Below are 72,089 nucleotides of genomic sequence, written 5' to 3' on the forward strand. Positions count from 1 at the left end.
TTATATAAATTATTAATTAGACATTAATTAACTTCTCCAGACCATAAACAACTCTCGGTGGCATCGCTAGCCTGCGATGTTTATTGGATTAGGTTCCGATTTGCTGTTCGACTTCCATTCATAATTAAATCATGAAATGGATAATCGAGACTATGGTTTTTATACTACCGACTTTAGTAATGATGTTCGAGGCTAGGTCGAAAATTCAATCGCTAAAATCTCGGTTCAAAGTGGATCAATTTGACTGAAATTTTCAGCAAATTGCCTTTACATTATCTAGTTTTTAACTATTATAGTGCGAACTGCCAGCTCTTTTTCTAATCTCCCATAATGTATCTTTAATATCGCGGTATCCATCGGGCTAGGTCGAAAATTCAATCGCTAAAATCTCGGTTCAAAGTGGATCAATTTGACTGAAATTTTCAGCAAATTGCCTTTACATTATCTAGTTTTTAACTATTATAGTGCGAACTACCAGCTCTTTATCTAATCTCCCATAATGTATCTTTAATATCGCGGTATCCAACGGGCTATATTGACACCAATACGCTTCCATAGTAAATAGTCAACGCTGGTCTCAAATCATTATATTGATGGTGGTTTTATTCCTATATATATTTCAAATTATGTCAATAGCAGTTTCGTGTTTTACATCAAAACATTCATTATGAGAGAGAGGGATGGTGAATGGTTAAGGCCAATAGACATTCCGATCGGCATTCTTTATTGTATTATTCATTCTTTGAAAATTCATATACATTATAAATGTAATCAATAATATTCATTTTATCCCCAATCTTTTCTCTTTCGCCGATATTATATTGCAATGTGGGTTGATATTCCATACAGCAGAAGAAATTGAGCCCGCTGGAAATAAAAAATAAGAGCCAGTCGACGCAAAGTATTTTGTGCATTCCAATATTCAAAGCGTAGGTCATTAATATAGATATATGTAATGTAGTTAGCCTTGACGACTAATAAACACAGAATTCACCGATAACCAACAGCTGTTGTGACAACTAACTAGATTATACAAATATTGGACATGGATTCGCATGGTAGCCAATACTTAACAAATACACAAGACACGATCTCGGCCAATTGACTTTAATATAACATTAATAAGTTATTGGAGGCCACAGATGGTGAACGTCAGCACATTTTTTACATTTCTATTTGACATTATTTATCAATAAGTCTTCACCGAATTCTTACATTTGTTAAACCGAAGGCCATTTTGTTGTTATTCTTTATTTGTCCCTGTAGTACCACATGTTGACCACGGGTCATCTAAAAGTCGCTAATTAAACGTACGTGCGTCTATACATTGTTCATGATATTAGTATAAAAATGATGACATGATTATCACATTAGCACATCTGAAAACAGAATCGTTCCAAAAAGCCTTCACGTAATTTATCTATTTTACTAATTACTTTAATGTTTTATATTTTACCTGTACTCTGCTATTTATTTGATTTACCAAATAGTTTAATTTTAATTTGTTATGATTTTCTATCTATATTTTATCTGTACCCTGCTATTTTATTTTTTAAAATCCTATTATCTTGTTTTACCAAACAGTTTTATTTTATTGTATATGACTTTCTATCTGTATTGTTTTACATTGTGTACTCATAATCATATATTTTCTTCTGTACAAGGGGGGTTGGATGGCTAAATGGTTAGCGTGCGCGCGTTGTATCATAAAGTCTGCCATTGAGTCGACTGGCGTGGTTTCGAATCCCCGGTTGTACGTGGCAAGGAGTAGGGTCGCCTGTCCAACCTCGTGGGTTTTCTCCGGGTCCTCCGGTTTCCTCCCACTGCTAAAGACCCCTACGCGCAAGCGAATCATTAAAATAAAATTAAACCATGTGTTAGTCCCGAAATGACCTAGTTTGTGTCGAGTGGACGTTAAACCCCATTTCTCTCTCTCTCTCTCTCTTCTGTACAAGCGCCACTGAGCAGCTTTACAAGCTGGATTTTGGCGCTATACAAGTTCAATTAATTTATTTATTTAATTTATTTTTTTTAATTTATCTTAGATAGAATCCATTACTGTAATCAATATGTAGACATAAAACATCAACTCTAGAATATATATTTATATTTGTTTTTTTTTCTAAACAGGAAATGTATCGTACAAAAGACATAGCCTAATCAAACCCAACGGAAGAAAAGAAAATATATTTATTAACATCACTCGAAAAACTGTAAGATTAAACCATGTTAATAATTTAATAAAGTGTTTATAAAACCAACAGATCATACAGAAACAAACAGAAACCTGTCTACAGGCATTAATAAAGAATCTCTGCTCGAAGACACAACAGAGGAAGCTTGTCACATTCACAGAAGACACAGCTGTCCTCAGCCTCAATCGAGAACGTTACTTCCACAGCTCGCACACCCAATATAGGAAGCATCCCAAACTTCAGTTGAGGAAGCTTCATAACATATCCAGTTCAAAAGCCAGCCACTCGCATGACCCCTGACGCGACCTACCACTACAATTGGTCAGATCTTCATGTAGTGTAGGTCATCGAAAGTATAAAAAACAGAATAAAGGTGAGACTAACAATTTATAAACACAATACTAGCAGTTACTTACAATTTACAAACAAAGTAGCTTCCAACGAAATGAAATGACATGGGGATTAACGTCCTAATGTTCTGTTCCGAACTGGGCTAATGAAGATGGGCATACGCCATACAGTGTGCTATGGGGGAAATTTTGCCCGGACAGCGGCACTACGGCCTACTCTTAAATCGAATTCCAACTGTCAAGGGATTTTTTACGTGCAGGATAATGTGTACACGGGGCCTCGGTTTTTCAATCCATCCGTATGTCTAGACAACTGTCCTTGTCAAGCCCTCCATCCTTCATCACTGACAAGGGGGAACCACGCCGGAAAATCTGGATGAACTTTCTCGGCCAATGGAGGGATCGAACACCCGACCTCCAGGCTAGCGCCTTACCCACTTAGCCACCGTGAACCCCTAAATACAGAGCAAAAAGCTACACACTAAAAGGATAGCGGAAGCATATCAATAGCGCAATAGAAGCTTCTTCTTTTAAACAGAATAACGGAAGCTATTCGGAGAGGATGCCACAAACTCAACCCAAACATAATAAGTCAATCACGACAAGAATAGAGGAAGACACTCACTCAATAAACCTATATGATGCTATTGTAGGAAACCGGAGACAGCTATGACTGGGTTCCTCGAGATTCCCTGTATGTCTCCATAACAGAACATGCACTGTATGTATAAAATCATTACTAGAAAGTGACATTATAAGATTGATGTATATCATCTATTAATTCATTCTCTTAGGGGACATATTTCTCTAAATATCATGTTCGATCCCGGTTGGGCAAAGAAAGTTCCTCAATATTTTTCAGCTGGGTTTCCGCGTGTAAGTGGTGCGGGACGAATAGCAAGGAGAGAGAGACAGAGAGAGGGAGAAATGGGTTTAACGTCCACTCGACACAAACTAGGTCATTTCGGGACTAATATATGGTTTAATTTTTTATTTCAATAATCCGCTTGCACATAGGGGTCTTTAGCAAGGGGAGGAAACCGGGGGACCCGCAGAAAACCCACGAGGTTGGACAGGCGACCCTACTTCTCGTCACGTACAACCGGGGATTCGAAACAACGCCAGTTGACTCAATGATAGACCTTATGATACAGTGCGCACGTGCTAACGATTCGGCCATCCAATATCCCCCCCCCCCCGAATTACAAGGAACACCGTGTGGTCGTTCGGTTGGTACGAAAAACCAAGATCAGGTGTTGGATGGCCGAATGGTTAGCACAAGCGCGCTGTATCATAAGGTCTGTCATTGAGTCAACTCCTGTTTCCTTTCACAGCTAAAGACCCCTACGCGTAAGCGAATTATTGAAATAAAATTGAACTATGTGTTAGTCCCGAAATGACTTAGTTTGTGTCGAGTGGACGTTAAACCCCATTTCTCTCTCTCTTGTACTATGACCAGTGTCTTTAATGACTTTGACACGGCGTGTAATCCTATTCATTGATTTGTCAATTTCATATATAAGTAATATAGGTCTAGATGATGTCTAGTTGACAGGCTTATGTTATTGTGGACAACTTGTATATATATAATTAAATGATATGGGTTGATTAACGTGTTAATAATTGACTCTACTAAATAATACATAGGAAATGAAATGAAATGAAATGGGGTTTAACGTACTACTGTTTTGCTCCGAACTGGGCTAATGAAGACGGGCATACGCCATACAGTGTTCTATGAGGGAAATTTTGCCCGGACAGCGGCACTACGGCCTACTCTTATATCGAATTCCAACTGTCAAGGGATCTTTTACGTGCACGCCAATGTGTACACGGGACCTCGGTTTTTCGTCCCATCCGAACGACTAGACAGCTGTCCTTGTCAGGCCCTCCGTCCTGCATCACTGACAAGGGGAAACCACGCTGGAAAATCTGGATGAACTTACTCGGCCAATGCAGGGATCGAACAGCACGTAAAAGATCCCTTAACAGTTGGAATTCGATATAAGAGTAAGCCGTAGTGCCGCCGTCTGGGCCAAATGTCTCTCATAGAACACTGTATGGTGTATGTCCGTCTTCATTAGCCCAGTTTGGAGCAGAACAGTGGGACGTTAAACCCCATTTCATTTCGTTTTGATACTCGAGTCTATAGATAGGATTCCTTGTTTTGTAACAAATGCAGTTACAAATACAATTGCCTCAGAGATGTTTATTTCGTGCTAAAGGTTGTGTATAATGACCCATGGGACCACCTGATTTTGTAAACAGAGATAATTATAGAATTAACATTTCCACTTTTAGCCGACGCAATTAATATATTATTTAGGACCGGAAACGATTAAATAAATCCAATATGTTTTCCCCACAATACATGTACGTACGTCGGCTATTTACGTATGTTGCATCTGTCGATAATCAACTTATAGTAACGCATGCGGGGCCAGTATTCCATTATAAATAATATCGACCACTTCTGTGACGTTAGTATTTGAGCCAGCTGACTTGCTTCAGCACAAAAGGATAGTACAGAATAGTGAATGAAAAACTCATTACGCTCAGCATCCCTGCGCAGAAAAATAGATCGCTTTTCTAAGTCAGATCTTTTTACGCATACTCATATTTAAGAAACAATTACAGAACAGATGTAAATATATTTATTTGTATTTATGGGAGAGTCCATAATCATATCTACAGGTGGACTTACTAGATAAGGTAAATAACACGTCACGATATTACTACGCGATGAATATTTATGAGGCAAGGTCTTTAAATATTGCTTGGTTAGCTGAACTACATTAAACCAGCAAGAACCGCTGAACCTATTGTAACGTGCTCGCTTTAAGAGCTATTTAAAGTACCAAGATACATTCCTTTTTCTACTTTCAACCCCAGTCTTTCATCACTAGATGTTTTAAAGACGGAACGGATTATTTTATCTGGAATTGGAATATATGTAATTTTAAGGTGCGTATTTTTACTTTCTATTATACACTCTAGCAGACGACACACTCGCGCATACTGAGTGTACTATTTACGTTGTGCACATGTTCATATGTTTGAAAACCATATGGTAACGTTTATCTCGCCCTTATTCTTTCTTTATTCATCGGTTTTTCATTTCTCTTCTTTATCATTTCATTTCGCCATTATTCCCACCCTTTCACATTCATTCTCCCCATTTGTTTACCTTTTGCTATCAATTTGGTAGACCATACAAGGTTTTGCGGTGAACCCGAGTCGACGATTACGTCTGCATGTGCGTCATTGGGAACTATATCTGTCTTGGAGTCCATTCAAAATATCTTAAGTTACATTGAAGAATTTTTATTACGCCGATGGATACGAATATTTATGTGCATTTTGGTTTTAAATGTAATTAGATTAAATTTTAATACTTAAAAAGTGGGGAAAAAGAAACACACGCTTACTGAAGTTTATCAGAGAATACGTTAGAGATAACGAGGAGACCAAGTGGATGTTTTCCCATGGCAAGGGAAGTTTTTACTTATTCCAAAACAAACACAACATCGTGAGTTTTAAGCAGCTTGGGTTTTAAGTTGTATGAACAGACTTACAGTGTTTCTATGTAGGTCCTGTCCTTGTGAATCGTGTTCTACACATGGAAGTTTTGTCGGTCTGGATCTCCGCAAATCTTGTAATTTCACATACTTATTCACTATTCCATCATGCCTGCAGGAACAGACGTGGAATGGTTTATAGGGTCTTCGTTTTATTTTGATATCGACATTTATTTTGCTTTTTAGATCCAAAATTTTCCGGACTACATGACATGGTATATGTGTTTTATAAACGCATTTTCCCTCTACTTTGGTATGTTTCCAAAATCATTTATATGGCCACTCTGCTTGCAAATTAATTTAACAGCAATTGAAATTTTATGACTTTCCCTATCACGAAACTAAAGAAATCTTATTCACTATTCATACATGGCGCATACTGCTTTTTTGTAACAATTTCAATCATTGGTTACAAATTAATATTTGCATATATACTTATTAAACATCTATATTTCCATCTTATTGCTTAATTAAAAGTCATCTCAACTGATTCAGACTGAAACTATAGGAGCGACTGTATTATATCGTTCTTGCTTTATAGGCCTACTTCATAGTACATATGTCCGTAGCCTACACTACAGTGATTACATTAGGCATCATAAATATATCTTGCCAAAATAAACCATTTAAAAAAAAGAAAGAAATAAGATTCGACGTATTCCATGATATTCTTGTTATACAACCATATATACTTGCTATAAAATATGTTACGATAGGGCCTAGATATATACTAAAAGTAACATATGGTTAACAAAATCAATATAATCTGATAGAACAGTCTAGAATTTTAGAATTTATCCCGATTTGGCTTTCTTTCAATTATATACTACTATTTAAGACACTGGCGAGTGTTAAGATTATTCATATATGGATTTTGGCACACTTGTGCTGTATAAGATTCTGTATATTTAACTTGTATACACTGCTTCATTTAGAGTAGCCACTTCATTCAATAACGATTGATTATAGATGACGTATAATATATATATATATACATAATTATATGAAAAGTTAAAAATAACTACACTTAGGTAACGAAATGTTGTTTACCTGAAGAGCGTAATAAAATAAGCGAAAGTGCTCGTAATCGACAAATAATGTAGTTCTTTTATATTTTTGTATACATAATTATATATTATATATGTATAATTGATCACCTTGTTAGATATGGTAATGTATTTCTACATGTATTTACACGTGTATGCCTATATTTCTAATTGCGCACATTTGCAGCTTAGATTGAGAGAGATAGAGTGGGAGAGAAAAAGGCACAATCGACTTTATATAATAGCTAAAACAAGAGGCATCTATCGCCAAAAAGTAGATTTCAAAGTTTATCTCCAGAACAATGAAAAATCATCATTTTTCTCAGTCCCATTGTCAACCTTCCATCTTCCCTCGCCACCTGCATTTAAATTGGTTTAATTTAATCTGTATTCTTTCGAGAGTCTGGAAGACTTAACAAATAATGCATTAAATGGTTAGTTAATTGAACCTACTGATTTGCAATAGATGTTCTTGTTTATATATGGGCTAACTATACAACATATGTTGCAGGCATGCAGTCTACATTGACATATATATTATGTATATATGTAAATGTACTTCTAGTAGGTGACATTGTGATGGAGTACATTAATGGGAATAGCATGTATAGATTTCATAAATTCAGTCTTGCATAAATTTATTTTTTTATTGTCTATATTAAAGATATTTGCGATTGGAAATTTATCGGGTTTTTTTTAGAATAGATTACATCTTTGTGATAACTTTAAAACTATGTTAGATCAAACTATTTTGTTATATATTCTTGTCTATACCGTGTAGTTAAATGGTTTAATGTCACCAGCCGTTTTTATGTCGAACATATGTTCCTATAAAACTCATTAAATGCCGTTAATAATTTCGCTTTACGCATTTTAGAGAAGGAAAATATTAAAATATCGATCTTATTTTTAGTCGAAACGCATTTATGTTATATACCCTCTGCCCACCGTCCGTGTTAACAATTTGGCTTCTTCCAGGATTGGTGGATTTCAACCAAGTTGGTCAGGTATATTGTCTCCGTGTACTTATTCAAATGTGCCCAAATGAACTTGCATTATCCCAAAACAGGGTTGGGGAGAGTGAGGGTGGGGGTGGGGTCATAAAGCTATGTCTCGTTTGACTTTGTCTTCAGTGGCCTGACGGATTTAAATAAAAAATCTGGTCAACATGTTGTTTGATGCTGATTATTCCGATTTGCTCAAATTAAGATATTGGGACCCAAAGTGGAGTGGGGGTGAGGGAGGGGGATAAATGAAATATAGACATCTAGGCTTTCAACAAAGGAGAAATTATTATTAATATATGTATAGACCTTAGACAACGATCGGCCATTAAATCCCCTTGGGGCTCTTGGCTCATATGCTATACAGTTGATTGTTATGTTCGAATGGTGATTGTTGATATTTTATTACCACATAAAGTTTGCATAAAATGGGTATTTGAAGCTATTCATATGCTTGAATGACAATTATTCATATCTATATATGATTGACTTTATATTTTATTCACGCTTAATCATGTTTTATTTTTTATGCTCATTACGTTTTGCTATTCATTATTCATGCTGAAATTTGCTAGTGTTAATAGGGATTTCGTTTTTGGTACCTTAGAATTGTTATAGTTTTGGTGTTGAAGAGAATATTCGGAGGAACCGAATTCTCAAAGATCACAATAATTTATGTTATTTCTTTTAAAATTTAACTGCAATTAAAGATTTTTTTAAGGGATCTGTAAGATATGAACTAAACAAGAACAGACCCGCAATCACTCTATAGATATAAGGTTGGGATATTTTGACCATTTATCGTTTGGACAAGTTTACTTTAGTTTTCATTGCTTTATGTGTTTCGTGGATTCTATATCCGTGGGCTGTTAGATCGTGGTTTACACCAGGTAAGCATATTGAGCCGAACTATTTGGCACTTGTTTAGCGTCATTGATTTCTGCTGGGCGTGAGTAAACGTAATGAATAACACGGTTTCGTCAGTCCACCTCCTCAAACACGCTCTAAATCCTTTTACCCTATATTTTACCATAGGCAAATATTTTATAAGTCGAATAGTATGACCAATTCATCTGTCGATGGTGGGGTCAGATCGATCAACAATGCTCCTCATTCAACCTTTCTCAAAAGCTATATATAACCTGAGTCGACAACTTTCCAACAAACATACTGATAAGCCTTTGTAAATTTTCCAATGTCGACCTGACTGACCAGGATGCATCGAAATCAGGGTTCATAAAGTCAACAATTAAATATTTTGGGATCTTTTGTATTGTTCGGTATTTATTGCACGAGCATATATATTTAAATTCAAATTTCACGAAGCTAAAGAGAAAAAGAGAAATGGGGTTTAACGTCCACTCGACTAGGTCATTTCGGGACTAACATATAGTTCCATTTTATTTCTACAATTTGCTTGCGCGTAGGGATCTTTAGCAGTGGGAGGAAACCGGAGGACCCGGAGAAAACCCAAGAGGCTGGACAGGCGACCTTACTCCTTGTCGAAACCATGCCAGTTGACTCAATGACAGACCTTATGATACAACGCGTACGCGCTAACCATTCGCCCCCCTTCCCCATACACACACCACGAAGCTAAGATGATATGTTCATGTAATTAGGTTCCGATGAAGTTGTTTTTTTTTAACAAGATCTAAATCCCAGGTTGATAGTCTCCCGTAAGTACTGGATTGTTTTCTTTATATTGGACTCTTCGGGTTATTTTGAGTTTTATACAAGTGAGACTAATTTTCGTAAAAAACAGTTGGGTTCGTTCTCTTGCCAAACACATGGTCTTTATACAGCTTAAAAAGGCTGATCGTTGATTCCTGGCCAACTCAATGAACACGTGTAAAAAATGTATACTGCAAATTGTATTAGCTTGCACTGCAGGCACAACAAGCCAGTCGTTCAGTTATATCAGAAAAGTCAAAAATAATATGAACTATATTCATTTGTGGACTGTAGTTTTTAATTAAGCGTAACTGCAAGTATAACGCAATCTTTATGAAGAATTGACTGGCTTTTAGGAAAAAGATAGCAGAAGTATTATATCACAAAGATGGCGATGTGAATTGACTATGTAACTTTAAAGGACCATAACTTAATTGTTTTTAACGAAAGTACATTGGATTGTGTATCTTCTGAAAATAAATCTGGATTGAATTCTGGTATGCTGGGGCTTTAGACAATGACGTAACTACGATGACGTAACTACGATGGGTATGTTCAATCGGATCTTTTACAGTCGAATGTAGAGAATTGGGAAGGTAACACACTGTACAGACAACCTAATCGATTGACAAAACAAGGTGAATACTTAACAATGTCGACGAATTGATGATTCTCTGTTCTCTTACAAAAAGTATGTCTTTTTTTACCTGACTTTATATGTGAAGTTTCTGGATAGATAAATTAAGAGTGGCATAGGTTCATGTAAAGTAAGTTAGCTTATCACACCTGGAAATGGTGTTAATGTTGTGTCACCTGCTCTCAAACATTAGCTGTAACAAGTCTTGAAGATATTTAGCGGTTTGTGTCACACCTTTTAGATTTGTTGAAATAGTTAGTTGTAGTCAGTAACTTGACCAGGACCAGATAATTTATTAAAGGTTAGTGTTTATCTTGGTCCAACCAGTCTGCGCTATCACATTATGTGGACGTGGACGTAAAACCTAAGTAGTAGTTGGTCGTCCTCTCACGTTTGCGGGGTATATTGGTCAGCCATTTTGCCTTATTCTTTGTTCAGCAATATCATGTTTAACCATAGCATTTGTTTCAGGCTTGGGCGTTACTAACCATAAGTATGATCTATAATCCTATTATATTTAAAGGATATGCTTATATTATATAATAATATAAATATTAATACATCTAGTAATATTTATTTAATTAACTAATAAACCCTGTTTATTTCTCTTAGATTTCTGAAGATCTATTTTGTCGGATTGATCATTTTTTTTTATCATAAACAAAATGTTATTGAACTTATTCATAGTTTCTTATCATAATTCATATCCTCTTATACCATGTCTTAATTCATTATATTTTCTACTTTTTCCATCAACCATTCTTTTATTCATCTCATCATTTTTTCATCTTCAGATCTTTAAACAAATTTACAAGTATCAACTTTCAATGGTTTGATTTTTTTTTGTATTTTGTGACGTCAGTCTTGTACCATCTATTATATGCTACCCAGACAACATCTATCTATGTACGTCATCAATCTATTTCTGTTTCTTATGTTTCTAGTCTCTTTATTACTGTTTTTATTACTTGATTCAATAAATGAACCACCCGCGTATCAAGGGTCTTTATGTTGCTATATTATGGCGGGTTATGTATAGAGGACATTCCGATATAATATATTGACTATTGACTATAATATTGAGTATTGACTATAAGTCTAGCGATCATTACTACCGATTCTAAGTCATTAGAGACTAGTTATTTACGATGTATAATCACCGCAAGCCTATTTCAGGTGTAATTTTGTTATGCATCATTGAATTTGGTTTCATTAGCAATAACTGTCATGAAAAATTGATGTTCATATCCGTACATAAAATGATTTCGTGAGGGCATCGTTTCTGGATCCTTTATTGTATATCGAGCCAGTGCCGGATTTACCTATAGGCGTGGCAGGTCGAAGTCTACCTCAACATCTATATGGCACCTCCGATCACGGTGTATAATATTTCTGACACTGCATAAGCCTTTGTCACACGCACTATAATTGTCTTAAACACCCGCCGTCATCACGGGCTTTGCTGTAGGCGCGAGGGTGGGGTGTTGGCAGGGGTCTTTGCCTATAGGGTTGGCAAGTCGAAGCCTGCCTCCAGATCTATCGGGCACCTCCCGACCATGGTGTATAATATTTCTGACACTGCATAAGCCTTTGTCACACGCACTGTTGTCTTAAACGTCCGTCACCACCCTCGGCTTTTCTGTAGGCGCAAGGGTGGGGGGTTGGGAGGGGCCTTCTAAGTGGGGTAGCCTACCACCTCTTTTCATCTACACCCGACCCCGAATTCGAGCAAGATTAGTGGAGTATATAGAGTACAGCTACTGGCACGTTTAACATAGAGTCCGCAGGACAAATTGTTGACGTAGCATCATGTGAGCACACATTTTGAAGACACTGTCCACAATTTCTGATGACATTACACACATTGTGATGACAAAATATACATAATGTTTTAGACCCGTTAGTAAACAATGTAACTGATTAATTGTTTTTCTTTTCAGAAAAGGCCACAAGACGAGTAAGCAAGTGTAACCTAGTGCACTAAAACAGATCAAGCGATAGAAATAGGCTGTGAGCTGGAGATTAAACAGCAAGCCTTATTTAACTTCTAAACACAGTTTCCAACTTAAACATTAGAGTAACGTGACACAATACAAAATGCACGTTGAAGTTTCTGTCGCTCTCAACTTTGTGATATCGTATCTGTACAGTAAATTACCTCGCCGTAGAGTAGATATGTTAGCCGACGAACTCGAGAAGGGACTTAAGAAAAAGTTTGAGGGGCATTGGTACCCAGATACGCCTTGCAAAGGTTCAGGTTTTCGATGCGTAAAAGTAAATGGCGAAAAAGTGGATCCGGTCATTCTTATGGCCGCATACAACGTTGGACTTGACACAGATGAGATTAAAAATGCTTTGCCCGCTGAGCTGACCGTATGGATCGATCCTTCAGAGGTTTCTTACAGAATTGGAGAAAAGGGAACCATCAAGATATTATACAGTGAAAAACGTCAAGATGAAGAAGTGATTGATTCTATTGACTGTGAAGTGTCGATTGCCAGTAAAAGCTTCAACCCAGAAGCCCAATGTTTCAAGCCCATTGATTCATTGTCGTCATCACTAAGTAATCTTAGTTTATCACCGTCATCACCCAACTCATCCGGAGGCTGGAGCGCCTCCACCTCACCGTCACTCAGCCTCTTTAATTCGGCTTTACCAGTACAGAATCCCCCTGCTGCTCCTACTTTTAATCTTCATAAAGAACGCGTCACACCCAAATTCACTGCTGCATCTTTTGCTGCGACCAAATTTGGTTCTACAAAGCCTAAAACACACGTGAAGAGACCCACTCGTCTTTCGCCCACCGAATTTGGTAACTTCTTCCGCCAGAGATCCACCCCGGGAGAATTTATGCCTCAGCCCCAGAGACCCAGATCCTTATCTCCTCGAGATCCTCGAGTGGAATTCATGATCGACCAACAACAACGCATGATCATGACGCAGAATCGCCAACAGCTACACCCCTTCTCAGCTCAGTCACCCACAGCCAGTGGTGCTGGATTCCTCAATGATTTCTACCAGCACCCATCTCCAAGCCACTTGTCACCACAGACAGGGATGAGTCCTAACATGCCCGATGTGTTCTCGAGTCATTCACCCACCAACTCGCTCTCACCAGACGCTCCAAAAAATTTCATTGATGGATTTAATCTCAACACTGTCGCGTATCAAAATCATCTTCAACAGTTGCTGCTGGCTAATTGAATTGATGACGTCTAAAGACTACGCGAGAGACGGTGTTCCTTTTTAGCCCTTTTGCAGAGTTATTTATTTTTATATAGCTATCGATTATTGATTTATTGATTTAATATCTTTAAAATAAAAACGTAAATCCATATCATTATAAAGAAAAAAAAGGAAATGATTATTTTTATATAGACTTCTGTGTTTTTTGTACGTGACTGATTTTGTTTCCATTCTCAATAATATTATGTTGTAATTGGAGATGTGCCGATCTCAAAGTATGGACCACTTGTTGATTCTACGATACGTGAAGAGCAATAACATGGCTCAAGTTGTTTAGTGGTTTAAACTGACTCTTCAATAACTCTTGAAGAGATAACTTTTGCCAAAAATATAAGAGGACTTTGAGCAGCTATGGTGCTACGATGACGACAACAAGAATTGTGTTCATCTTATCGTCGAATGTATTTTGTGCGCAGCTTTCAGCAGGACGACAGTGACCTGGTGTCGAATTGGATAAGTTCATTATAGAAATAATTTGAAATCTTCTCTTATTAGTTTACACATAATTCTTTTTTTTTGATCATATATTATATTTCTGTGTTAATGTATGTACAAAAATTTGCTTCAATCTTTGTTGTTTCATAATATATACCTATGACTATATATATTATTTTGTGTAGGGATTCTCTGATTTTTGTTTTTGCAAATTTCTCATATCTGCATCAGGGCTATGTTTTAAAAGTAATAACAATAATATTCAACGTATGTTTCACTTTTGACGCAGCACGAGTCGTGCGAGGCCAACACTAGTATTGGGTGCACAAGAGTTGAATTTCTCACTGCTCCCTTTATAATAAAAATAGCCCAAGAGTCACCATCTCTAAAATCTGGATTATGGAACGAGACACATTTTTGAGAATACATATTGCCATGTAAATATTGTTTATTGTTTGTCTGGCACCATGGTATTCATACCTATTAAGACTGCATTATTAATACAATAAACGCTCCACATCAATCAATACGTTCATCACATCAGCTTAATTTGTCAGTATTATTTTCGTATCTGTAGTCGTCAATTCACGGTAGTGGTTAAGTATACTTTAAATGTTTTCTATCTAAATTTCTCTAAAAAAACAACAACATCTATTTGGATAGATAGATACTTCGATCAGAAGCGTGGACGATGGTTCATTTCTTGAAAATATTGTCTGCAGGCATGAAGGCTCGTACTCCCGATCATGTTAAGATCGTTCTGGCGCGCAGCCATCTTTGAAAAAAAGAATTATAAGACAAAATGTCCTTAGTGATTTTGCCCTCTAGTACACTACTCTTGCCTTTTGATTCTACTCAAAATCTTCACTTGTTTAATTTGTTCACTCTTGTGCATTTAAACAGATTGTTTTTTTCTATATGATGTATGAATTAATTTGTTGACTTTTAGAATTTTAGTTTTGTGAGACGCAGTTTTAAGGAGCTCGTGTCTTTCACAGAATAATTTTTTTGAGTATTTCTCTAGTCCTTGTATTATATTAAACATAGATATATTTCTTATTTAATTTAAGAAAAAAAGACAAATTTGTTGTATTACTGTTTTCCTCAAATAATTTTATACGGTGTTAAAAAGATATAAAAAAAAAATAACAGAGAAATATATTAATATATATATTCGTAAGTCTTTTTAAATAGTTATTATATATATATTATACATATATTAAATGTTAATCGGGTACATATTATAAAAGTTAAATGGTTTTTATCTTTTTCTACTATATTTGAATCCTTAACGGAGATAATATGATAATTTTGTATTTCCTACCTATATCATATTGTTGGCTGTATGTATATATAAGTAATAGAATTAGTTTATTTCATGATACATATATAATATTATCCTGACTTCCTCTAAGATGGCCACATGGTTGATTTTTTCTATTATTGCGTGCAATATGTTAAAAAAAAAAAACGATGAAAGACAACTATTTGTAGTTTATTGTCTTCTATTTGAGAAGAAATCTCGTCATTCGTAATGTTTATATTGTTACATATTTTTAAGTTTGTAATAAAAAATAAATTTTGACATACAAAAATAAAGTACGAGTCTGTTGTTGTTAAAGGAAAAATATATAATGTGGCCGACAATCTGATTAAAACACAGATCCTATTTCGTTTCGTTTTTATAGTTCAAAATTTCGTTTTACTTGTCTGGAAGAGTTGTTATCATTGACGTGTTCTGAATGATGTGAGCTTTAGGCGTGTTTTGCACAGAACTGTGGGTAATCCACTAGTAACATCAATACTGATTGGTTAATCAAATGTTTGACGTCATAGGGTCAAAAGCCGCTCGTATAACCTCTGACGCGACCTATCGCTACAACCGGTCAGATCTTCATGTAGTGTAGGCCATCGAAAGTATAAAAAAAACGAAACGAAATATTGATCTGTATTTTAATCAGATTGTGACCGACTGATCTGGTGCATTTACCGGGGTTTTAGTAGGGTTCCAAAATGTGTCGGAAATATTATTTTTCGGGCAAAAATAACACATTTTCGGTCATCAGAGATTTTAAGTGCTAAATTACTCCTCTGGGTCAATTTTCATCTCCAAGAATTCCGGACAAAGCTCGAGCAAACAGACAACAACTTTATTTGAACTATTATAAATCGAAAAGAAACAGGGCCTTTGTTTTGGTCAGGTGGGGCCTTTTGGTGACTACTTCAATTTGAAATACAAAAATAAGTAACATAGTATGGTATATAAGCAATATACCCAGTTGTAGAGCAAATCATTGCACAATTACCAGCGCATATACATTGTATATTCATACACCTGAAATAAAAATGGAATGGGTTTAACGTCCTAGACGGGCATACACCATACAGTGTGCTATGAGGGAAATTTTGCCCGGACAGCGGCACTATGGCCTACTCTTATATCGAATTCCAACTGCCAAGGGATCTTTTACGTGCACGCCAATGTACACGCCACTGACGTCGAAAAACCCCGATGAACTTTCTCGGCCAATAAAGGGGGGATCGAACAGTTCTATTTCCCCAAGCCTAGACAAAACAACTACTTGTTTTGATAATGATGTCAAACATTAGAAAGGAGTGAATACTATTAATTGGCTGTGTACCAATGTGTAATGGTATATACCCTCAAGAAGTTCATCTTAACATTTAGCAGTATAACAATGTTATATCGTCAGGGGCAGATGGAAAAGGTCAGCGAGAAGGCATATTTCTTTAAGTAATTTCTGAGACGGAGATTTATATGGTTGCTTGGCTAGGCTCAATAAAATCCCTTCACCATGTATCAGAATAAAACCGGAAATGGAAGCATATCACATAATTCGACAAAAACCACTGGAGGGAGAGAGAGAGAAATGGGGTTAAACGTCCACTCGACACAAACTAGGTCATTTCGGGACTAACATGTTTTTTTTTAAATTTTATTTCAATAATTCGCTTGCGCATAGGGGTCTTTAGCAGTGGGAGGAAACCGGAGGACCCGGAGAAAACCCACGAGGTTGGACAGGTGACCCTACTCCTTGTCACGTACAACCGAAACCACTGGGGACACGGTTAGATCTATCTGATAAGGCTTGGTCAAGAATGACGAGATGTAAACAGCGCTAGAGCTGATTCTAACCCTAACCCTAGCCCTAACCCTGGACCTAGCCCCAGGGCTGGGGTAATGGTAATGGATAATGGTAATGGAATGTAATCATTACTTTTTGTAAGTAATGGTCATGTAATGAGTAATGGAAGATTTCAAAAGTAATGGATAATGGAAATGTAATTAATTACATTCCCAAAATCATGCAATGGTCAATTACATTTCAATTACTTTTCAGTTACATTTTATGGCATATATAAATATTTCCAATATGACGAGCCTCAAATTTTATAGCACCAAAGAAGTAATGAAGTGTATCTGACACAAATCCAATTCATTATAATTCTAAAAAAAAGATTTAAATCAGTTTTAAAAAATTATAAGAAAAATAAGAAGGCATTAAACATTTTCTATTATTACTTTTTATGTAGGAACCTTTTTTAGACATGTAACCTAAGAAGTGGATTTCTGATAAGATGTATATTATAATCAAAGATTAGTACTAATTTGCAGCCAATCACTCAGTCAATCAATCAGTCAGTTAGATTAAAAGACAATAAATAGTCTTACTGCACTTTAATCTTAATCTCAAGGTAACAAATGACAAACCAAACAATGACCTTCAAGTATCTCATCATTTTATGGTTACTTAAAACTAATATATTTTGTTCTAGAGTCATGCTGAGAAAAACTATTTTTTTAAAAATTACTTAAAAGAAAATACAGTTAATTAACTATAGTTTTGATTCATTTTTCAAGTCATACAGTGAAAATGTCTGTTTTGTCACCACTGCCCGTCACTAAAAAATTTGCCTTGATGTTATAATTGCTAGAAATAATAATTCATAAACAAATATCTATTAAGAGAATCAAGGATTATTTTGAGTTTGATTTTGTAGGTATTCATGGCAGAAAAATAAGGTTGTCTTTTTAATTTCTATGAAAAATGTTTTTTATTTATATAGTCATAAAGTAATGGGTAATGGTAATTAATTACTTTCAATGTAATGGGTAATGGTAATTAATTACATTGCTAAAAATGAGAAAGTAATTGTAATGATTACATTTAAAATGTAATGGTAATGTAATTAATTAATTGCATTGGCAATGTAATTAATTACATTGGCAATGTAATGGCCCCAGCCCTGCCTAGCCCCAATGCTTACCCTTACAATAACCTACAATCTCGCCAACCATCACGTTCCCTAACGTTATTTACATCTCAGCGAACTTGACGAAAATTTGGCTGGCCTTAAAAAATAGATTTAGCCATGAGGACACCACTTGGCGTTATATGAATACCTCTCCTCCCTTGTGTCTAGTAAAATGCACTAGACTGAACTGACCTTAGACCACAATCGCCGATTTGGCTTGCATGGACTGTTGGTATTCACGAGAATTCAGTTCGGAAAATTTTTGTTCGTTCCTTTTTTTCTTGTTTTTTTTTATTGCCGATTTCAATATTTATTTAAAGATAAAAAAGAAGGACCGCGAGTGCAACGGAAAACTTTCCATAAAACAAACTGCCTCTTCACTGAGATGGCTTGACCGTGGAGCCGAATGGTCTAAACCCCTGGGCCCTTATTCACGAAAACTTAAACTGAGATACAACCTAAATTTTAAGAAATACTGCAACTTCATTGGATGTATGCAAATTGATTTTACTGGTCAGCCAATCGAATTGTAGTATTTCTTACAATTTCGATTGTATCTTAGTTTAAGTTTTCGTGAATAAGGGCCCTGGAATTAGCCACTCGCAGTTCAAGCATAAAGATATAATACATGTATTTTAAATAAATACATATTTTACGATGTATAAACTACACATGTTCAAGCCCTTATCGTTTTTTGCCTATATAGAGAGATACCAATGATTTTGTCCCCCCCCCCTTCCTCTGTTCCTATCTGGAACGCTATTAACTTCAAATTATCACAATTACAAAAAAAACCAAAAAAACAAAAACCAAAAAACAAAAAAACAATCTGATTAAAACACAGATCCTATTGCGCTTCGTTTTTTTATAGTTCCAAATTTCGTTTTACTTGTCTTTACTACACTAGGATCTGGAAGAGTTGTTATCATTGACGTGTTCTGGATGATGTGAGGGATTAGCTAATGAAACGGTCTGTTACGGCGAGCTTTTGGCGAAAGGTGCATGGAACTGTGGGTAATCCACTAGAAACATCAATGGGGATTAGTTAATCAAATATCTGGCGTCATAGGGTCAAAAGCACGTATGAGGTTCACCATAGAAAACTTGAGATACACAAACTGGAAGTAAAAACCGTTAAACATGCAATTTTCGTATGACCTCTGACGCGACCTCCCAAAGCAACTGGTCAGATCGTCATGTAGTATAGACCATCGAAAGTATACAAAACGAAACGAAATATAGATCTGTACTTTAATCAGATTGAAAAAAAAAGACACAAAAGATCTTTATACAATCCCACCACATATTTTGTTTTCCAAAATATAGACGAAAATATAACAAAAAGAAAACGTGTTTTGAAAGTTGATGAGCGACAATGCTTTAATAACCTGACTTTATATATGGTTTTATGGTAGCGTGTGCACCAGCACATATAGATGGCCGAATGGTTAGCGTGTAGTTTCGATTTCCCGGTTGTACGTGACAAGGAGTAGGATCGCCTGTCCAACCTCGTGGGTTTTCTCCGGGTCCCCCGGTTTCCTCTCACTTCTAAAGACCCCTTACGTGCAAGCGAATTATTGAAATAAAATTGGACCATATGTTAGTCCCGAAATGACCTAGTTTGTGTCGAGTCGACGTCACCCCCATCCACATCTCTCCCTCTCTCTCTCTCTCCCTCTCTCACACACACACACGTCTAGAGAAAGCTATCCTGATATTGTTTTCAAGGCGCCAGCCATTCGTCTATGTGAGATAAATTGAAATGTTGGCAACAGGCTGATGGCTGATGACGATATTTGTTTTGTCCTACTTAATCAAACTTTTAGTTTTGTTTATCTAGGCATTAAATACATGTATAACATTGTTATATGCACTTAACATTTCTCCATATAGTTCTTTATTTAAAGCGGCTATTGTTACCTTAGTTAAATTTGAATAAGGTTTTTGATTGTGTGTCTGCTGTCAGGATACCGAATGCTGTACACCTTGTTGGGTCTCTAATGATTCAAATAAAAACGTACACATTTTGTCATTACATTTGCATTCCTAAAATATGTCGCCTGGTTATTAATAACAAACTTACAAATCTCAAAATATCATTGGCGACAACGTGTGTACATAGAATGACGTTATTGATATGAAATTTACAATACACAAATATTAACCAATATTGGTGGCGCTTAAAGCTACAGTGAAATGGTTTTAAAAAATAAACATGATGAAGAAAAAAGAAAAAAAAAACAGATTGAAGTTTGTTTGCTTACAGTATATTTGACTTTTCCAGCGTAAGATCGTGAATCACGTGATATAACTCGTGCCGATCAATTTTCTGCCAATAAAACCAATAAACCTCGGCCTACGGTTTTTCAAATATGTCCAACAGGGTATACCGTTGAATTTTCAAATGTAGAAATCGCTGTGCAATTGCATCTTGTAGAATTAGAAGCGTCACAAATGTGCACTAATAACAACTATCGCATCGGTGCGACACAACGTCTGTGCAGCTAAGAATTTCTGCAAGCCAGAGTTTATTTTAATGTTAGCGTGTGGCAACATTGATTTGTTTGTTTGAAAATGTTTCATTTTGGGATTTAAGGATTTGTTTTCACCCATGTAAGTCATATTTGGATATTTATAGTTGAACGGTGTTTATCTGGTAGACAATGGCGGATAGCGCTGTATAGATGAAGTAAACATAATGCGCGGCAGAAATAGGTCCACTATAAATTCAAATGTTCCAATGAATACAGAGATGTTGTATATGTGCCAAATGAATCTATCTTTTTTATCGGTTTACAGCTAAAGACCCACAATGCAAGCAAATTATTAAAATAAAATTGAACCCTATGTTACTCTTACTTAGCCAACTCTCAAACATTCATATCATAAATTGTTAAAGGCTCAATACCACTCTTGTTGTAACTGAATAATATGTCCCAATCTTTATTCTGGTCAACAAATTGTACTATTTTAGAATATTTCAATTAATTGATGATACAAATTTCATCTTAACACACCTTTTTAAAAATTTTGAAAAATTCAACATAATGGTTTAAAATGTCTAAAGTAAACCTTTTCAAATGAAACTTCGATTTAAAAATATTTTCGAACCCTCTGGACAAGTAAAATAGGATGTAATGGATAATTTACACAACAGGTAGGACACTTAAACATCTAGTACTTAGATAGAGATATTATTTATTTTCTGGAGCTTTCAAGCCAGCAAGAGTGTTATTGTCCCATTAACCTTGTGCACTTCCTTGTTAAAAATTACATCAACAGCGCGTGAAAGCCTTGGTCATAATTTAACCGGGTTCTAATACACTGAATATCTAACCTTGGATACGTCTTTTTCTCTTTTTGATTCATTTAAACATGCATTATGCAAGAGCTAAATCTGCTTATTGCAGGTCTTACTTTAGGCCTGAAATGTTTTCTAAATTATTAATTAGACATTAATTAACTTATCCAGGTCTTAATCAACTCTCGATGGCATCAGATTTCTCCGATATTAAATAGATTAGAATGGTTCAGCGATACTTTGATTTAATCAGCTACGATCAACCAGTACGGTGGTTGAAATTATTGCATACGTCTGTCAAACCTTCAAAGGCTAATATCTTCGCTTGCAATAGAGTAATTTGAATGAAATTTTCAAATTATTCATTTTACATCATCTACTTTCGAACTATTATAGCAAGATGGCTAGTTCTTTATCTAAATCTTACATAATGTATCTTTAACATCATTTAGCCCATGTCATTAACCATTGATTAGCACCAGAACAATGTTTTATAAGTCGATTATGATCATTTGCCACCGAGTGACCTTCTCTTAGAACCAGATTCCAGACAATTGTCATGAGGTTTAATTATATATTTATGATAATACATAATATGTATATGTGACCTTGTTATGGATTTTTGTTACACGGTTCCCATTATACCTTAAAATGAATTCCGTATTTTCTTGTTTTTTGAAGCAAGTCGCGGGGGCGATGCTGATAGAAATTATAAATGAAACCATGACATTTGTAATAAGGTTATATACATTAAATAGGATAGTGAAGAGAATTTAAATTGGTCACGATATGGACAGTTTCAGATTTCTATGAAACAGATAAGAATGATAATACAAAATAGGCCTACCGATTACGAATGACCCTGACCTTTTGGATGACGGTGATCGGATTTCGTTTTAATACCAGGTTAGACGACCACTCCTGTTATATCGAATTAGACGAAGATGGTCATCTTATATTTCCTAAGGCAACTTTTAATTTCAGATATCCGTGTCGGTCCAAAGTTCTTTTATTCGAAATTAGCATATCAACTGCTCTCATCGGATGTCCGGGTAGATATCAGGCTGATTAAAACACAGATCCTATTTCATTTCGTTTCTTTTATAGTTCAAAATTTCGTTTTACTTGTCTTCACAACACTAGGATCTGGAAGAGTTATTATATAACAGGCGTTCTAGTTGATCTATAGGAATTAGCCAACGCTGATTGATTAATCAATGTCTGATGTCATAGGCACAAAAGCCGCTCGTATGGCCCCTGACGCAACCTCCTATTACAACTGAACTGGTCAGATCTTCATATAGTGTAGGCGATCGAAAGCATAAAAAAACCGAAACGAAATATAGATCTGTATTTTAATCAGATTGGGTGTACCCACGTCACTGGGGAGATGTAGTGTCCCGGACAGTAAAGCTCTGGTTCGCTAACCAGGATGTCCAGGTCGATTTGGTGTTGACCGAGAAAGTTCCTCGGGGTTTCCCGGCATGGTTTCTACTTGTCAGATGTGCAGGGCACAGGAACTGGCAAGAAAAGGCGCCCAGTCGTTGACCGGTTGGAATTCGAAATTAGAGTAGGCAAAATGTCCCTCATAACACATCGCTTGGCGTATGTCCGTCTTCAATGGCCTGAAAAAGAGATGAATCTAAACGGGGTTTAACGTCCCACCGTTCTGCACCGACTACCGACTGAGCCCGAAAAGTAGTGCGTTAAAACCCATTTCATTTCCCACGTCAATGTATATTAATATAAATGAAGTCAGTTAAACTCGGATTATAAAATCTTCCGGTCAGGGTAAACTCAAGTAGCAAAGATGCCGACTCAGTTTCTTAAATGCAAAAGGGCATTTATTCACGAGTTGTTTATAGCTATGAGAAAGCCGCCTTCCATCCACAATTATAAAATACATATGGTATCTGTGATGATAAATATTGTGGAATTAGAAGTTAAATCTTCAAGAGACAGCCAGACGGGATGATAAAGACAACCTCGATGATCAAAATCCCCAATAATGGCTTTGGTGAGGTAGACGAGGATATCTAATACAGCAAGAGAGAGGGAGGGAGAGAGAGAGAGAGAGAGAGAGAGAGATGGGGTTTAACGTCCATTCGACACAAACTAGGTCATTTTGGGACCAACATATCGTTCAATTTTATATCAATAATTAGCTTGCGCGTAGTCGTCTTTTAAGCAGTGGGAGAAAACCGGAGAACCCACACAAAGCCCACGAAGTTGGACAGGCGACCGTATTCCTTGTCACGTACAACCGAAGAAACGAAACCACGCCAGTTGACTCAATGACAGATCTTACGATGCAGCGCGCACACGCTAACCATTCGGCCACCCAACCCCCCACGAAAAATTGAGCTGGCCTTATGATTTAGCACCAACCCTGCGTACATGTTTATTATTGACGTGATAAAGGTCAAGGAATCGTCTTGTGGTTTGTATTCTCTTTCTAATTATATATCAGTGGTAGGAACCAATCTTATACGACTCATCACTTGCTGAATCAAGTGAATTAGACGTGACGGAATTCCTCGGCAAATCTCCTTCATCAAACTCCTTTCTCCTCTAATGTTACTCGATACAACAACACCGCCATTGCCAGGCCAAAAATATCTCTAATTGCGTCTATTTTGCGTGTCAATATATCTTTATTTCCAATATAATTTCCTGAGCATGGCTACTAGGAATAGGTTTGGTTTGTTGTATATCGACCTTGGTATTCTATTGATTCTGTCCGACCAGATCACGATTTATACAGTATATTTGATGTTCATAAAGATAAAACTTTAATTATAGACCAGTCTTTATCTATTGTATAATCCGGTTCTGACGTAGACGGTGTAATTATAATTATGGTGCATAACAGGTACCATATTCAATAATAGAAAAGTACGGTTATGATATCTCGATTATATGAAATGAAATGAAATGGGGTTTAACGTCCTACTGTTTTGCTCCTAAACTGGGCCAATGAAGACGGGCATACGCCATACAGTGTGCTATGAGGGAAATTTTGCCCGGGCAGCGGCGCTACGGCCTACTCTTATATCGAATTCCAACTGCCAAGGGATCTTTTACGTGCACGCCAATTTGTACACGGGACTCGTTTTTTCGTACCATCCGAACGACTAGACAGCTGTCCTTGTCAGGCCCTCCGTGCTGCATCACTGACAAGGGGAAACCACGCCGGAAAATCTGGATGAACCTTCTCGCCAATGCAGGGATCGAACACCCGACCTCCAGGCTAGCGAGCCAGCGTCTTACCCACTTAGCCACGTGATCCAATCTCGATTATAATCTTTTAGAGGCATTTAGTAGCTCGATAGATCAATACACAAAAACACATACTTATGGAAAAACAGGTACTTTAGTTTGATAACGTTGAGAGTATACTCATCGAACCGTCGCCCAAATAAACAAGTGCCTGTTTTTTCCATAGGCATGTGTTTTTGTGTATTGATATCTCGATTGTTGAAAGTATTAAAACACTGCCCGAGGTTTTCCAACTTAACGTGACGCTGTTTCCAAGATTCGGAGCCACGGTGATTTAGTGAGTAAGCCGTTTGGCTCGTTAGCCTGGATGTCGCAGGTTCGTTCCTGGTGTTGGGCCGAGAAAGTTCATCGGGGTTTTCCTGTGTGCTTTCCCCTGTGTCAGTGGTGTAGAATGGAGGGCCTGACAAGGACAGTTTTCTAGTCGTTCGGGTGGTACGAAAAACCGACGTCCCGTGTATACATTGATGTGCATGTAAACGATCCCTTGGCAGTTGGAATTCGATGTAAAAGTAGGCCGTATTGCCGTTGTCCGGGCAAAATTACCCTCATACCACACTTTATGCCCGTCTTCATTAGCCCAGTCGGAGCAGAACAGTAGGACGTTAAACCACATTTCATTTGTCTCCAAGAATTTGTCACGATGATATATAAAGCCGCTTATTTGCATTTTTCGGACCATATCTTTGTTCAGGGTTAAACCCAGGCTTAAATGTACGGAAATTGATTATTTAACATTTAATTAAGAATCCAAAACGAAGATATCACTGATAGATAATCCCCCAGCCTGGATTCAGTCAGAATTAAAATGACGCCCATCAAATACATGGCTTGTTCCATCTACAGAAGATCCCGAAATGTAAATACTCAATTAAACCCTTTGTCAATTTATATTCGTTTTAGGGGGTGGAAGTGGGGGTAGATGGCCGAATGGTTAGCACGTGCGCGCCGTATCATAAAGTCTGTTATTGAGTCAACTGGCGTGGTTTCGAATCCCCGGTTGTACGTGACAAGGAGTAGGGTCGCCTGTCCATCCTCGTGGGGTTTCTCCGGGTCCTCCGGTTTCCTCCCACTACTAAAGACCCCTACGCGTAAGCGAATTATTGAAATAAAATCAAACCATATGTTAGTCCCAAAATGACCTAGTTTGTGTCGAGTGGACGTTAACCCCCATGTCTCTCTCTCTCTCTCTCTCTCTCTCTCTCTCTCTCTAAATTACCTAGTTTGTGTCGAGTGGACGTTAAACCCCATCTCTCTCTCTGTCAAGAAAAGCATCAAAGCTGAAATTGATCTTAGTACAGGGTCATAATAGGCATTGATATCTGTCAAGAATTATATAATATGAAATCTAAGAAGGCGCCTCACGACTGCTATCACATATTAAAATATTTTTGCTGTTCAATAATAGACACCACGCTATTGACAAATCCCTCTTAGGTCTTCTCAGAACAAACAGAACAAAAATAACCAACGAAGTCATGCATGTGAAGAACTAGCTAAAAGAACTCTTTATAAATAAGGAAATGATTATTGACTTTCTGGCGCAGCGAGGTTTTAAAAGTAACATTAAATATTAATTATAACTATAGTACCAAACCAAATGCCATAAAACAATGGTTGAGTTATACCAAACTAATGTCCAGTGCCGTAACTAGCTCAGAACAACGAGGGGGGCGGGAAGTAGTCTGAGGGGGGGCTATAAAATTGACGGACACTGTATATCTAGGGTTTTTTTTTATGATCGACCATTTTTTCACGGTGGGGGAGGGGGGCGAAACTTTGTGTGGGGCCTGCTAATGCCTTTTATAAAAACAGGGAAACCGTTCAAATGTGGACACAAGTATCAAAGTTGGCACACATACTACTTATGGACTACTGTTTTTAAACAAACCCATTACTTACTCCAAATTCCAAGAGGTGGCGACTTTCAAGACAACGAAATATCAATTTTTGCGATAAAGTCACAGTAGATTGTCCTATTTTATTAATCGTTAGCATATATTTCAAGTGGGTAAAATTCTTTGGAAAAAAAAATCTGAAAATGGCAGCCATGTTGGAGAATGACGGACATTTTGAAAATTCAAGTGGTAACCGGTTTTCGTAATAAATGACCCTAAATTTTAGAGCTTGGATGCAGATTTGAAAGATTTTTTACATTTAGCTGCCTGCTCCCCCTATTAAAGATGCTTTATGTAAGATTTAGATACAACGCTGGTCGTTCTTGGTATAATGTTCCAAACTAGATAATTCAAAATTAAAGATACATTATGGGAGATAAGATAACGAGATGGCAGTTCTCGCTATAATAGTTAAAAACTAGATAGTGTAAAGGTAATTTGCTGAAAATGTCAGTCAAATTGATCCACCATGAGCCGAGAAAGAAGCTCGTGGAAATTTTGGCATAGTTTCGGTCATCATTACTAAAATCATTAATCTAAACAGCAAGTCTCGATTATCCACTTTTTTAAATTTAATTATCAACGGCCGTTAGCGGCATATTGGAATCTAATCCAGCCAACATCGAAGGCTAGCCTTGACATCGAGAGTTTATTATGGTCTGGATTAGTTAATTAATGTTTAATTGATAATTTAGATAACATTTCAGGCCTAAAGAAAGACTTGTAATAAGCAGATTTTGCTCTTGCATAATGTATGTTTAATATATTGAAACTTTTATTCTGAGCGACGTTATCACTGTTTGAAGTTTTGGCATAGATTGTTTATTATTACAGCAACGTTACTCAGACTGGCTTCTCCTTTTTCAAATCAAATCATTAAATCCGTTTACATCTAGAGCAGTAGTGGGCAAACGTTTTAGATGAAGGGCCAAACAAGGATTATGAAATGTTATTTTATTGTATAAAGTAATACGAAACAAAGCACTTTATCTGCGCTTTTTATTCGGCTCCATAGTTATGTTCAGAGAAAAATCAAAGCTATAAATAGACCTGCAAAGCTTATCGATACCACAGAGAGTAACGCCTGTTTAGAGTTTGGGCCCAACCATAAGCAATTTCGATTTTTTTTATTTCATTTAAAGATAAAATTTTCAGATGTAGTGGAAGGGTCTGGCGGGCCGGATGGCAAGGCTTTGCGGGAAGTAGTTTGCCCATCACTGATCTAGGTTGTCATCGATGACACAATATAACCGACAAAACGCCAGGAAAAATCGGACAGGCTTTAAAGATGACCGCAGACCAATGACGACAAATAATCCGTTGTGTGTGCATACTTTAAAGAGAGAGAGAGAGAAATGGAGTTTAACGTCCACTCGAAACAGACTAGGTCATTTCGGGACTAACATATGGTTTAATTTTATTGCGCGTAGGGGTCTTAAGCAGTGGGAGGAAACCGGAGGACCCGGAGAAAACCCACGAGGTTGGACAGGCAACCCTACTCCTTGTCAGTACAACCGGGGATTCGAAACCACGCCAGTTGATTCAATGACAGGCCTTATGATACAGCGCACACACGCTAACCAGTCGGCCATCCACCCCCCCACCCCACACACCCCCACCCCGCATACCTTAAAGAAATGACTCTCCCACACTTATTATATAAAGTAACCTAGCTTACCATTGACGTACAGCACTTATAATTGAAGTGCCACATTCATTAAAAGAAAAGCACCCTTTATTAAAGCAAAATGAATATGATCCTTATCTTTGATCTACACACCGACACTTTTAAATACAAGTTGTCTAAATAATACTCCATTATAACAATGACAGGTATTGATTTTTAAGCTACAATAATTGGAGAGAGAGAGAGAGAGAGAGAGAGAGAGAGAGGGGTTTAACGTCCACTCGACACAAACTAGGCCATAATTTCGGGACTAGCATATGGTTCAATTTTATTTCAATAATTCGCTTGCGCGTAGGGGTCTTTAGCAGTTGGAGGAAACCGGAGGACATGCGACCCTACTCCTTGTCACGTACAACCGGGGAATCGAAACCACGCCAGTTAACTCAATGACAGGCCTTACAATAAAACGCGAACGCGCTAACCATTTGGCCTTCCGAGAGAGAGGTCATTTCGAGACTAACATATGGCGTATGTATCTAAAAACCTCATAAATTGCTGATGCTACCGTATTGGTCGTTTTGGCCTCGATGTTCATGGAAATCAATTATTCAGAGTTTAAGAGAAACAAATACGAGCGCATTATGCACAAGGGACCAACAATGACGTAATCTCGGCCATCTTAGAATTGTAAAGTCATGTCAAGTCATGTAAATCGTGTTATGTTAAGTTTTATGTCAATCGTACAGGAACTGACAGAGTCTTTGACTTTTTCTCGAAGGGTGCCGGCCCCCAAGAACAAGAGCAATAAAAATTAGATTAGTAGCACTTGGGGATCCAATTCCTGGTCCCAAAACAGATAGCGGCATGAAATCAACTTCAAGTAAGGCGTAACTGTTTTTCACTGTTCATGGTCTGAAATGAATGTAATGGGGTTTAACGTCCAACTGTTCTGCCCCGAACTGGGCTAATGAAGACGGGCATACGCCATACAGTGTGCTATGAGGGAAACTTTGCCCGGACAGCGGCACTACGGCTTACTCTTAGTCTGAAAATCTACATTGGCCTTTCAATCTGAAATATTGTGTATGTAACCATAATGGCAATCTGATTAAAACACAGATCCAATTTCGTTTCGTTTTTATATTTCAAAATTTCGATTTTACTTGTCTTTACTACATTTGGATCTGGAAGCGTTGTTATTTAACTCGTGTTCTGCTTGAAATGAGGGGTCAGCCAATCAAATGGTCTGTCGAATTGCGCGGAACTGTGGGTAGACATTAGCGGCAATAGAAATCAAAACAAAGCAAAAGTAGATAAAAAAAAATACACGGCAGTCGCTAATTAGATAATCGAATGACAGACGTATTTTAATTAGATTGCCATAATGAGTGAATGAGTGAAATTTTATATATATAAAAACAATGATATGTAGCACTTTTATAAAGAAGTTCGCACTTGAATAATTAAGAAATGGGTTGCCTTGCCATAGAAAATATTTACATACAGATTCAGAGCAGAGTATAAATTTGATATCAAATTCATAGCGTGACTAGTGTTGTGAGATCTTGGAGGTATCCTGGAGCGACATTTGAACACTTAAGTCGGGCATATGAATTCAATCGGAAATTAAGAAAGTTTGCTTAATAACATGGATGTTGATATAAAGAGCTTATAAAGGGCTTTGGCTTATAATGAAGTTTCGTGGCATATCAATAAAGACTGTATAGAACCTGGAAGCAGCAATATTGTTTATTAATTTATGAAAAGCAAAAAATGAAATGAAATGGGGTTTAACGTCCTATTGTTCTGCTCCTATACTGGATTAATGAAGGGTTGGGATTAGCACTAGCCCTGTTTACATCTCGTGGCACATGACGAAAAATTAAGCTGGCCTTATCATTTAGCACGAATCCCATAATAGTGCTTACTGTAAACTATGGAAACCCAATCCTTACCCTGACCCTAACCTACAATTCGCCAACAATCATGTGCCCTAACCTTATTTACATCTCAACGAGGATGAAAAAAATTGAGCTGGCCTTAACAAATAGATTTAGCTCTATTATGAAGTTAAACAATGGATATTATTCAAGAAGAATGTAAGTACAAGAGCTCAAACTGTTACGATTTCTAAGTATTATACCCGCTTTAAGATTAAACCATTATATATTACATGCACTGCTACAAAAATATATCAATCAATTACTTCAGTTGGTACTACCAGGTAGAGATAATCAAATTAAATTCTGTCATTGAATCAACTGGCGTGGTTTCGAATCCCCGGTTGTACGTGACAAGGGGGTTTGGGTGGCTGAATGGTTAGCAGGTACGCGTTGTATCATAAAGTCTGTCATTGGGTCAACTGGCGTGGTTTCGATTCCCCGGTTGTACGTGACAAGGAGTAGGGTCTCCTGTCCAACCTTGTGGGTTTTCGTCGGGTTCGCCGGTTTCCTCCCACTGCTAAAGACCCCTACGCGCAAGCGAATTATTGAAATAAAATTAAAACCATATGTTAGTCACGAAATGACCTAGTTTGTGTTGAGTGGACCTTAAACCCCATCTCTCTCTCTCTCTCTCTCTCTCTCTCTCTCTCTCACAAATTAAATTCAAATTAATTGTATATATGAAGCTGGTAAGTATAAACAAACAAGTGATTGATATTAAAGATATACAGTATCCCATGTTTATGGTGACAGTAGTGTGTTTATTTCCTGTTATTTCACATCTAATGTTGATTATGTTTCTTCTTCCGGCGGCCATTCGTGGCTGGCCATTAGACTGCGGTCACATAATTACTGTTATCTCGAGTTACAGGTAGCAATTTACCAACGAGATCTTTTGTCGAGACTTATTCCGTAGCAGGAGAACATACGAGACAAATGTGGATAGTAGTATCTGGGATACCGCTTCATAAAGCACACAAATCAATCTGCTTAAAAAAAAATCCGATATCAATTACGTTTTGTGATATAGTCCAAAGAATTTTGTTTTTTACTTATAGCGAATTGTCAAATAAAAGCATGTAATAATGTAATATGAATTTATATAAACTGATTTACATTCAATCGTTACCGTTTTTATTCTAATTTTAAATCAGTTATGTTCGGCGAAAGACGCCAGAATTAAGTCTCAATCGAATGGCAGTCTCTGGCGTCTGGTTATTCCAATCTACACCGATAATATTTATTGCGCATGCTTTCCAGATAAGAATATGACGTCACTGTTTGACATGAAATATATCTAGAACCGTTCTTCGAGTCCCTTGTTACAAATGGCGCTGAAACGCATTATGGTACATGATGGGTGTACCAATGTTAAAATGTTTATTTTGTCTTAAATATTGGACATCAAAAGCCCATGTTTTCCCGGTAAGATCACAACATCAATGGTGATTTAAATTGACAAATAATTCGTGTCTTAATTGTCAAAGACTCTGGATGATATTGAGTTGGAGACTTAGCTACTTAGTGAGAATTCGGAGAGTCCCTTTAAAGACAAGAAGTCTGCAAGAATTTGAAGGAGAAAGTTTCGATCAATGATAAGAAGAAACGGTGTAGCATGACTTTTGTATTAGTTGATATACAAGCCGTTTGTAAAGGCGGTGGTATGTGACTAACAACTGGTGTCTGATCAATACCTTGTCCTTGATAGGGTACAAACTGCTTCTTACAAAACACAAATTATCAGCATATAGATTTGTTACATGGATATGATCGCCATTAACGCTACCAGAATGATACAAATAAGACTATTTTCTAGGCGAATAACTAGGCTATAAACATGCCTGGTTTTATAACAAGGCTTTTTATTGGCTTCTTTTAAACAGAAAGATCAAATTATCTGTCTTAGATAATCAGTTTGGATCATATCAAAGAGCGTGTTGTTATGTTTAAATGTTAAGTTGATAAATTAATAGATTTCATTTTTTCGACTCGAAGAATGTAAATTGATTAAGTTCCATTTCGTTTTAAAGGTTAACCTATTAAACTCAGTAAGCTGTACTATTTAAGTGCTTAACAGTGATATTGATTTCTGTAACTTAAAAGCTTTCTAAATTTTTTAACGTGGAGAGAGAGAGAGAGAGAGAGAGAGAGAGAGAGATGGGGTTTAACGTCCACTCGACACAAACTGGGTCATTTCGGGACTAACATATGGTTTAATTTTATTTCAATAATTCGCTTGCGCGTAGGGGTCTTTAGCAGTGGGAGGAAACCGGAGGACATGCGACCCTACTCCTGGAAACGTACAACCGGGGAATCGAAACGACGCCAGTTAACTCAATGACAGGCCTTACGATACAACGCGAACGCGCTAACCATTTGACCTTCCGAGAGAGAGGTCATTTCGGGATTAACACATGGCGTATGTATCTAAAAACTTTATAAATTGCTGCTGCTACCGTATTGGTCATTTTAGCCTCGATGTTCTCGGGACAGGCGACCCTACTCCTTGTCACGTACAACCGGGGATTCGAAACCACGCCAGTTGACTCAATGACAGGCTTTATGATACAGCACGCACGTGCTAACCATTCGGCCACCCAACCCCCCCGGAGAGAGAGAAAGAGAGTTCACCCCTCCACTCCACACAAACTAGGTAATTTCGGGACTAACACAGGGTTCAATTTTATTTCAATAATTCGGGGTCTTTAGCAGTTGGGGGAAACCGGAGGACCCGAAGAAAACCCACGGGGTTGGACAGGCAACCCTACTCCTTGTCATGTACAACCGGGGAATCGAAACCACGTCAGTTGACTCAATGACAGACCTTATGATACAACGTCCACGTGCTAACCATTCGGCCATCAACCCAATAACGTAAAAACGGTATCGATTGATATTAAATAGGTGCTATACCCACTGAACCTGGTTGGAATCAGATTAAACATAGCATCGATCTCCATGCTCATCTCTATAAGACAAGATTAAAATAATCTTACCCACTGGTTAGCGGCGTGCAATTGACTCTTCTAAAGCGGATTATAAGGGGGGGGGGGGGTAGGATGGGGCGATTTAATTACTTTATGTGTAGATTAGACAATTTTGTAACTTTATGAACTATTCTTTCGGCTAGATCATAATGATAATATTTCTTTAGACCTGTCTCACGACGGCCTAAGCCCTGCTCACGTTCCCTGTTGGTGGGTGAACAATCCAAAGCTTCGCAATGATAGACCTGAAATTAAAACGGTTCACCAATATTTGGATTTAATTTGAAAATGGATAGAAGCGAAGCTTAGCTTTGAACTACCAGTACGGTGGTTGCAATTAATGAACACATCTTGTCAAACCTTCTAAGGCTAATATCTTCGCTCGCAATAGAGTAATTTGAATGAAATTTTCAATATATTATTTTGCATCATCTATTTTTGAACTATTATAGTAAGAATAGCTAGCTCTTTATCTAAATCCTACATAATGTATCTTTTATAAAGATAATAAAGATACATTATTCAAGAGCTAAATTTGTCTATTGCAGGTCTTTCTTTAGGCCTTAAATGTTGTAAAAATTCTTAATAAGACATTTATTAACATGAGAAGACCACAATCAACTCTCGATGCCGTCGGGTGCTCGAGATAATAACTAGATTAGAACGGTTCGGCCATTTATTGATTTAGTACAAAAATGGAGGAGCTAGTCTAAGTCTCGAATATACCAGTACCTTGGTTGCGATAATAAACAACCAATGCACACATCTTGTCAAAACTACAAACATTGATAACTTCGCTCAGAATAATATAATATGAATAAAATTTTCAATATATTTATTTTGCATCGTCTATTTTTGAACTATTATAGCAAGAACGGCCAATTCTTTATCTAAATCTTACATAATGTATCTTTAAATGAATTTCCTTTGCGCGGTTAAAAGTTTGATTGATGTTTGAAATAGGTTCTTGACATTTATTGAGCTTCAAGAATATTTCCTTATATGGAAATCGAAAGGATACAAAGTCATTTGATTTAGATAATTACCAATTAATAGGGTCTATATGGATCCTTTTGGGTCGATCCGTGCAGTTGACTTATCCCCCTTATCGGTGCTGTGGTAGTTAAGCCAGCGGCTCAGTTGAATAATAATTATATTGATGTTTGAATGTACATACAATCATATCTATTTCTAAATCAATGACGAGACTAAAATAATTATAATCGATCAGTCTACACGTCATTGTTTAAAAGAAAAAATCGGCACATATTGTACACATTAAAATGGATCGATCCTATAATTACAATAGAAATGAAAATGAAATGAAATGGGTTTTTGGCACGTCAGCACCAACCGTCGTTGGCTATATTGCGCCAAACATAATATGGTGATTAATTACAATAGCTATCGCAAATAATATTATAGCGCACAATATAAAGAATGATAAATTTCATAACAAAACACAACCCAGGGTATATATGGATATAACTGAGGGAGAGAGAGAGAGAGGGAGAGAGAGGGAGAGAGAGAGAGAGAGAGAGGGGAGAGGGGTAACGCCCACTCGACACAAACTTGGTCATTTCGGGACTAACACATGGTTCAATTTTATTCCAATAAATCGTTTGCGCGTAGGGGTCTTTAGCAGTGGGAGGAAACTGAAGGACACGGAGAAAACTCACGAGGATGGACAGGCGACCCTACTCCTTGTCACGTACAACCGGGAATTGAAACCCCGTCAGTTGACTCAATGACAGACCTTATGATGCAGCGGGATACAACTACTTCTCTGTTATTTAATAACAACGTTTCGTAACACATACAGGTCACGTTTTCAAGTAATTGATAATTATATCCATCTAGTCCGTCTATTTATACACATTTTAGCTTACACCAAATTAATTGGGGGGTGGGGGGTGGATGGCCGAATGGTTAGCACGCGCGCGCTGTATCATACGATCTGTCATTGAGTCAACTGCCGGGGTTTCGATTCCCCGGTTCTACGTGACAAGGAGTAGGGTCGCCTGTCCAACCTCGTGGGTTTTCTCCGGGTCCTCCGGGTTCCTCCCACTGCTTAAAACTCCTACGCACAAGCGAATTATTGGAATAAAAAGATTAAACCGTATGTTAGTCCCAAAAAGACATAGTTTGTGTCGAGTGGACGTTAAACCCCATTTCTCTCTCTCTCTCTCCAAATTAATTGACATTGTGGTTGCCTTTTATTATGTTAATGGTTTCTTCTGATTATTAATTAATTTGTGTTGTGTGTTTTTACGAATAGTTAACCGTGCTTATAGATGTTATTTAAAGAATAGAATAGGTTATAGCATTACAATTTATTAAATACGACACCAAGCGACCAGACAATACATCAATATTACATAGGTAAACTATCATATTTCTAGGAACACGTCATTGATCATTGTTAGTCAGTCTACAGTCAGTAATAATGAAATGATAGTTAATACAGTACGTAGTTGATATGTGATCTTCTCTCTAATCATATTATCACTCTCCTCTATTAGACGGCCATGCTTTAGACCATCTATAAATGGGGGGTTGGATGGCCGAATGGTTAGCGCGTGCGCGTTGTATTATAAGGTCAGTCATTGAGTTAACTGACGTGGTTTCGATTCCGGGATGGACGTGGCAAGGAGTGTGGTCGCATTCCAACCTGCAACGGGTTTTCTCCGGGTCATCTGGGTTCCTCCCATGGCTAAAGAACGTGCAAGAGAATTATTGAAATTATCTTCGTCCCGAAATGACCTAGTTTGTGTCTAGTGGACGTTAAGCCCCATCTCTCTCTCTCGCATCTATAAATTGGCATGATTATTATCATGTCGTTAGAATTCAATCATTACCTGTTTGTCTAACTTTTACTCAATAACAAAGCGTGGGCAAGAGCATACAGCTAGTATATACATGTACGTGTATTAAAGTCAACATGGCATAATAAGGCCACGCCCTTCCCAAGATAGACGCGGGCGTTAAGTAAAATTACCCACAACCAGACTATTATCTTCCGAAGCTACTATCGATGTTTTAAGATGGCTATTCCCCAGTATCAACCTTCTGTCTGCAAGTCATTAGGGCTTGGTATTAAGGTAATATTGACCTTCATAAGAGAGAGAGAGAGGAGAGAGAGAGAGAGATGTCCACTCGACACAAAGTAGGTCATTTCGGGACTAACACATGATTCATTTTTATTTCAACACTTCGCTTGCGCGTAGGGGTCTTTAGCAGTGGGAGGAAACCGGAGGACCCGGAAAAATCCCACGAGGTTGGACAGGCGAACCTACTCCTTGTCACGTACAACCGGGGAATCGAAACCATGCCAGTTGACTCAATGACAGACCTTATGATACAGCACGCACGTGCGAACCATTCGGTCACCCCCCCCCCCCCACCACCACAACTCTACCCCGCCCCACCTCCATAAGCACATAGGCCTACTTTGAATATCGAATGTTTAAGGTAAGAAACGGTTTGTGTCGATGTGTAAGTCAGATAGCAACCTATTTCCACGGTTGTTATTCGAAATAAATCCTGCGGGTTCTTGGGGATTATCCGGCGTGCCCCCCCCCCCCGCCCTTGTCAGTGAATCAGGGCGGAGAGACAGCAGGGCGGAGAGACAGCAGGGTGGAAGGACAGGCAAGGAACATGTAACGAAAAGCCTTGTCTGTTCGAATTTGAAATAAGAGTAGGCCCCTAGACCCTAGCGCCGCTGACCGGGCAAAATTTACCAAATAGCACATGCTATAGCCTGGTTGGTGTGAAAAAGTAGGACGCTAAATCTCATTGCTGTTCAGGGGCGGATCCAGAGAAAAGTTTCTGAGCCGTGTGCTTTATCCTTTATCGTCAGATGTGGGACAGGATGGGCACTCAAAGCACGAGAAAATGATATAGATATTATGTGATATCACAATTAATGCTTTGCATCCGTGAAATTGAATCGCAATGTAATGGTATTAATTCCAAATAAAAATTGACGTCAAACGAGGTGTTGAATTTCTCTGTTTAAAAAGCTCATTGTGTATGTATATACGACAAAATGACGATAGAGGCAATGCGGGTGTGTGTGTGGTGGTGGGGGGGGGGAAGATATATTGTCTCAGGAACCTGGCAACACCCCCCTCCCCCTAGCAAAAATTCCTGGATCCGCCCCTGCCTAAACTATTGTTTTTAAATATAAAAGAACCAAATCGACTATCAGAAACATTACTGATTTTTTTCCCCATAATTGCTACTAAAAGTTTAAAATAGGAAAATCTAACAATTACCTATTGACGAAACGCTTCATTAAATAAGATTCACAATTTGGTACAATACAGATTCATCGACTCAAGTTTTGTCATTATAAATCAGTATCTAATCTGAAAATAATTCAATTTACAAGGGAAAATGTTTTTAAAAAAAAGGTGAAAAAACGGCTATCTGGTAATACCAAATGTGAAAATGATCGATATGAGAATGTCAAAAATTCAATTAGACGACCGTGAGTATGGGATTTGATATCCAGCTTGTTAAATATCAAAAGTCACCCGTCTTACAACGTGTAGAATAAAAGCCAAGAGAAAAATCACTGTACAGAGACTGTGGCACATAATCAAATACAAATCTATAAGAAAGAAAACGAAATGAATTGAAATGGGGTTTAATGTGCAACTGTTCTGCTCCTGCTGGGCTAATGAAGACGGACATACGCCATACAGTGTGCTATGAGGGAATTTTGCCCGGCCAGCGGCACTACGGCCTACTCTTATATCGAATTCCAACTGTCAAGGAATCTTTTACGTGCACGCCAATGTGTACACGGGACCTCGGTTTTTCGTCCCATCCGAACGACTAGACAGCTGTCCTTGTCAGGCCCTCCTTCTTGCATCACTGACAAGCGGGAACCACGCCGGAAAATCTGGATGAATTTTCTTCTCGGCCGATGCAGGGATCGAACACCCGACCTCCAGGCTAGCGAGCCAGCGCCTTACCCACTTAGCCACCGTGATGCCCTATATAAGAAAGATTCTTAGCTGTGTTATAACAGATTAATCATATGTCTTAACTCGTACACGACACCAGTGACTGCTTGTACCTAATGGGATGTTTTTATCCTGCATGACAGGCATCACTATATAAAAAAATGAAGCAATGGTATAAGGCTCAATCTATTTGTTAAGACCTGCTCAATTTTTGTAAAGGTCGCTGAGATTTTAATATGGTTAGGGCACGTGATTGTTGGCGAGATTGTGTGTTAGGTTTAAGAAACATTGGGGCTATGTCCAGAGTTAGGGTTTGGGTTGGGATTAGCGCTAGCACTGTTTACATCTCGTAACCTATGATGAAAAATTGAGCTGGCCTTATGATTTAGCACTAACCACGATATAATGGTGTAACCCTGGGTCATTTATTTACGTTCATGTTTTATAGACAGTTACTCCTTTGATTCAGAGGGGGGTTGGATGGCTGAATGGTTAGCGTGCGCGCGCTGTATCATAAAGTCTGTCATTGAGTCGACTGGCGTGGTTTCGAATCCCCGGTTGTACGTGGCAAGGAGTAGGGTCGCCTATGCAACCTCGTGGGTTTTCTCCGGGTCCTCCGGTTTCCTCCCTACGCGCAAGCGAATTATTGAAATAAAATTAAACCATATGTTAGTCCCGAAATGACCTAGTTTGTGTCGAGTGGACGTTAAACCCCATTTCTCTCTCTCTCTCTCTCCTTTGATTCAGTTTTAACATATGGGTAAACCATATACCCTGTACGACTTATTGCACAGTTAACTCTAAAACTCTGTGCACTTCCTTGCTAAAAATTACATCAATAGGGCGTGAAAGCCTTGGCCATAATGCAGCCCTGAGCGAATAATTTAAGAGTAACGTTGCAAACATTCATATCATAAATTATTAACTTTTTGTAGACACTACTTCCTTGCTTTAGAATTCTATCAACAGCACGTGAAAGCTTTGGTCATAATACAACCGGGTTCAAATACACTGAACATCTAACTTTGGATACGTTTTTTTGATTCCAACAAAATTTGAACGATAATAAATGAAACAAATCCAAATAGGGTCTTCGTTTTAAAACACTGACCCAAATGCAGTTCATTATTTACATTTAAAACAATCTGATTAAAACACAGATCCTATTTCGTTTCGTTTTTATAGTTTAAAATTTCGTTTTACTTGTCTTTACTGCACTTGGGTTGTAGGGGTCTTTAGCAGTGGGAGGAAACCGGAGAAAACCACGAGGTTGGGCACGTAAACCCGGGGAAGCGAGTCTGGAGGTCTCGGGTTGACTCGTGGTGTTGGCGGAGGAAGTTCCTTGGGATTTTTCGGCGTAGTTTCCCCCTTATCAGTTGTGCAGGACGGAAGACCTCACAAGGACAGCTGTCTAGTCGTTCGGATGGTTCCGTGTACGCATTGGCGTGCACGTAAAAGAACCTGTTTTAATTCGATATAAGAGTAAGACGTAGAGCCGCTGTCCGGGCAAACTTACCCTCATAGCACACTTTATGGTGTATGCCCGTCTTCATTATCCCAGTCGGTGCAGAATAATAGGACGTTAAACCCCATTTCATTTCATTTCATTTCACTAAGCTCGTAAACGTTTGAGGGGTTGGATGGCTGAATGGTTAGCACGTGCGCGCTATATCATAAGGTCTGTCATTGAGTCAACTGGCGTGGTTTCGTTTTCCCGGTTGTACGTAACAAGGAGTATAATAGAGTCGCCTGTCCAACCTCGTGGGTTTTCTCCGGGTCCTCCGATTTCCTCCCACTGCTAAAGATATGTTAGTCCCGAAATGACCTAGTTTGTGTCGAGTGGACGTTAAACCCCATTTCATGTCATTTCACTTAACTGGTAAACGCTTTCCACTTTACGTGTCTTAATAAGGAATTATTACGTTTTTCATGTGGAAAATGTTGGAGTGGTTCAGCTCTTCTTATTACAGTATGACGTGACTAGCAACATGTTTATCAATTATATCCTACTTCCTCTGAATCTCTGTGACTAGCTACACATTTATCAATTATACCCTACTTCCTGTGAATCCCTGTGAAAGAAAACGTTCTTGTAGGAGCATCAAACAAGCAGAGTTTGTATAAAAGAATCTTATTATCCTGAATGTTAGTGTATCGTGATGGCTATAGTTTACACGATGCTTCTAGATGTATGTATTAACGTATGTATAATGCACGTTACATAAACAATAAACACGTACAACCGGGGAATCGAAACCACACCAGTTGACTCAATATCAGACCATATGGTACAACGCGCACTCGCTAACCCCATTCGGCCATCCAACCCGCTACAGAGAGAGAGATAACGAGACTAACATGTGATGTTTGCTTACAGGGGTCAATGAGAAGAAACGTAAAAGCCTGGGGTAGAACTCATGGTATGCATTGATAACAGGGCCCTGTTTCTCGAAATCTTAACTAAAGATAAAATCCAAATTTTAGTAGATACTTCAATTTTGATTGGCTAAGCACTAAAATCAATCTAATATTATCCAATCAAATTACTAAAATTTGGATTTTATCTTAGTTAAAATTTCGTGAAATGGCCCCAGGAATTATAAGCTACAGTGCAGGGATTAGACCACTGCATGCGTCACCGTGTTTATGTGCTCTATCATATTACCAAACGGGTCCGCGATTGAAACAAGCCAAGAAAACTAAACTGAAAGCTGAAGGCGGTTATCCAATACTTAAACAACACCGGAAAAGGTCGTCCAGTAAAATACCAAACATCATTAACTCTGCAAAGAAAAAAAAAGAAAAAATAATTAAATAATCATAGTTCATTACAGGCTATTAACACTTTCTGATTGTGGTGTAACTTTCACAAATCACAAATCTTTATTGATCATTACTGTTAGCGAGGTTTCTCTCACCGCTAGCTTTGTTTGGCATTCAGTGAGATTTCTGCGGGCTTCCCTTTACTGCTTTCTTGACCTTATATTCCATGCAATGGATCATCATTGACGTCATATACATAATTGTTTACCATCTAAGATTTTCTATGCCGTCTGCCTTTTGGCCGCCTTCGTCCTTGATGGAATTACACAGAATTTGTTATGTGTTATGTGTCCAAAATGACCTTCACTTATACTACACTGTATGCGATATACATGTATGTACGTTCTAGAAGGTTATAAGATTGCTTCGTATTTGTAGAAATCTGCTGTCCGTTAAATATATGAACTACACTGACTGGGCTAATGAAGAAGGGCAAACGCTATGCCGTGAGCTTTGAGGGGAATTTTGCCCGAACAACGGCGTTACGCCCTACTCTTCTTCATTCCAAATGGCAACAGTGCTTTTACGTGCCAGTCAATGTGTACACGTAACGTTCGTTAAACGTATTTGAACTGATTTGGAATGCCCTTTATTCGACAAATGAAGAATTTCAGTTCGTCACTAATATTACTACAGTCTTCAGTAGCCCAGTCTGATTAAAATATAGATGTATATTTCGTTTTGTTTTGTTTGTACTTTCGATGGCCTACACTACACGAAGATCTGACTAGTTGGTTTGGGAGGTCGCGTCAGAGGTCATACGAAAATTGCATGTTTAACGGTTTTTACTTCCAGTTTGTGTATCTCAAGTTTTCCATGGTGAACCTCATACGTGCTTTTTAGCAAGAGGTTGCCACATGTTGCTCCATCTGTGGTAGAAAGAATTCTACCCAACAAAAATTTGTGAAAAAGTTAGAGCCGGTCTAAGAGACGAGAATTAACATTAAAGTCAAAGGGGAATTCATGGGTGATCTGTTGCCAAATATTGACACCTCTTCATCGCCGTAACCGACTTGTGTGGGCCACAAGACACATAAGATTTACTCAAAGACAGTGGAATTCGGTTGTCTTTAGTGACGAATCTCGATTCACTTTGAGATTTGCCGATGGCAGGGTCCGAGTGTACCGCAGACGAGGTGAACGTTACGCTCAAGTATGCGTCAGAGAAGTTGACCGATTTGGTGACGTTGCAGGACCTTCAACATGCTCTTGCTGAGCAGTGGCGACGTCTTCCTCGGGTAGTGTTTACTAATGTTCTGAGATCCACGAGAAGACGTTGTGTGGCAGTACGAGACGCTAGAGGGGGCCACAGCCGTTACTAAACACTTTATTCCGATTGTTCTCCAAGTCTGTGAATTTCATTTTGGGGGGTACTGTGACATCACGAACGTATTCGTGCTTTCTGTTGATGTTAAGGTCGTCTGTGCACAACATAACACTAAAATAGTTGCCTTAAAGGACAATATTGGTGTCAGTCATTATTACATATGTGATAGAACTGGTTAAATACATTCCAAATATAATTTCAACACAGAGATCATTGCTACGGGAGACTAATAACAAGCACGTGAAGAAACGGGAAGTGAAGCCAAACACGACAAACATGAGTTGTCCTTCTATATAACAGACTGAAGTAACGAGCGGTAACAGACAAACGATCATATTTCATTTCACTGATAATTCCGTTGAAGTTGAAAAGTTATTATATGGGACGGTGAGAGGGTATCTCACAATTCAAAAATAGAATTGGCTGTCACTAGATAAGGGACACGAGAAAAAGTAGAAAAATCCCGTGCATTCCCCCGTTTTTATTCATTCTGTTCTTAATAAAAAACATGGTAATGCACGGACTTTTTCTAATTTGTTCGTTATCTTTTATCTACTGACAGCCAATTCTTTTTTTTGAATTGTCAGATATCCTCTCATCGTCTCATATAGCAACTTGTCATCTTCAACGGAATTATCAGTTACCGCTCGTTACTTCAGTCAGTTATATAGAAGGACAACTCATGTTTGACGTCACTTCCCGTTTCTTCACGTGCTTGTTAAACATCTCCCGTAGCAATGATCTCTGTGTTAAAATTATATTTGGGATGTATTTAACGAGCTCTATCACATATTTTATAATGACTGACACCAATATTGTCCTTTAAACCAAATATAAAAAATCTAGACCCAAAAATCCCGAGTGTCAAGTTTTTAATTTGGCTGAGTATATATTAAATCTTCATTTAAATTTCTAGTCTAACCGGAACAACCGCTGTTGGCCATGTCTATTTTAAGAGCAAGATAGGGATGTTCCTTTCGAGAAGTATGTATAGCTAAAAATTTCTTCCGTCAGTATTAATACCTTATAATTGCAACGACAACCGGTTGTTGTCAACAAAAGGGGTGGAGGCTACATTCTTGTTGAAATGTACAAATCTGTAAATTCAAAGTGAAGAACGTGTTGCATTTTGAAATCAGATCGTGCAAACATTCAAACACAGTTAAGTGGGTTTTTCACGAGATTCCTGGATTGTTCACAAACAAGCCCCGGGGATCGTATTTATTGCAACGATAAAGCGGTTAATTTTAGCCTTCCTACATAAAGACGCACACAAAGCCTTTGTTATCCTTCGTTTTGTTAGAGACTCAAGCAACAGCATAATTTTATTAAACTCTTCCCGAGGGTTTTGCGTCTACTCGATACAAACTAGGTTCAATTTAATTTCAATAAATCGTTTGCGCATAGGGGTCTTTAGCAGTTGAAGGAAATCGGAGGACGCGGAGTAAACCAACGGGTTTTGATAGGCAATGAATATTGCCCGTCTTCGAATGAGGGAGCCACGGTGGCTAAGTGGGTAAGACGTGATTTCCCCTTGTCAGTGGTGCTTACAATGATGGTTGTCTAGTCGTTCTGATGAAACGGAAAACCGAGGTCCCGTGTATATGTGACAGTCAATGTCTACAATCAGGCAATGTGTACAATTCCTGAAATATACCAGCCAATGTGTACATTGCCGGGTTAGGTTTAGGGGTAGGGTAAGGGTTAGGGTTAGGATTACAAAGGCATTGTCACATTGCCTGATTGTAGACATTGACTGTAACATATACATTGGCGTGCCCGTAAAAGATCCTTTGGCAGTTGGAATTCGATATATGACGTATGTCCGTCTTCATTAGCCCTGTCGAAGCAGAACAGTAGGACGTTAAACCTGATTTCATTTCATTTCGGTCTTCAAATTGCAGGGTTGACAACGATTACATGACGAAACCATGAAACATGGGTTGCCATGCAATAAAACATACGTCATCAGCAGTTTTGTTATTGAGACCCCAAGGAAGAATAATCTGAATTTTAATTTGGTGTCAACATCGTTAATGTAACTGGAGTTGATACGCCATACAGTGTGCTGTGATGGAAATTTTGCCCGGGCAGCGGCGCTACGGCCTACTAATATATCGAATTCCAACTGCCAAAGGATCTTTTACGTGCACGCCAATGTGTACACGGGACCGCGGTTTTTCGTCCCATCCGAACGACTAGACAGCTGTCCTTGTCAGACCCACCATCCTGCATCACTGACAAGGGGAAACCACGCCAGAAAATCTGGATGAACTTTCTCGGCCAATGCAGGGATCGAACACCCACGTGATCCCCACTATGAACGACGGATGAGCGAACAAACAAGATGGCAATAATATATGACAACGTTAAACTGTAGGCGTATAGAAATCAGAAAGCTAATTTTCTTGGTTTCTTTGTCTCAAGCGAACAACAAAGTTATTCCGGAAAAGTAATTTCACTGTATCGATTAATAAAGCCATTAATTCCCCACAAGATGGGCTGATTGCTTTAACTTGTGTTGAAACAAGTTTAGACTATTTACGTCATTTCATTTGACTTTTGTATGATTTCAAAACCCACGGTTTCGGACCGAATTGCATTTGATTTGCTTCCTTCTCTTGAACGCTCCTGAAAATCGACATGACAGATTTCAAAGAATAAAAAATTATACAAGGTATAATTATAGAACTTCCTGCTTTATGGAGGATTGAGTCGAACAGTGGGGACTCTTAACAAAATTTGAACGTTCTAAATACATGACAGATTGTCGGTCGGTTGGCCCTCGAAACCTCGTGCTTGGCACCTGTCAAGATGATTTGCCGAATAGACTACAGCCTCTATAATCACACAGAATGTTATAAAATATGCATGTCATGGTAAAAGCATCAACTAAAGAGAGAGAGAGAGAGGGGAGAGAGAGAGAGAGAGAGAGAGAGAGAGAGAGGGAGATGGGGATTAACGTCCACTCGACACAAACTAGGTCATTTCGAGACAAACATATGTTTCAGTTAATTTTATTTCAATAATTCGCTTGTGCGTAGGGGTCTTTAGCAGTGGGAGGAAACCGGAGGACCAGGAGAAAACCCACGAGGTTGGACAGGCGACCCTACTCCTTGTCACGTACAATCAGAGAATCGAAACCACGCCAGTTGACAGTCCTAATGATACAGTGTGCTATGAGGGACATTTTTTCCCGGACAGCGACACTACGGCCTACTCTTATATCGAATTCCAACTGTCAAGGGATCTTTTACGTGCACGCCAGTGTGTACACGAGACCTCTGGTTTTCCGTCCCATCCGAACGACTAGACAGCTGTTCTTGTCAGGCCCTCCGTCCTGCATCACTGGCAATTGGGAAGCACGCCGGAAAATCTGGATGAACATTCTCAGCCAATGCAGTGATCGAACACCCGACCTCCAGGCTAACGAGCCAGCGTCTTACCCATTTAGATTCAAGCATGGCAACAAGGCTATTGTAGAATATTTTGAATGTTACGTATACTATTCAAAAAAAGTAGGGGATATTTGATTTTGGGGGCATAATACTAAAATATGCAAATGACTACGAAAAAAGTCACTATAGAACCTAACAGAAGAAACATTTCCAGTTACATGTGACGCCCAAACGCACCAATAGCTACCGCATGGAATGCAGGTGATGCTTGGGATCATCATGGGGTCCAACCCAAGATTTGCACGACTCTGACTTTGAATGTTACAGTCATTGTGGCATTGAATTCCAGGGTGGAAACATCAGTTTAATTGTTTAAGTGACCAGAAAACAAATTTTGATATGCGTCGGCTTACCCAAAATGAAAGGTTACGTGCCCTTGGCATGCTACAGATCGGCACAACACAGGCGGTTGTGGCGCGGATGATGAATGTTTCTCAGTCTGTCATAAGCAGGCTATGGTCCAGATACCGTGATACACAATCTGTACAGGACAGACCACGCTCAGGTCGACCAAGGGCGACAACTCAAGCCCAGGATCGATTTATCCGTACCTTGGCCTTGAGAAATCGTGTCATCACAGCAAATCAGATCAGTGCTCGTCTTCAAACAGACACTGGTGTGAGAGTGAGTGGCCAGACGATTCGGAATCGACTGCATAGGGGTCACCTTCGCGCCCGACGTCCTCGCGTGATCCCTTGTTTGAGAGATCATCACATTCAGGCAAGACGTCGTTGGTGTAGGGATCGTCAACACTGGGATAATCGACGCTGGAGCAATGTGATGTTTTCAGATGAGTCAAGGTTCACTGTTGATTTTTTGGACAGACGTAGGAGGGTGTGGCGTCGTCGAAACGAGCGCTTCCAAGACGTTAACGTCATCAGACATGATCGATTTGGGGGTGGTTCTGTTATGGTGTGGGGAGGCATCACTGTTGCTGGATGAACGGCTTTACATGTTGTTGCAGGGCGTGTTACAGGCCAGTACTACCGGGACAACATCTTGGCAGTCCATGTTGTGCCGTTCGCACGACGTCATGGCCGCCGTTTCATCTTCCAGGATGACAACGCAAGATGTCACAGGGCCAGGATCGTTACAGGTTACCTCCAACAACAGAACATCACCACATTACCTTGGCCAGCACTGAGTCCCGACCTCTCCCCCATCGAGCATGTCTGGGACATGCTTGGACAGAGGTTACGTCAACGTCAACAACTTCCTGCCAATGTCCAAGAACTTGCTGCTGCGTTGCAACAGGAATGGGACAATCTGGACCAAAATGACCTTAGACGTCTCATTAGGAGTATGCCACGTCGGATCAATGCTTGTTTGGCAAACAGAGGAGGATTTACCCGTTACTGACTTGGTTGTGATGCTGTGGTAACTTTGCTGTTTGACCCCGGGTATCATTTTACCCTTATAATGGTCAGTCTGTGCCTTACTTAGTCTAACGATCATTTGGAATAAATCGATGAATGTGAAGTTCATTTCATTTTGTCATTTGTTTCTTCGTCAGTTTCATTAGGTGACTTTAATAACACTTAAAAATCAAATATCCCCTACTTTTTTTGAATAGTATATAAAAACATCCTTTGATGATTTAAGATGGTTCGCGTGATCTATCAGCACGGAAACGGAACTGGTTATTTCTGTAGATTTCTGAGTATAAAGCCATTAGAACATGAAATAAACTATTTTCCGCCACAAGAAAATAAAGAAGAACGCCATATTTCTGAAGCTTAAAGATGCATTATGTAAGATTAAGATAAAGAGCTGAGCTTTCTTGCTATTATAGTTTTAAAAAAAAATAACGCAAAATGAATATACTGAAAATCATTACTTTATTCTGTTCCAAGTTATCACTGTTCGGAGTGTTGACAAAGCGGCACTTGTTACCCGAGACTGAGCCTCGCTTCTCTATTTTAAAATTAAATCATTAACTTGCCGAAGCGTTCTCATCTACTTAAAATCTGAGTCATCTGATGACCTAAAGTGTTGACTATGGACTTGTCATGGTAATTACTGTAAAATAAAACATTTGAAGCCAAAGTAAAGACTTTAATTAGGAAGATTTAGCTCCTACGTAATGTATCTTTAAGTATCAGTGAATTTTTTCCTCGTGGTTCACCAGGGTGGACCGTTTTCAAACACCAATGCACATTTTTCAAAGAGACACGGCAGTGTTTAGCCCGCTCCGTGAATCATTCGTTGCTATTGATAGGATGGACCGGACTGGATTAATCTTGCTGAAAATGTCACAATGAAATGGGGTTTAACGTCCTACTGTTTTAAGTTGCTTGCCCTACTGTACGGACATACGCCATACAGTGTGCTATGAGGGAAAGTTTGCCCGTACAGCGGCGCTACGGTCTACTCTTATATCGAATTCCATTTGACATCGGGGGGTTGGATGGCTGAATGGTTAGCACGTGCATGCTGTATCATAAACTCTGTCATTGAGTCAACTGGCGTGGTTTCGAATCCCCGGTTGTACGTGACAAGGAGTAGGGTCGCCTGTTCAACTTCGTGGGTTTTCTCCGGGTCCTTCGGTTTCCTCCCACTGCTAAATACCCCTACGCGCAAGCGAATTATGAAAATAAAATTGAACCATATGTTAGTCCCGAAATGACATAGTTTGTGCCGAGTGGACGTTAAACCCCATCTCTCTCTCTCTCTCTCTCTCTCTCTCTCTCTCTCTCTCCATTTGATATCAAATTCATAGCGTGACTAGTGTTGTGAGATCTTGGAGGTATCCTGGAGCGACATTTGAACACTTAAGCCGGGCATATGAATTCAATCGGAAATTAAGAAAGTTTGCTTAATAACATGGTTGTTGATATAAAGAGCTTATAAAGGGCTTTGGCTTATAATGAAATGAAATGAAATGGGGTTTAACGTCTTTCAGTGTGCTATGAGGGAAATTTTGCCCGGATAGCGGCACTACGGCCTACTCTTAAATCGAATTCCAAGTATCAAGGGATCTTTTATGTGCAAGCCAATGTATACACAGGACTTCGGTGTTTCGTCCCGTCCAAACGACTAGACAGCTGTCCTTGTCAGGCCTTCCGTCCAGCACCGATGAACTTTCTCGCCGACGTGTTACATATTAGCGTACACGTGACCTTTGGTTTTCGTTCCACCCGAACGACTAGACAGCTGTCCCTGTTAGGTCCTCCATCCTGCACCACTGACAAGGGCAAACCACACTTTCTCAACCAACACCACCAGACTAGCGAGCCAGCGTCTTACTCACTTAACCACCGTGGCTCTCTAAAAATGTCATTCGCGGCCTTAAAATCAAAAGTGAAACAGGGGCATATTCTAGTTACTGACCTTCACACTCACTCAAATGCAATGTGTTTGTCAGAATGGTAATAAAATGAAATGAAATGAGGTTTAACGTCCTACTGTTCTGCTCCTAACCTGGGCTATAATGAAGACGGGCATGCGCCATACAGTGTGCTATGAGGGAATTCCAACTGCCAAGGGATCTTTTACGTGCACGCCAATGTGTACACGGGACCTCGGTTTTTCGTCCCATCCGAACGACTAGACAGCTGTCCTTGTCAGTGTCAGAATGGTAGATAAATAGATTTATTTAAGCCAAATATATACAACATAATACATGACAAATTTATTTACAGTAAAAATGGTTTTTTTTTAAAACTGCAGCCCAGTCAGCCCCATAAGGGGTGGACGAAAAGATATTGTAAATTACAGATAATGCCAAATGAGCCGGATGGATGGCCGAATGGTTAGCGCGTGCGCGTTGTATCATAAGTTTTGTCATTGAGTCAACTGGCGTGACAAGGAGTAGGGTCATCTGACCAACCTCACGGGTTTTCTCCGTGTCTTCCGGTTTCCTCCCACTGCTAAAGACCCCTACGCGCATGCAAATTATTGAAATAAAATTGAACCATGTGTTAGTCCCGAAATGATCTAGTCTGTGTCGATTGGACGTTAACCCCCAGTTCTCCCTCTCTAGACAGATTATTGAGACCATGTTCACCCCGGATATTATTTTAGAAAAACAAACAAGAATAATAAATGATGACGAAAATAAATTGTGATTAATTAGTTAAATGTTTGATGGATCTGTCTAATCTTTTATCATGGTACACGTGGATTGATTTATTAACAATTCATAGTGATTACCTACTGCACGCCATACTGTACAAACAATTTAAAGATACATTCCCACAAAAGTGAAATGAAATGAAATGAAATAAAATGAAATGGGGTTTAACGTCCTACTGTTCTGCTCCTATACTGGGCTAATGAAGACGGGCATACGCCATACAGTGTGCTATGAGGGAAATTTTGCCCGGGCAGCGGCACTATCGCCTACTCTTATATCGAATTCCAACTGCCAGGGGATCTTTTACGTGCAATTCCAATATATACACGGGACCTCGGTTTTTCGTCCCATCCGAACGACTAGACAGCTGTCCTTGTCAGGCCCTCCGTCCTGCATCACTGACAAGGGGGAACCACGCCGGAAAATCTGGATGAACTTTCTAGGCCAATGCAGGGATCGAACACCCGACCTCCAGGCTAGCGAGCCAGCGTCTTACCCACTTAGTCACGTGACCCCCCCCCCCATCAAAGTAGTTATAGGGTAGTTATTTCCAATAGAAGTATGGCAAATAATTTAAAGATACATTCCCACAAAAGTAGTTATAGGGTAGTTATTTCCAATAGAAGTATGGCAAATAATTTAAAAATACATTCCCACAAAAGTAGTTATAGGGTAGTTATTTCCAATAGAAGTATGGCAAATAATTTAAAGATACATTCCCACAAAAGTAGTTATAGGGTAGTTATTTCCAATAGAAGTATGGCAAATAATTTAAAGATACATTCCCACAAAAGTAGTTATAGTGTAGTTATTTCCGATAAAAGTATGACACATTTGGTATAAATGGAAAGTAGAGACACCCAATCATACTGGATTCCCAGAAAAACACTCATGGGGCAAGCGCAGGGCAAAAATGACAGGGTATCACTAATTGGCAACCCGACGGCTTATTGTCCGCCAGCTTGACTTAGGGAGCAGTTGTTATTTCTTTATCAAATGGTTAGGCGGTTTGGGAATATTGAGGGCTTTAAACGTACAACATTCTGTGTTGAAATGGCGGAAAGTTGGCAGAAGATAATATAAGAATTTACTTAGGCTTCAATTTGTATGGCAAATGGACAGGAAGTAACGACAAATATAACCACTGAAAAAATGGCCCTATCAAGTTACATGACAAACATGGCTTCTAAAAATAGATTTTTTATAGTTTGGTGTTATTTCCTTCCGGATACAATGTTTTCAGAGGGATTTGAAGTACATTTTTGATAGATCAATTAGTTTGAATGTGTGTTTAGTCCAAATATATCATCAAATCACCCAGTTTCTACGTAGGTAATACATACATTAAAAAAACTGCCGTGCGCAGTGAGTTTAATAAAATGTTCAACCTAAGTCAACAAAAATGTGCAATTTGTTAAAATTTAAAATGTTTGTGACATTCCGATGTCCATATTATTTTGGCTCAGTATTACTAGATTGGTTTCAGTGACGAAATTATGATTTCTAACGATTGATCGAAACGTCTATTTCTTTTGACCACTACACTGGCTCAATTGTCCCGGGTTCGACCCTGGTGTCGCTTTGTCATCGGGACAGGGCAGCGCGTCTAGTGGTTCCGATGGGACGAAAAACCGAGGTCTACCATAGTTCTCTTACAAGACACCCTCCAAATATGGATCTCAAGGCTCTGTTGGACAAATTGGCCTGGTTTTCCCATTTGTCAGCGGTGGGACGAACACTGAGGTGCACCATATAGTACTCGTTGACGAGCACATAAAACTATCATTGACGGTTGGAATTCGAGGACGAGAGGTGGAAACGCCCCAAAGCACACTGCATGGCATATGCCCGTCTTCTTTAACCTGGTTGATGCGAAACTTCTTATATACCGAGATATACTGGTTAGTGACTCCCTTGACACTAATAAATTGTGATAAGACTAAGGCTCTGTGCACACTGCCAACATTTCCGGAAAAATCTCGGCAACACATCTGGGCAACAAAAATTTTGCCCTGTTTACACACGGCAACAGTTCGACAACATGTTGGGCAACTTAACAACCATTCCTTCCTGGTAGCTGCCATTTTGTTTACATCACTTGACTCCTGGCAGATCACGTGATTTAGGCCAATTTCTGATTGGATAAAACTCGGTAACATCATTTGCATCTCGGCAACAAAATTGATCTTGTATTTATTTCAACAACATTTGGATGACATATTGCCGAATGTTACCAAATGTTTCCGAACTCTACACACTATCAACGTTTTCACTAACATCGCAACTGGCCAACAATATGCTCAACATATTGCTCAACGTGTTACCGAAAATGTTGGCAGTGTGTACAGAGCTTAACACTCGGAGTAGATTGTTATTTTGTGACTATCTCTTGAAGAACGCGTGGTATGTTAGTTTTATAAATATTGTAAAGATTTCTTACAAAGTGATCAGTTAATTGTTGGTGCAACGTCACCGGAGCATTCTAAATTATCTGGCTTTTCTAACGTATCTATCTTGCTGTCATTATAGATGATTTTACCATTAACCGTGAGAGGGTGGCCGAATGGTTAGCGCTTGCGCGCTGTATCATAAGATATATCATTGATTCAAATGGCGTGGTTTCGATTCCCCGGTTGTACGTGACAAGGAGTAGGGTCGCCTGTCCAACCTCGTAGGTTTTCTCTGGGTCCTCCGGTTTCTCCTCCCACTGCTAAAGACCCCTACGCGCAAGCGAATTGTTATAATAAAATTGAACCATATGTTAGTCCCGAAATGACCTAGTTTGTGTCGAGTGGACGTTAACCCCCGCCCCCTCCCCCTTCTCTCCCCCTCTATTTCTCTCATTAGCCGTGACATTGTATACTTGTTTGAGTCGTTCTTTGTTGTGTTTGTTGTTCGGCAGTTGAACTGTGTTGTCTTGTAGATTTTCCGGTTTGAAACCAATCAAATGTCGAGTTTACTTGCTGTCGACTCCAATAAGATAATAATATCCCGGCAAGTACGGAAGGGAAGGATAAGATGAGAATACGTCTGCTTTATATAATTTTATAAGAGGCTCGCGCAGTTTGCCAATAAACACTGGTCACGAGTCGAAAATATATTTTAAGGGAAGAATAGCTACCACGATTACAATGAAATCTGATATCATTATCACAATGATCTGCCAACTTGAACAATGTGTTCTGGGAATTAAATCGTGTTGACCGTAATCATTCATGTTGTAAACAAACAACTTCGATTGTTTTCGACTTTTCTGACAATTTTCTTTCTAATTGTGCATACAGTTAATAATGCCAGCTTGATATTTGTATATACGGTAGTTTTTTGGGGTCACGTTGGCTAAGTGGGTAAGACGCTGGCTCGCTAGCCAGGAGGTCGGGTGTTTGATCCCTGCAATGGCCGAGAAAGTTCATCTAGATTTTCCGGCGTGGTTCCCCCTTGTCAGTGATGCAGGACGGAGTGCCTGACAAGGACAGATGTTTAGTCGTTCGAATGGGGCGAAAAAACCGAGGTCCCGTGTACACATTGGTGTGCACGTAAAAGATACACTGACAGTTGGAATTCCATATAAGGGTAGGCCGTATTGCCGCTGTCCGGGCAAAATTTCCGTCATAGCGTATGCCCGTCTTCATTAGCCAGTCAGAGCAGAACAGTAGGACGTTAAACCCCATTTCATTTCATTTCATATTTGTATATAGTTTAATTCTCAAATATAGGAGTTGCATCCATTTTAAAATAATGGCTTGAAGCAATTGGATCGTTTTCAGAACAAAGCGTTTAACTGGGTTATTTGATCTCTCATTTCGATATGAAGCAGGAAAATTCTATATCCCAAGACTAAGTTTTTATCTGGGTCGATTAAACGACGGGAGTGTGCTGTTTGTCAGTTTTAGTTTTATTCTTGTCTCAGATAATGGTTAAATAAAATCAACAATGGCTGAGTTTACGATCGTTAAATTTAAGCTGCCCGACTAATTCAATACGTAAGTATTTTTAGTAAGTAGCTCTACACTGAAAAAAATAATTCTGTAAAAAAGCAGACAATATTCAGGCAGAGATTTTCCAGGTTTTTTTTCTTTAATTTAACAGAATCATGCTACTGTGACTTAATAGAAATTGTCTGTTAGAAAAAGAACAGAATAAAAATTACGGGGAAAAAAAATCTGGTAAATCTTCTGTTTTGTTTTTCTTTTTTGTTTTTACATCGTCAGCGGGCACTCGAACATTCACCGCCAAAAGTAGAGTGCGCGACTCGCATGCGTTAACTAAATCCAATAGTATAACTTCGTGAATTAACAGAACAGTGCCGTTATTCTGGAATATTACATGTTCTTTTGATTAACAATACAATTTACATTGTTAATAAACAGTTTCTATCAGTTAATATACTGAAAAGTGTGTAACATTACCAATGTTGCTGTCCAAATACAGAAATGCAACTAAAACAACAGATTTTATGGTAAAAATACAGGTTATTTATCTCAAACCACAGAATAATTTCCTTTAAATAACAAAAAGAAGGGATTAAAAAAACATATATTTTTTACAGTGTATGATGTATACACGTAAATCAACACGTTTGCCAGACTATAAAAACGAATTAGTCAATATTATAGTAAAAGCCGTGACAGTTAAATCTACATTTCATCCGAAAGTCGGTCTCTTAAGTCCAGGATTATCCTGTTCTAAATCTTAATGGCAGAAACTCCCCCGCTTATTGTCGAAATTGATGGAATTATCGAGGACATTGCCAGACTCTAAGGACAATATAAGTTTCATAAAATTTAACAAGTCATCGAGCTGTTTTATATCCAAATCATCGACGAACACTAAGATGACAGTTGTGCGAGAAGGTATCCACGAGGGGATTTATTTCAAGTAAACCAGTTGAACCCTATCACTAGCCCTTGAGAAACACCAATGTCATTTGTTTTTTCGTGGAAATTATAACGACATCTGTTTAACGCTTAAAATACGAATTTCCACTACCAAGGGATGCTTTACGTACACGCAAATATGTACACGGGACCTCAGTTTTTCGTCCCGTCCGAACGACTGGCCCTTGTGAAACGCCAATGTCATTTGTTTTTTCGTGGAAGTTATAACGACATCTGTTTAACGCTTAAAATACGAATTTCAACTACCAAGGGATCCTTTAGGTAGGCTACACACCAGTGCGTACACGGGGCCTCGGTACTTCGTCCCGCCCGAAAGACTATCCGTTGCCCTTTGCCAGGCCCCCTATCCTGCACCACTGACAAAGAGGGAACCACTCCGGTAAATCCCGACGAAATTTCTTGGCCAACAACGGGATCGAATATGAGACCTCCAGGTTAGCAGGCCAGCGTCTTTCTCCCCTGCATATATGAGTTGATTGTATCGTCATGACATTAACATGTTGTACTATAATGTAAATGAAATGAAAGGAAATGGGGTTTAACGTCCTACTGTTCTGCTCTTATACTGGGCTATAAGGGAAATTTTGCCCGGACAGCGCCACTACGACTCTCATATCGAGTTCCAACTGTCAAGGGATCTTTTACGCGCACGCCAATATGTACACGGAACCTCGAATTTTCGTCCCATCCGATCAACTAGACAGCTGTTCTTGTCACGCCCTCCGTCCTGCATCATTGACAAGGGGAACCACGTCGGAAAATCTGGATGAACTTTCTCGGCCAATGCAGGGATCGAACACCCGACCTCCAGGCTAGCGAGCCAGCGTCTTACCCACTTAGCCACCGTGACCCTCGTACAATAATGTAGTTTGATTTAACAAAATTGAAAAAAAAAATAAAATATTTAGCTTGATAACAAGCCAAGTAAAACATATATCGATATGTCAGTTTTATTTAACCATTTCTTTTATTATTCTTTTTTCTATGGTGGCATTAAAAAAATTACCTTAAAAGCCCACGTGCAATTTAATCAGGATTTAATGTCAGGATTTTTTAATGTATGTTTTGTACAGACATCTACCGGAAACGACACACCAATGGTTTTTGGTAATGACATGACCTTATTGGTAAATAAAGGGTAAAAGCTAATATGTCTCGAGATGTAATTAGGGTTAGGGCACGTGATTGTTGAGAAGATTGTGAGTTAGGGTTAGCGCTAAACCTAACCCGTGTCCCAACCCTAATTAAATCTCGTGACCTATGTCGTAATTTGCAATTAGCTTATAGACTTGACAATGGTTATTTTCCAGCTGTCAGATTTCCACCGGCTACCATTGGGGTTGCGATAAATCTGTTTTCCAAATGCTCGCTTTTACAACGAAGACTGTCTAGGACAGGCGTCTAGTCGTTCGGATGGGACGAAAAACAGGGTTCCCGTGTACACGTTGGTGTGCACGTAAAAGATCCCCCCGGCAGTTGGAATTCGATATAAGAGTAGGCCACAGGGCGCGCTGCCCGGGCAAAATTTTCCTCATAGCACATTGTATAGCTTATGCCCGTCTTTATTAGCCCAGTCGGAACAGAACAGTAGGACATTAAACCCCATTTCATTTCATATAAAACGAAGATGATTTGTTAAAGCCTTTAATGTAGGTCATTGACTTAGTTGAGTAACCAATTATTGTGTAGGTGAACGCTTCCATACAAACCAATATGGAACCGTCAAGGGGGTGGGACATTCGTGCACGACATACCGCGATTAACAGGTATGTTTCACTCTTGAGGCTTATATCCGACAAATATCTCCGTCGAGAATTCATTACTCTGTCAATAAACATCAACTGGCGACCATTTCAATACATATATTAGATATAGTGCACTCCAATCTCATTAAAACACAGATCCTATTTCCTTTCGTTTTTTTATAGTTTAAATCTCGTTTTATATGTCTGTACTGCACTAGGATCTCTAAGGGTTGTTATATAACCTACATTCTGGATGGTGTGAGGGATTAGCCAATGAAACCATCTGTTACGGCGATTTCTTGGCGACTTCATTTCGGGACTAACATATTATTCAATTTTATTTCAACAATTCCTTTACGCGTAGGGGTCTTTAGTAGTGGCAGGAAACCGGAGGACCCGGAGAAAACCCACGAAGTTGGACAGGCGACCGCACTCCTTGTCACGTACAACCGGGGAATCGAAACCGTGGGAGTTCCTTGGTATCATGACGACGACTACTACCTGCTCGCAATGGCTTGTTTGCTACGCGGGACGTTGGATGGCCGAATGGTTAGCACGTGCGCGCTGTATCATAAGGCCTGTCATTGAGTCAACTGGCGTGGTTTCGAATCCCCGGTTGTACGTGACAAAGAGTAGGGTCTCCTGTCCAATCTAGTGGGTTTTCTCCGGGTCCTCTGGTTTCCTCCCACTGCTAAAGACCCCTAACCCCTATTATTGAAATAAAATTAAACCATATGTTAGTCCCGAAATGACCTAGTTTGTGTCGAGTGGACATTAAACCCCATTTCTCTCTATGTTTGCTACGCACTCTCGTGATTCAAAACAAGTAAATTAATTCTATAAATAGTAAATAGGATAAAAGAAAGCGTTGTGGTTTTAGTTACTCTGGTTGTCACTAGATCACTTAAAGTAATAAATTATCCCCAAACCAACCGGGAATTATCTTCACTCGTGGAATTAAACATCAAAAATGGATGTCTTATAGGATAAAATTTCTACTCGTTAGTAAAATGAGTCTAAATAAATTCAAGACAGACTTAACAATATGGCTTATTTTTGCTTGGGATGGAATGTTCATTAATATAACGAGCTCGGTTCATTAAATTGGCGCGCGTTCTGGTATAAAGGCTATTATTAATGTTAGAATGAAATAACAACGTGATAGTATTGAGGACATTGACTGTATTTGAACAATTTTTTATTAAGTCGACTGTCAATAGAAATATGATCCTCGCCTAAATAAAAAATTAAATCGGGCAGATGTGAGGCACGCGCGGGCTTATCGTCTAGTTTATAACAGGATCAGAAAACAGTTCCGCAGTTTAAAATGTCATGGCATCCAGGAGAAACTATGGCAAGATTTCGAGAGATAGTGAATAAAACCAAAAAAATGTCGAATGTTGCTAGGTGCGATGCGTTGCGATAGGATTTAGCGGTGGGAGGAGCAAGAGAAAACCGACGAGGTTGGACAGGCGACCCTACTTCTTGTCACATACAACTGGGGAATCGAAACCACGCCAGTTGACTCAATAACAGACATTATGATACAAGGCGCACGTGCTAATCATTCGGCCATCCAACTCCCACAAAATAGTCCACAAACGAGAACTGGTATCAGGTGTTCACAATCGAGACCGTTGATCCAAAATAAAAATCTTTCATTACCAAATGATCCAGCGTGATGTATAATTTATCAACCAATTGTTGGCTGTTTTGTTGCTGCTACAGTCTCATTTGTATTGTCGAGTAAATAATTCGAGTAAACAATTTGTTTACAAGCACTTGACCATTTGCCGTGCTTTTCTTTCATTTGATCTGTATTCAAGCATGTTTGACATTTCTATAGAGCGTGATAGACGGAGGTTTCTATCTGTCGGTAATCTTCGTGTTTTCTTACTAGCTGGATCATAGATTCCATATCGTTTGATACGAAAATAACAAATATGTCAAAGATCTTACTAAGTTTTTTACTGTATAGACTTTTATAGATGGCCATTGTTTCGTATGCATTTTTCGCTCTATTTCATAGCCAACATTTTTTTTATTTCTGTTCTATTTTAGATTTCTCAAACATCGTGCCCAATAACGTGAAAGACACGCCACTGATATTCAAAGGAAGTTGTGGTGTGCCCAAACTAAAAAGCCCGGATTTCCAACCTAAAATAAACGTTCGAAATTTTATTAATCATACGATTTTGTTTCTTTTGGTTGATTTTGTTTTCTATAATGTCTAAAAAGGACTCAATTATTTTTCAGCTGAAGTAGGGCGAGTGTGTCAAATAGCTTTAACTAACGTCCGCTTCCACCGAGGTGATATCGCAGACAATTCCATGTTCTACATATATACGTAGTGAGATTATTTACAATGAAGTAAGGCGATAATTCTTATACCCGATTGCGCAAGTGCAATTACTAGTATTTTTCTGTTTCATAAACTACTCTTGCCTTCCAATTTTTACTTGTATAAAAAATAAACTAACACATTTCTGGCGACGTTTCGACGAGGGTTATCTCATCTTTATCAAGCAAAGAATGACAACCATAGTACAGACGTACAGTGACTAAATGAAATGGAATGGGGTTTAACGTCCTACTGTTCTGTTCCGACTGGGCTAATGAAGACGGGAATACGCCATACAGTGTTCCATGGCATAAATTTTGCCCGGACAGCGGCGCTACGGCCTACTCTTATATTGAATTCCATCGACCCCGGTTTTTTGTCCCATCCGAAGACTAGACAGCTGTCCTTGTCAGGCCTTCCGCCAGTCACCACTGACAAGGGGAAACCATACAGGAAAATCCCGATGAACTAGATAAAGACCAAAGTATTTGATTATTGTTGGGGTTTATTTGTGGTCTATTTATTTCAAAAAACAATTTCTAACACATAATCAACATTAACTGAACACTGTCAAATACAAAATGAAAGAGAGCAGCAAGCTGGGGGTCATAAAATGCCTGGATGATTTTCTTATTCACATCCGGATTTATTAGTATAGAAATTTATTATTGGGAGTAGCGATTTATGGTTAATTTTATATTTTCGTCTCATTTTATTAGAAATAGTGAAATTTTATATTTTTTTATGACATTTTTCCATTTTATGATACTTTTATAAGGAATGACGAAATTTTATGAAAATATAAATGTATATATACGGTCGTTAATATTTTGGATCTAGAAATTGACACAAATAGGTTGCAACGCTTACAATAATGTAATATGAATGAATATAAACTGATTTACATTCAATCGTTTCTGTTTTACTTTAATTTCTGATCAATTATGTTCGGCGAAATACGCGAGAAGTCTCAAACGAATGGCAATCTCTAGTGTCTGGTTATTCAAGCCTTCACCGGTAGTATTTATTGCGCATGCTCTCCAGATAAGAATATGGCGTCACCGTTTGACGTGACTTGTGGAATACGTCTAGCCTCGTTCTTCGAGTCCCTTGTTACAAATGGCACTGAAACGCATTGTGGTACCACCGGTAAAATGTTTTTTTAAACTTAAATATTGGATATCAGAACCCCATCTTTTCCCGGTAAAATCACAACATCAATGTTGATTTAAATTGACAAATAATTCGTGTTTTCAATGTCGAAGCCTGTGGATGGTTTTAAGTTAAAGACAAAGCTACTCTAAAGAAATTTCCCCAATCTTTCAAATGACATTCAGAGATTTTAACGAAATATTTCAATGATCTTAATATTAAAAAAAAAAACCTTTTAGAGCTGCGATAAGCAGATTGGCGCCATATTATTTTTATCGTTTTTAAATAGAATATTTATGTGAAAGTTTCAAACTCAAGGTGCTCGTAAATATTAGTGATTTTTAATTAAATATAATATTAAAGGGTTATGATCATTTTATATCTAAAAATCCTATTCTTCCATGAATTATTAAAGGGCGTTTTTTTCTTTGGCAATATATTGTTTCTTGTGACTAGGCTGATGATAGTGCTTGTAGATTATTTTCTATCTAGTAGCTATAGTGACGGTTGTCGTGCTAAAAGGGGGATATGCTGGCCCTTATTTAAAACACTCGGCACTACTTCTCTTTTATGTCATGGTTTCTATTTTGGCTTTGTCTTTCTTTCATTGGCCCGTCTTCATTAGCCGGGATGAAAGATATTTCACATAAACAGTGATTGCAAGTTGAGTAAATTCTTAACTTAATTCTGAGAATGCTTTGTGAACTCGGGGCCAGCTAATTTAAGACAAATTATTAACATAGAACCCACGGCCCGTGTAGCGTTAATAAACATTTATTTTGTTTACGAGCACCAATGACCTGTAGAAAAGACAATCGTTACTATACATCCTGTTATTGTCCCTAGAAAGTCATTTGATCGAGATATGAGTAAATAGGGATAATAACGATGGTATTATATAATTTAATGTGCTATTAGCGTGGATTAGATTAGGTAATTTAATGTGCTATTAAGGTAGATTGGTGTGTATTTATATAGTTAATATCTCGTTACACTGCCCACTTATGATCTGTTATGTATGTGGCTGTTGCTCCTTCAGTATGACTGCTCGTTTAGTTTGAAAAACAGATACGATCGGTTTGGTTTAAACAGTATTTATTTCGAATATATTATACAATTTAAAGGAATAAAAAATAAGATGCAAAAAGAAGCCCAGTAGGCGTATATTTATTTGGCTCCTTCTGGATTGGGTGTATAAAATATATGTACAGAGAGAGAGAGAGAGAGAGAGAGAGAGAGAGATTACCCGAAAAACACCATGGGCAAAAAGAGAGAGAGAGATTGGGTTTAATGTCCACTCGACACAAACTAGGTCATTTCGGAACTAACATAGATTTAATGTGTTACTGGTTTACAATTATGATGACGTTATTTTGGGCGAGTCTTATTTAAGAAGACGAATCTATTTAGAACAGGTTGGTGGATATTCTCCCACTGATAAAGACCCCAACGCGCAAGCGGATTATGGAAATAAAATTGAACCGATATGACAGAGCTTGTGCCCAGTGAACGTTACCATCCCCCAACCCCTAAATCTCTTTCTCTCTCCCTCGAATTCCAACTGTCAAGAGATCTTTTAAGTGCACGCCAATGTGTATACGGGACCTCGGGTTTTTCGTCTCATCCGAATAACTAGACAGCTGTCCTTGTCAGGCCCTCCGCCCTGAATCACTGACAAGGGGAAATCACGCCGGAAAATCTGGATGAACTTTCTCGGTCAATGCAGGGATCGAACACCCGACCTCCAGGCTAGCGAGCCAGCGTCTTACCCGGAGAAAACCCACGAGATTGGACAGGCGATCCTACTCTCTCTCACTCTCTCTCTCCTCTCTCTCTCTCTTTCTCTCTCTCTCTCTCTCTCTCTTTCTCTCTCTCTCTCTCTCCTCTCTCTCCTCTCTCTCTCCTCTCTCTCTCTTTCTCTCTCTCCTCTCTCTCTCTATTTCTCTCTCTCTCTCTCCTCTCCTCTCTCTCTCTCTCTATATATCTCTCTCTCTCTTTCTCTCTCTCTCTCTCTATCTCTCTCTTTCTCTCTCTCTCTCTCTCACTCTCTCTCTCCTCTCTCTCTCTCTCTTTCTCTCTCTCTCCTCTCTCTCCTCTCTCTCTCCTCTCTCTCTCTCTTTCTCTCTCTCCTCTCTCTCTCTATTTCTCTCTCTCTCTCTCCTCTCCTCTCTCTCTCTCTCTCTATATATATATATATATATCTCTCTCTCCTCTCTCTCTCCTCTCTCTCTCTCTTTCTCTCTCTCCTCTCTCTCTCTATTTCTCTCTCTCTCTCTCCTCTCCTCTCTCTCTCTCTCTCTCTATATATCTCTCTCTCTCTCTCTCTCTATCTCTCTCTTTCTCTCTCTCTCTCTCTCTCTATCTCTCTCTCTCTCTTTCTCTCTCTCTCCCTCTCTTTAGAACATTAACCATAAGATACGGAACAAGTGTGCAGTATTAGAGTATTGACAGGATAATCCTTTAGTTAACACCGGCGTCTCAAGAAATATAACAAGTCATCTTGAAGTGAAACAAACTAAGCGCAAATTTCTGTCCCAAATTATGACTGGTCAATAGTCCGATTAACAACCAATACCTAACTGTTTAACAATATCATTTGGTTTGAAACAGGGCTCCAAGGAAGACCCCAGATTAAACGAAGGGCTGTCATGTTGCTGTACTCAGAAGAGATTTGTTTGAACGGGAACAATCAAACAGATTAAAATACAGATCTATATTTCGTTTCGTTTTTTTTTTATACTTTCGATGGCCTACACTACACCAGGATCTGGAAGAGTTGTTATATAACCTGCGTTCTGGATGGCGTAAGGGATTTTTTAGCCAATGAAACCATCTCTTAAGGCGACTTCTTGGCGTGCGATGCTGTGGGTAAACCACTAGAAACGCCAATGCTGATTGATTAATTAATGCTTAACGTCATAGGGTCAAAAACTGTTCGCACGACCTCTAACGCAACCTTTTACTATAACCGGTCAGATCTTCATGTAGTGTAGGCTATCGAAAGTATAAAAAACGAAACGAAATATAGATCTGTATTTTAATCAGATTGGTGTCGTCTTTGATAGTTGTGATTTTGAATTTGTGTCAGAACCCAAAAATGTTCTTTTCGTGGTCCTAGTAAATGGGAGGGGTTGGGGGGGTGGGTGGTCGTATAGTTAGCACGTGCGTGCTGTATCATAAGGCCTGTCATTGAGTCAACTGACGTGGTTTCGATTCCCGGTTGTACGTGACAAGGAGTAGATTCGCCTATCCAAGCCCGTGGGTTTTCTCCGGGTCCTCCGGTTTCCTCCCACTGCTTAAGACCCCTACGTGCAAGCGAATTATTGAAATAGAATTAAACCATATGTTAGTCACGAAATGACCTAGTTTGTGTCGAGTGGACGTTAAACCCCATTTTTCTCTCTCTCTCTCCCTAGTAAATGGTAAGATCGGGACAATGGCTGTTAGTATCCCTGTTCGTCATTTTTCAAAAACATTCCTGAAGGACCAGTTGATCGTTTATTTGTTATTCGCGACACCTGAACACAAAACAAAATATATTAAAGCTGTTGATTTTTGCTCTGGCTGGTAGCTCAAATTATCTCTCAGGGCCGAAAAACCTGTTGATGAATAATGGATATCCCAATACTGAAATGGAATGAAATGGGGTTTAACGTCTTCCTGTTCTGCTCCGGGGTTAGGGTTAGGGTTAGGGTTAGGACTGGGGAAATGTTTCCTGGACAGCGGCGCTGCGGACTACTCTTATATCGAATTCCAACTGTCCAGGGTTCTTTAACGTGCACGCCAATGTGTACCGAACCTCGGTTTTTCGTTCCATCCGAAGGACTTTACGTTGTCCCTTGCCAGATCCTCCGCCCAATACAACAGACACCGGAAAATTAATCCGATACTAATTCTAGTAGTGCATTATGATAGACAATGTGACAAGTATTAAACATACATTATGCAAGAGCTAAATTTGCCTATTGCAAGTCTTTCCTTAGGCCTGAAATGTTATCTAAATTATTAATTAGACATTAATTAACCTATCCAGACCATAATCAACTCTAGATGGTATCGCTAGCCTGCGATCTTTAGTGGATTGTGATTCCATTTGCTGCTCGACTTCCATTCATGATTTGATCATGAAATGGATAATCGAGGCTATGTTGTTTATCGTACTGACTCTAGTAATGATGATCAAGGCTAGGCGGAAATTCAGTCGCTTTGTTCTCGGTTCATAGAGGATCAATTTGAATGAAATTTTCAGCAAATTGCCTTTACATTACCTAGTTTTTAACTATTATAGTGAGAACTGCCAACTCCTTATCAAATCTCCTATAATGGCCCTTTAAACATAATCAATGTTGATTGTTTTAGCATACTCGCCCATGTTTACAAACAAATTGTCAGACATCAGCGCACCAATAAAACAGACTTTTTTTTTTAAAATTGCAACCCAACAGTGCTTTGTTTATAAAAAATAAAAATACCAAAACACTATGTCGCCCTTTTAACTGTTTGCTTATAACCCTTTTTTTTTTTTAAATTAAACTTTATAAAAAAAACCCACTTAAACTAACAAACAAAAATCCAACTATTCTATAAGTTAACATTAACATTTAGGATCCACCATTACTATACATATGTGGCTGACGGCTAGGTACGTCATTTATTAAGCCTGGCACTTGATTTCAAGGGGGTTGGGGTAGCGAGTGCGCGTTCTATCATAATGTCTGTCATTGAGTCAACTGGCGTGGTTTCGATTCCCGTTGTATGTGACAAGGAGAAGGATCGCCTGTCCAACCTCATTGGTTTACTCCGGTTCCCTCCCACTGCTAAAGACCCCTAGACGCGCAAGCGAATTATTGAAATGAGATTGAACCACGTGTTAGTCCCGAAATGACCTAGTCGAGTGGAAGTTTGTGTCGAGTGCGCGTTAAACCCATCTCTCTCTCTCTATTTTCCATTTTAACGTTTCGCGGAGATATGGCAGACGTTGACTAATCCAGTTAATATGTCAGCCATCCTAGTGTCTAGAGGGTTCATAATAATTTGAAATCAGGAAAACGACCTGCAATGCCAATAGTTAGATTTAGCTCTCACATAATGTATCTTTAATGCTAGGTTGCCACTATCACGATTCGCCGCGCTATAACTGAAATCGTGGTTTTAATCGTGGTTTTAATCGTGGAGTAATCGTGGTGATTTTATCAGGTCTTATCATATATTGAGGCCAGTCGTAGCAATCGTGTTGATCGTTTCGATACGTATCTGAACATATCTGCACGTACCAGATCATGGTCTCGATAGAGACAATCATATCGTAACGCATAGCGGGAGAGAGAGAGAGAAATGGGGTTTAACGTCCACTCGACACAAACTAGGTCATTTCGGGACTAACGTATGGTTTAATTTTATTTCAATAATTCGCTTGCGCATAGGGGTTTTTAGCAGTGGGAGAAAACCGGAGGACCCGGAGAAAACCCACGAGGTTGGACAGGCGACCCTACTCCTTGTCACGTACAACCGGGGATTCGAAACCACGCCAGTCGACTCAATGACAGACTTTATGATACAGCGCGCGCACGCTAACCATTCAGCCACCCAACCCCCCGTAACGCATAGCAAGACAATGGGAATGTGATAGAGTAAAGTATAACTCTACATGTACATACAACATTAATTGTGAAATATTATGTATTTAAAGTTTTATATATATTTTATTATTACTACGTATTATCATTTCGTATATACATATATTTTATTATTACACATTTCTTATAGACGTTAATCAACCCTTAGTCTTGATAGATTAGTTGTAAATTAATCTAATTGTTTAATTACCAAAATGTCTAGAGATATATAACTTAAGCTCATTCAGACTGTATTCTTGTAATTAAATCTATTGTGCTAATTGTTTAATGAGTTAATCCTAGGACGCTCTAAATCAGATCTGGTTACCAACATGTATATAAACTCAAGCAGAGTGCAGCATATATATTCACTCTGGAAATAAACATACATGTTGAACAACCTCATCTGATTAAGAGACTAATTTATTTTTAGGATAATTGAGAACGAAACGGCCAAGCGAGTAAACAACCACCCCCAACCCTTACGTATTGTAGTAGAATCTTGCGCACAGGATTCCCTCAATATAGAACGCAACAAAGGGCTCGTTCTCAGGAACATAAACTTCAGAGAGAGAGAGAGAGAGAGAGAGAGAGAGAGAGAGATGGGTTTAACATCCACTCGAAACAAACTAGGCCATTTCGGGACTAACACGTTTCAATTTTATTTCAATAATTAGCTAGCGCGTAGGGGTCTTTAGCAGTGGAAGGAAACCGGAGGACCTGGAGAAAACCCACGAGGTTGGACAGGCGACCCTACTCCTTGTCACGTACAACCGGGGAATCGAAACCACGCCATTTGATGCAACGCGCATGCGCTAACCATTACTTCCCCCCCCCCCCTATAAACTACAGAAATATTTTGTAGCTTTTTTAATTAATTACCTGATTTTAAAAACAATGTTCCAATGTCTGTATCATAAACAACATAACAATCCTATCGAACTCACTATCTGGCATAAAGTAATTTATTAGGAAATAATTGGTTAAAATTATTGTATGTAGGTCGCTTACAAACGAAACAAATTGATTTTAACAGGTGCAAGATTATTCATGGCTGAAAAAAAATCAGGAAATTGAGTAAATTTATTTAATAAATGTGTTGAAGAAAACAAAAATCAAATAATAAGACTAAAGAAACTAGTAAATACACCCATCACGTGGAAGTAAAATTGTAAAATTAACATCATTTACATGGCATATCTTATAAGTCTAAAATAAACGACCAACCAGTATTGTAATTTATAGCGTTGAAATTAGTTTTGTTGTTCTAAAAGTTCAAAAGTTTAATAGGTTGAATATCAAACACAAAAACCTAGAAAATTCCATCTTTTTTATTTTTTTTTAAACAAAAACAAGGTGATATATTGTTTCTATGTATATAATATGTGTCATTGTTTCTGATAAAATGCATAACGGCTAAAATTTATCGAACGAACACAACAAATAAATCTGAGGATGTTTTCTTTGTGTTAAATTCCTGCAGCTAACCGAAATGAAATGGAATGGGGTTTAACGTCCTACTATTCTGCTCCGAACTGGGCTAATGAAGACGGGCATACAGTGTGCTATATATATGAGGAAATTTTGCCGGGACAGCGGCACTACGACCTACTCTTATATCGAATTCCAACTGTCAAGGGAACTTTTACGTGCACGCCAATATGTACACGGGACCTCGGGTTCTTCGTCCCACCCGAACGACTAGACAACTGTCCTTGTCGGGTCCTCCGTCCTGCATCACTGACAAGGGAGAACCAGGGAAAATCTGGATGAATTCTCTGGGCCAATTCAGGGATCGAACACCCGACCTCCAGGCAAGCGAGCCAGCGTCTTACCCACTTAGCCACCGTGATCCCCACTGTGCAGCTAACCGCTCTAAACTCTTTTACATTGTAACTTCGCCTACTCACAAGAACAAATCTGAAACCTATTAATCGTGTCTGGTATCAGAATGGGTTTTAAGTTAATATAAAAAAAGCTCTTCCGCTGAAACCTCAGGGCATCAATTGTGTCAGTATAATAAGGGTTGTAACAGTTTCAAAACCACAGACTGTATGTAATAATCTTATAGTTGTTTGGTTGACTTTTTATGGTTTCATTGCTTGATGCTTCGTTCTTACAATACGTTTTTCGCCACAATCCTTCAAACCATCTCCTTCCCTATTGAAGACTATGATACCCTTTTTTGTGGTCTGAGGCATATTTTTAAACCATTCCAATCATAAAAATTTAATGTTAACCATCATAAAATGTTAACCATCATAAAATGTAAACCATCATAAAATGTTAACATGTTAACCATCATTTAATGTTAAAATGTTAACCATCATAAAATGTTAAACGTCATAAAATGTTAACATGTTAACCATCATAAAATGTTAACCACCATGTTAACTATCATAAAATGTTAACCAGCATTAAATGTTAAAATGTTAACCATCATAAAATGTTAACCATCATAAAATGTTAACCACCATGTTAACCATCATTAAATGTTAACATGTTAACCATCATAAAATGTTAACCACCATGTTAACCATCATGTTAACCACCATGTTAACCATCATAAAATGTTAACCACCATAAAATGTTAACCACCATATTAACCATCATGTTAACCATTTTAAAATGTTAACCACCATGTTAACCATCATAAAATGACACGACGACATTAAAATGCAGCAGATTAACGTAATATAAATATTACGATCTCAATTTGTGCCGCCCTCCCCCTCCCCCTCCCAACCCCACCCCATAATCTTTTCTAAAAATCAACAAATTTCGTCTTTCAACTCTCCTGTTTAAACAACAAATATTATGGATATCTACGAATGCTTAGCATATTTTATGATGATAAAAAATTTCCTGAATTGATTTAAATACCAATTATTTGTGTCCAAAAAGCGGGTTCAAATTCACATTCTAACAAGGACAGCTGTCTAGTCGTTCGGATGGGACGTAAAACCGAGGTCCCGAGTACACATTGGCGTGCACGTAAAAGGTCCCATGACAGTTGGAATTCGATATAAGAGTAGGCCATAGTGCCGCTGTCCGGCCGAAATTTCCCTCATAGGACACTGTATGGTGTATGCCTGTCTTCATTAGCACAGTAGGACATTAAACCCTATTTCATTTCATTTCAATTTATTTCTACTTCCTTCATTATACCCCAGGATCATGGTGGTCTAGTTTTCCTAGCAATTTCTTTTATTTTTTAAAGATGCATCCTATAAGATTTAGATAAAGAGCTGACAGTTCTAGCTATAATAGTTTAAAAATAGATAAAGAGAATACGCTGAAAATTTCAGTCAAATTTCTTTATTCTGAGTGAAGAATAGCTTAGACTCGATTTTCATTGCTACGATATTATACAAAGTCTCGATTATCCAGTTTAAAATTAAATTATTAAATGGCTATTAAATCAAACCATTCAAAATCGCGACCATCGATGGTCTAGAGAGTTGATTATGGGTTTGTCATGTGACTACATGTCGGAATAATAATTTATATAACATTTGAGGCCAAAAGAAAGATCTGCATTAGGCATATTTAGCTTTTACATAATTGCCAGTTTGTGTTTATTATGTAAAAAGGTGAACTACATATCTGCTATTTTTATATAAGATTTTATAAGTTTCGATTTATTTTATATAATATAACCTTGATCTATAAAAACTATTTTAAGGTGTGTCCACTGTTATGGGTCGTGATAGTGAATGCATCAGCTGTTACCTTTCTATTTTTATCGTCTTATCGGGATTTAATCCCTGTAGCTGCGACTTAAATACAGTTAAAACGGACATCACGGAGAGTTATCCCGCTTCGCTGTTAAGCCCAGATAACGTGGAAAAATTATTGTAATCGTCTGATTGTACTTTATGGTAGATTCAGGTGATTGGTCTGGTTTATTTCTGGACCAGGAACTGGGCACGAAGCGCTAGGCTATTCAACTTGTTGTTCTTCTTGGGGAGCCACGGTGGCTAAGTGGGTAAGACGCTGGCTCGCTAGCCTGGAGGTCGCGTGTTCGATCCCTGCATTGGCCGATAAAGTTCATCTTGTCACTGGCGCAGGACGTTAAAGATCCCTTGGCAGTTGGAATTGGATATAAGAGTAGGCCATAGGGCTGCTGTCCGGGCAAAATTTACCTAACAGCACACTGTATGGCGTATGTGCGTCTTCATTAGCCAGTCGCTCTTTGAAAAAGTCTCAACGCCTCGTCAATGTAAGTACGATCGATTTGAAACTTACTTGGCCAATTGCATATCTTAACTACAATTTTTGATATGACGTCACAATTCCAAGATGGCGGTACACGCTTAGCTAGAGCGAGAGAGAGAGAGAGAGAGAGGGAGAGATGGGTTTGGGGTCCAGTCTACACAAACTAGGTAATTTCAGGACTAACATATGGTCCAGTTTTATTTCAATAATTCGCTTGCGCGTAGGGGTTTTTAGCAGTGGGAGGAAACGCTCAGCTCAAGAGAGAATAGGTCTTTTCGGGACTAATTTGTTTTCTCTGGAACACTGGATGTCTATTCTTAGTTCACATAGCAAACATTGTTATAAATTTTACATTTCGACTCCATTATAGTGTCGTCTGGTCGTTGCCTTAAATAAGTAAAATATTGCATGTCTGAATGACTAGGTCCATCGATCACTGTAAAGGTCAAGCGTGCATGTAATATCGCTTCTATCATGATCTGTTTTAATAATGTCATGTCTATCAAAGTCGGTTCAGTTCTAGTCTCTATCAACCAGACAAAAACCGGCAAAGGCAATAATCAGTATACAACGACAGTTTCTCTGGGTGATAGAGGCTATAGAATCGTGAATTTTTTTTTTATTTTTTTATCAAGAATTAATTGATTAACGAGACGAACGTCAACACACAAAGCTTCAGGCCAAGAGTTTTTTATATAAGTGCAGTTCAGGTAGACCGGATGTTCTCGTTGTTTGGTTAGCTCACTACACTATATTTATTATTTTATTTTTTTTTTAACGTTTTCTGATATTCTATCTGGATTATCGCCCTTATTAAACAGGCACTATGTGAGAGCTATAGGCCTACCTGTCTATTGCGGGTCTTTATTTAGGCCTTAAATGTTATATAAATTATTAATTAGACCTTATTAACACGATAAGACCATAATCAACCCTCAGTGTCATCAGATGGCCCCGATTTCAAATATATTAGAACGTTTCGGCCATTTAATGATTTAATTTAAAAATGGAAAAAACGATGCTCGAATGGCCAGTACGGTGGTTATGATCAATGCACAACTCTTGTCAAAACTACAACCATTGATTATTTCGCTCAAAAATAGTAATTTGAAACAAAGTTTTCAATTCATTTTGTGCGCATTACCTATTTTTGAAATACTATAGCGAGAACGGCAAGCTCATTATCCCAATCTTACATAATTCCCCTTGCTAAATTTTTTTTTTGACATTCTAACTCATGATGTCAACTGGCAGATTAGGAGACTGCCATCGTCAAGACCGGTCGCATTATTTCTGTTATGCCTTTCTTGTAAATCATTATTTTTTTTTATTAGAGTGAAGCCTGTGTCATTACATGCCCGGGACTGTGCGGCGCTGGGGACGCTAACGGCTGGCCCTTGGATCCATTCATTTGGTTTGATATTTGTTGTTTATTTCTTGCAATGTCTAGGTAGTTTGTCTTGTCCGAGGGTTTGTTTTGTCTTGTAGTGCGCTTCTCCTGCACTTAAGACCTTTCTTATGAACTAAGAAATATTGAGCACTGCACAATTGGCGCAGCTCCAAAAATTATTCTAACCAACCAAATTATTTCTTAAAAACCAAAAAACCAAAACAGACTTGTACGATAAATAAAAATGTCATTTATTATGTTGTATAAGTATATCTATCCATCTACCAAACTGACATATAAATTGCATTTGTGTGAGTGTGGCGGAAAATAACCAGAACAGTCCTCCTTGTCACTGTTAAAGGAGCTAAATCGCTAATATTTGGGACCTAGAAATTTACACAAATGAGTCGCAGCGCATATAATGAATGTGTAAAAACTGATTTACATTCAATCGTTTCCGTTTTTACTATAGTCTCAAATCAGTTATGTTCAGAGAAATACGCCGGAAGACTCAGTCGAATGACAGTCTATATCCTCTGGTTATTCCCGTCTACATCGATAGTATTTATTGCCCATGCTCTGAAGATAAGAATATGTCC

At 38.6% G+C, this 72,089-nt stretch overlaps 1 protein-coding gene across 2 annotated transcripts; it reads left to right on the forward strand.

Moving 5' to 3' along the window:
• Positions 1-5,327: 5,327 nt before the first annotated feature.
• Positions 5,328-15,764, forward strand: LOC126812240 (protein Tob1). Of its 2 annotated transcripts, none has more exons than XM_050538528.2 (2): positions 5,328-5,509; positions 12,425-15,764. In XM_050538528.2, the coding sequence occupies exon 2, from the start codon at positions 12,582-12,584 to the stop codon at positions 13,686-13,688; it is 1,107 nt and encodes a 368-aa protein (XP_050394485.1). In that variant the 5' UTR covers positions 5,328-5,509; positions 12,425-12,581; the 3' UTR covers positions 13,689-15,764. The 2 variants fall into 2 exon arrangements, with proteins under 2 accessions (XP_050394485.1, XP_050394486.1); XM_050538529.2 differs by lacking the exon at positions 5,328-5,509 and adding an exon at positions 11,163-11,390.
• Positions 15,765-72,089: the final 56,325 nt, after the last annotated feature.

This window comes from Patella vulgata, chromosome 2 (genome assembly GCF_932274485.2).
Source record: "Patella vulgata chromosome 2, xgPatVulg1.2, whole genome shotgun sequence".
NCBI lineage: Eukaryota > Metazoa > Mollusca > Gastropoda > Patellidae > Patella > Patella vulgata.

Bases quoted from the DNA above. Each gene is read 5' to 3' on its own strand.
- LOC126812240 (XM_050538528.2), top strand. From the start codon at position 12,582: ATGCACGTTGAAGTTTCTGTCGCTCTCAACTTTGTGATATCGTATCTG.